Source organism: Benincasa hispida, chromosome 9 (genome assembly GCF_027475165.1).
Source record: "Benincasa hispida cultivar pf3 chromosome 9, pf3_genome.v1.1, whole genome shotgun sequence".
In the NCBI taxonomy this organism is placed as follows: Eukaryota; Viridiplantae; Streptophyta; class Magnoliopsida; order Cucurbitales; family Cucurbitaceae; genus Benincasa; species Benincasa hispida.
The window spans coordinates 22,240,695-22,302,696 of record NC_143486.1 but is presented as its reverse complement, the minus strand read 5'-3'; the positions used below and the strand labels follow the sequence as shown (position 1 = coordinate 22,302,696).

General features: G+C 35.8%; 2 protein-coding genes across 6 annotated transcripts in view; both read left to right on the top strand.

Moving 5' to 3' along the window:
• The first annotated feature begins 18,576 nt into the window (after positions 1–18,576).
• LOC150033686 (peroxisomal ATPase PEX6-like) lies at positions 18,577–26,820 on the top strand. The gene is made up of 16 exons (XM_090318104.1): positions 18,577–19,190; positions 19,509–20,138; positions 20,226–20,469; positions 20,681–20,822; positions 21,209–21,392; positions 21,571–21,753; positions 22,737–23,018; positions 23,233–23,304; positions 23,634–23,720; positions 23,821–23,943; positions 24,081–24,191; positions 24,278–24,316; positions 24,426–24,547; positions 24,618–24,762; positions 24,940–25,017; positions 26,503–26,820. The coding sequence occupies exons 1-16, from the start codon at positions 18,909–18,911 to the stop codon at positions 26,590–26,592; spliced, it is 2,814 nt and encodes a 937-aa protein (XP_090174230.1). The 5' UTR covers positions 18,577–18,908; the 3' UTR covers positions 26,593–26,820.
• A 28,854-nt stretch (positions 26,821–55,674) lies between these two features.
• LOC120069111 (CW-type Zinc Finger) overlaps positions 55,675–62,002 on the top strand; it is a 12,119-nt gene continuing 5,791 nt past the window's right edge. For 2 of the 5 annotated variants that reach the window (XM_090317935.1, XM_039020795.2), the window contains exons 1-8: positions 55,787–56,179; positions 56,262–56,403; positions 57,200–57,272; positions 57,376–57,506; positions 57,604–58,005; positions 58,115–59,415; positions 59,579–60,015; positions 60,108–61,984. In XM_090317935.1, the coding sequence (XP_090174061.1) occupies positions 56,305–56,403; positions 57,200–57,272; positions 57,376–57,506; positions 57,604–58,005; positions 58,115–59,415; positions 59,579–60,015; positions 60,108–61,984 (4,320 nt within the window). In that variant the 5' untranslated portion in view covers positions 55,787–56,179; positions 56,262–56,304. Of the gene's footprint in view, positions 56,404–57,199; positions 57,273–57,375; positions 57,507–57,603; positions 58,006–58,114; positions 59,416–59,578; positions 60,016–60,107; positions 61,985–62,002 lie in introns of all 5 variants that reach the window. The other 3 variants (XM_039020794.2, XM_039020793.2, XM_039020796.2) reach the window with 2 other exon arrangements.

Below are 62,002 nucleotides of genomic sequence, written 5' to 3'. Positions count from 1 at the left end.
TAAATTAATAAACATATTATGTTTTGTTTTTCGATAAAATTGTTATTGAAATTGTAATCTTGAATCCAATAAACTAAGGTCCTGAGGCTATTTAATGTAGTTTGAACTTTATGTAGTGACATAAAGGTGGATCAAGTTCAAATATATAGCCAAAATGGTCTATAGTATATGAATAAGGTTGGGCGCCTTATTCTGAGGACACTATGGATGCGGCCCACTTTGTAGTTAGTACAAACGATGTGATCCTGAATCGTTCATATAGAGATATGTGAGTGGGGGCATCCTATGCAATGAGTTTGCATAAGACTGAACCATGAAATAGTCACTTTTAACGTTCTAAATGCCATTTTATGTATAAAACTGACTATATCGTTAATTGATGATCTAAGTAACTTAATCTTAATCCTGAGCTAACTATGAACTCCTGTTTACTCGGAATTATCCTTAATCTGCATAGGTGAGGGCAGCTCATCATCGCTGGCCCAATAAGCATAGTTATATCAAATGGACACAAATATATCTATAGTGAGGGGAATGCAACTACGGGACTATAGTGGAATGACCCGTTAGTTAACGAATATTGATTAGCTCCATCTAAAGAGTTTAGCCAGCTAATCTCGGATCATTGGAGCCCATGATCTATAGGTTCATTAGGTTCCCTTACTAGCTCATATGGAATAAACTTAGAACAGTATGATAGAATGATTCGAATTGTTCGAATTAGGTGAAGAGAGAGAAACCGTCAAGTATATGTGATATAGTAATCGAATTTTTCAGTTTAGAGATACAGCTTTAATATTTAAATATGATTTAAATATCAAGAATATGAATACGTTCATATTCGGAAGCTCGAAAATAATGGAAATGGTCAAAGATGTAAAAAGTCAAAGAGTTGACTTTTGACTTTGAAAAGTCAAACTTTGACCGACCTTATATTCAAATGTGATTTGAATTTTGAGAAAATGAATGCGGATTCATGCTCGGGAGGTCAAAATTAGTCAACACGGAAAAAATCATAAAAAGTCAAAATGTTGACTTTTTGGTCAAAGTTTGACTTTGACAAAATGACTATTTTGCCCTTTGACTATAGTTAGTGGGAAAATCCAAACTTTTGTTGGATAATTCTACTAACAAAATAGTGGGTTAGGTGTTGGTATATAGTGGAGACATTAAACCCACTAAGATAGTGGATTATAGGCGTTAGGTTTTTATGGATTTGTTTCATGCAATTGTTGCATGACTTTTTTCTATAAATTGGGCTTTTAATTATGGATGAAAGACTTTTAGCCATTTTTCCAAAATTGTTTTCTAAATTTGGGCTGGAAAAATCACTACCTTGTGAAAAAAGAAAAACCCAAACCTAACCCAAGATTCATTCTTTTTTTCCATCTCTTTCTCTCTCTCGATTTTCTTCATCCATCAGATCCCACAACCCGGTTCTGAGTCCAGAGGATAGTAGGTCAACTCTAGTAGTGGTCCAGAAGAGTTCAGGTCGAGATTCAACAAGGAAAAGCATTTTTTGGGAGCTACAAAGGTTGTATCCTACCCTTTTAATATACTGTTTTTTCCTCTTTTTTACATGCTAATTTCCTTTAAATTAAAAGCAATTAGAGTATAATTAGATCCTTATTCCACTGCATATGTCTCTGTTCCATCATGTAGTATCAGACATGCTTTAATTACGCTCAATTGCTTTTGGTGGGTGTTTTTTTCCCTTTCTATTCAAAGGTTGAATGAAATATGGACTAAAGTGGATTTATTATGATTTTGGCATTGTTTTTCTTTAAATTTCTTGTGAAAATTTGTAATTTCTCACATGTTTATGAGCCTTAATGTGTGAAAAAGGGTCTGTAAATTTGTTGGAGTCATTAGAGTTGAAATTAGGCTGTAATTTCTTGATTTTGGGAGAGAGGACAGCAGCAAAATTGGAGAAAAATGATCACAAACCCGAATTTGGCCACCAGACCCGAGACAAGCTTCTAGACTCGATTCGCAGTCCGAGATTCGACCTGATTTGAAGTAACCCCACATGCGCTAGTTGTCGACGAAGTGTCTGGCCTATTTCGCGACCCGACCCGATTCCGCCCCCCGCTCCGTCTGACCCGGTTCGAAGCTGCCTCGCACATTCTGTTCGACCCGACCTGCCCCGCATTCCCTTGACTGTGCCAGTAAGCGTTGACCAGCCGATCCAGACGGTCTGGACCGATCCAGTTGAGTCAGTTTGACCGGCTCAACTTGGTTTTTGGTATTTTGGGCCGATTCGAGTGGTTTCTGAGCGGTTCCAGATGGTTCAAAGTGTTTGAAGCTGGTTTCGGGAAGCTGGTTGCTGATTTTTGTAATAAATTAGTTATTTGTTTGTTTTTAATGCCAAAATCAGTCCATTTTAGTGTTGTTTACCTATTATGCATGTGATGTATAATGTTGTATGATTATATGTGCATATAGTATGCCATATAGTTTTAAAACCCCACCATAGGAAAAGCATGTGACATGCATTTGTTATATCTCATAAGTGTTATAAAATATATACTATGCATGCTTAGTTTTAATATAAGTATTATATTCAAGCATGTTTGATTGAAGGAAGCATGTTATAGATGAATGCTCCAGGGTTATAATTGTTATAATTTATTTTATAATTGTTATAAAATAACCTAGACTTCTAAAATCTATAACAAAGATAAGATGCATGCTCATTTAGGGTTAACTATCGATAAATCCCAATTTTAATAGAAAATAGGTCGATATCTTGTAAAACCGAAGTTACAAGAAAACTCAACCGGTAAGATCTTGAAAAAAAGTCAGATAAGATGACTAAGGTTGAAGGTTTTTAAGTTGATGGTTCACGGAACACCTATTACCTGGAGAACGAGCCGGCATTTGAGTTAGGTTAAACCGAATTTATGAGCATGCGTGAGCGATGTGAGGTAATAAAATTTGTTTATCACCTAGAAATCACAGGTTAAAAATCCAGTATAAAAGTTATACTCGGATGAATCACCTAGACTTAGGATATGTTTAGTTAGCCGAAATGTATCGCTAAGTATTGTCTAGTACACTTCAGCTGGAGAGAAGTAATGTACTTTTAGCTCTAGCGTCCCTAAGAATTCACACCGTGAGATTCATGCTTGGCTTTGGGCCGCCCTGGGAACAGACTCCATTCAGAGAGTGCTTGCATGAGTCAATACCAAAGTGAATAGGGGAAGTTGTTCATAGTAAGTGGGAGAAGGAAGTGTGTCAACACATCCTACGGTCTCTTCCATTAGGTCACATTGTGAGATTCCTATAATACGCCTGCATGTGTGCCTTGAAGCGACCTTACCAATCGGAGGGCTGTATTATAGGATTCGGAACTTCGCGAACTCTAGAAATTGATAGGGTCTCTCAGGTCCGTTTAAATTCTTGTCTTTCTAACTTCGGAAGCATAATGATTCCGATCTTTGAGGTCTGACAATGGAGGGTATAACTTACGAGAATTACTAAGTGTTAGTAAGTTCTTGACCAAAGTAGCAATAACTGAGTTACTATAGGAATAAGAGTTATTCTGGTGATAGTATCTAGTCAAGATAGTCTTGGTTCAACGGAGGAATAGTCGATCACCCCTCGGTGAAGGTTATTCTAAACCATTGAAATATCATTGCAAAATATAATAATGAAAGGTACATTATTAGTTTTTTTGCTAAACTTGATTGGATTTAAAAGATTAATGTTTTTTTACTAAAAAGGATATGTTTTTCTTTTCAGCATGACTAGCTCTTTAGATCAACTATTAGCTTCTGAAAAACTTAACGGCGACAACTACTCAACATGGAAAACAAATCTGAATTCAACACTAGTAATAGATGACCTGAGATTTGTCTTAACTGAGGAATGTCCTCAGGCCCCTGCCTCGAAAGAAGCACAAGGTAAATATGATTTACTAGTTGCTGAAACATGTTTAGTGGAGTACGATACCTCAATCTGGATATTGGATTCAGGAGCCACTAATCATATTTGCTTTTCTTTTTAGGAAACTAGTTCCTGGAAAAAGCTTAAAGAAGGCGAGATCACCCTCAAGGTTGGAACAGGAGAGGTTGTCTCGACCGAAGCAGTGGAAGACTTGGAAGTTGTTTTTCAACGATAGATATATCATACTTAAAGATGTTTTGTATGATCCAAAAATGAGATGGAATTTAATATATATCACATGTATATTGGAACAAATGTATAAAATATCTTTTGAAGTTAATGAAGCGTTCATTTTCAGAAAAGGTATTCAAATTTGTTCTGCTATACTTGAAAACAACTTATATAAGTTAAAACCAACTAAAGCAAAATTTTTCTTAAATACTGAGATGTTTAGAACAGACGAAACTCAGAATAAAAGACAAAAAATTTCTTCTAATGTCTATCTATGGCACTTAAGACTTGGCCACATAAATCTCAAAAGGATTGAAAGATTAGTTAAGAATGGATTCCTAAATCAGTTAGAAGACAATTCTTTACTCCATGTGAGTCTTGTCTTGAGGGAAAAATGACTAAGAGATCTTTTACTAGAAAAGGTCTCAGAGCCACAATACCCTTAGAGCTCGTACATTCGGACCTCTGTGGACCGATGAATGTCAAAGCTCGAGGTGGGTATGAATATTTCATCAGTTTTACTGATGATTATTCAAGGTATGGTCATATTTACCTAATGCATCACAAGTCTGATTCTTTTGAAAAGTTCAAGGAATATAAGGCTAAGGTTGAGAACCAGTTAGGTAAAACAATTAAGACACTACGATCAAATCAAAGTGGGGAGTACATGGACTTAAGATTCCAGGACTATATGATAGAACATGGAATCAAATCACAACTCTCTGCACCTAATATGCCTCAACAGAACGGTGTATCTGAAAGAAGAAATAGAACCTTGTTGGACATGGTTCGCTCAATGATGAGCTTTGTTAAGTTACCTGATTCTTTTGGGGACATGCATTAGAGACTGCTGTCTATATTTTGAATAACGTTCCCTCTAAAAGTGTTTCAAAAACACCTTATGAGCTATAGAAAGGGCATAAAGGCAGTTTATGTCACTTTAGGATTTGGGGATGCCCGGCACACGTGTTGGTGCAAAATCCTAAAAAATTGGAATGTCGTTCAAAACTATGCCTATTTGTAGGTTATCCAAAAGAAACAAAAGGTGGTCTATTTTACGATCCTCAAGAGAATAAGGTATTTGTATCGAAAAATGTCACATTCTTAGAGGAAGACCACATAAGAAGTCATCAACCTCGCAGTAGACTAGTATTGAATGAAATTTCCAAAGACGCTACAGATAGAGCTAGTTCATCTACTAAAGTAGTAGATAAAACTAGTACATCTGGTCAGTCACATCCTTCTCAAGAGTTAAGAATGCCTCGACATAGTGGGAGGATTGTTCATCAGCCTGACCGTTACTTGGGTTTTACAGAAACACAAGTCGTCATACCTGATGACGGCATAGAGGATCCATCGACCTATAAACAGGCGATAAAAGATGTGGACTGTGATCAGTGGGTCAAAGCCATGGACCTCGAAATGGAGTCTATGTACTTTAATTCTGTTTGGAAACTTGTAGATCAACCAAATGATGTAAAACCAATTGGTTGCAAGTGGATCTACAAGAGAAAACAAGACCAAGTTGGTAAAGTACAGACTTTTAAGGCTCGACTTATGGCAAAGGGTTATACCCAGAGAGAGGGAGTGGACTATGAAGAAACTTTCTCTCTCGTTGCCATGCTTAAGTAGATTAGAATACTCTTATCCATTGCCACCTTTTATGACTATGAAATTTGGCAGATGGATGTCAAGACAGCCTTTCTAAACGACGATCTTGAGGAGAGTATCTATATGGCTCAACCAGAGGGGTTTATTGCACAAGGTCAAGAACAAAAGGTTTGTAAGCTTCAAAAATCCATTTATGGGTTGAAACAAGCTTCTAGATCTTGGAATATAAGATTTGATACTGCGATCAAATCTTATGGCTTTGAACAGAATGTTGACGAGCCTTGTGTTTACAAGAAGATCGTCAATTCTACTATTATGTTCTTAGTTTTATATGTTGATGATATTCTACTCATTGGGAATGAAGTATGTTACCTAACTGACATCAAGAAATGGCTAACAAGGCAGTTCCAAATGAAAGATTTAGGAAATGCGCAGTATGTTCTCGGGATTCAGATTATTAGAACCACAAGAACAGAACACTAGCCATGTCTCAAGAAACTTATAAAGACAAAATGTTGTCTAGGTATAAGATGCAGAATTCCAAAAGAGGTCTGTTACCTTACAGATATGGAATTCATTTGTCAAAGGATCAATGTCCTAAGACACCTCAAGAGGCTGAGGATATGAGACGCATTCCCTATGCTTCCGCAATAGGGAGCTTGATGTATGCAATGTTATGTACAAGACCTGATATATGCTACGCAGTAGGGATAGTCAGTAGGTATCAGTCCAATCCTGGATATGATCATTAAACTTACGTTAAAAATATCTTCAAGTATCTTAGGATAACGAGGAACTACATGCTCGTGTATGGTACTAAGGATTTGATCCTTACTGGATACACTGACTCTGATTTTCAAACTGATAAAGATGCTAGAAAGTCTACATCTAGATCAATGTTCACTCTTAATGGAGGAGCAGTAGTGTTTAGAAGTGTAAAGCAAAATGGTATTGCGGACTCCACAATGGAAGCTGAATACGTAGCTGCTTGTGAAGCAGCAAAGGAAGCAGTATGGTTGAGGAAATTCTTGACAGATTTGGAGTTCCAAATATGCATCTGCCTATCACCCTATATTGTGATAATAGTGGTGCAGTTGCAAACTCAAGAGAACCAAGAAGCCACAAGTGCGGCAAGCATATTGAGCGCAAATACCATCTGAATCGAGAGATTGTACATCGTGCAGACATTGTAGTGACCCATATATCTTCTGAGCAAAACATTGCTGATCCTTTTACAAAGGCCCTCACGGCTAAAGTGTTTGAAGGTCACTTACAGAGTCTAGGTCTACGAAGTTTGTAAACTAGGACAAGTGGGAGAATTTTTGGGTATATGCCTTAGTTTATTGTATTCATATGTTTATTGTACTCATATATTTCTCACTTAAATTCAACATTGTGATACTCCACTAGGAGTTTTAGTCCAAGTGGGAGTTTGTTGGATTTTATGTCCTAAAACTCGTAGTTTGTAAATTAATAAACATGTTCTATTTTGTTTTTCGATAAAGTTGTTATTGAAATTGTAATCTTGAATCCAATAAACTAAGGTCCTGAGGCTATTTAATGTAGTTTGAACTTTATGTAGTGACATAAATGTGGATCAAGTTCAAATATATAGCCAAAATGATCTATAGTATATGAATGAGGTTTGGTGCCTTATTCTGGGGACACTATGGATGTGGCCCACTTTGTAGTTAGTATAAACGATGTGATCCTGAATCGTTCATATAGAGATATGTGAGTGGGGGCATCCTATGCAATGAGTTTGCATAAGACTGAACCATGAAATAGTCACTTTTTACGTTCTAAATGTCGTTTTATGTATAAAACTGACTATTTCGTTAATTGATGACCTAGGTAACTTAATCTTAATCCTGAGCTAACTATGAATTTCTGTTCACTCGGAATTATCCTTAGATCTACATAGGCAAGGGCAGCTCATCATCGCTGGCCCAATAAGCCTCCTATTTCAGGGGTAAGGTCGGGTGGATAGCTGGGAACATATGGTGCAAGACGGAATTCACTCCTACCCGTTATAGGGATAGTAGATAGGTTGTTCCCTTTAATACTGAATCTAGGTCTTGAACAAGGAGCCCCACCCTCTCCTTGGCCCAAGAGGGATTCGGTTTATAGGTTGAACCTTAAACCAATTGTTCTTTAGAGGATCAGTGGAACTTAAGGAATGAGATGTAGTCTCGGGGGTAAAACGGTTTTTATGACCCAACCGAGATTACGAACAACCTGTGAAGGATTAGCTTACTAATCATGGTTATATCAAATGGACACAAATATATCTATAGTGAGGGGAGTGCAACTACGGGACTATAGTGGAATGACCCGTTAGTTAAAATGTTAATTAGCTTCGTCTAAAGAGTTTAGCCAGCTAATCTCGGATTGTTGGAGCCCATGATCTATAGGTCCATTAGGTTCCCTTACTAGCTCATATGGAATAAACTTAGAACAGTATGATAGATTCAAATTGTTCAAATTAGGTGAAGAGAGAAAAACCGACAAGTATATGTGATATAGTGGTCGGTTTTATAGTTTAGAGATATAGCTTTAATATTTAAATATGATTTAAATATCAAGAATATGAATACTTTCATATTCGAAAGCTCAGAAATAATGGAAATGATCAAAGATGTAAAAAGTCAAAGAGTTGACTTTTGATCCAACAAAAGTTTGGACTAGGTGTTGGCTTTTAGTGGAGACATTAAGCCCACTTAGTAAGTGGATTCTAGGTGTTGGGTTTTTATGAAGTTATTTCATGCAATTTTGCATGGTCCTTTTCTATAAATATGGGCTTGTCATTTTGGATTAAAAAACTTTTGACATTTTGCAAAATTGTTTTCTAAAATTTGGGCTGAAAAAAGGAAAACCCAGAAACCAAAAAGGAAAATCCATTTCTTTTTCCATCTCTTTCTTTCTCTCATTTTCTTCATCCATTGGGTTCCACAATCCGGTTCTGAGTCTAGAGGATAGTAGGTCAACTCTAATGGTGGTTTGGAAGAGTTCAGGTCGAGATTCAATGAGGAAAAGTGGGTTTTGGGAGCTACAAAGGTCGTATCCTATCCTATTAATTTACTGTTTTTCCCTTGATTTGCATGCTAGTTTCCTTTTAATTAAAAGCAATTAGAGTGTAATTAGATCCTAATTCTACTGCTATATCGCTTGTTCAATTACATGCTTTAATTACGCTCAATTGCTTTTGGTGGGTGTTTTTTTCCTTTCTATTCAAGTGTTGAATGAAATATGGACTAAAGTGGATTTATTATGATTTTGGCATTGTTTTTCTTTAAATTTCTTGTGGAAATTTGTAATTGCTCACTTTTTTATGAGCATTAATGTGTGAAAAAGGGTCTGTAAATTTGTTGGAGTCAATAGAGTTGAAATTAGGCTGTAATTGCTTGATTTCGGGAGAGAGGACAGCAGCCAAATTGGAGAAAAATTGCTCACATACCTAGAATTGGCCTCCAGACCCGAGAGAAGCTCCCAGACCCGACCCGCCAGCCCAAATCTGACCCAGTTCGGAGTATCTTACGCGTGCCAGCTGTCGATGAAGCATCCGGCTCGTTTCGCGACTCAACCCAGTTCGTAGCTGCCTCGTGCGTTCGTCCGCTGCTCGCGACCCTCCGTGGATCCGACCCACCACCTGCTCGCGACCCGCGATTTTCGTTCGCCCGACCCGCCCTGCACCACCGCACGTTGACAGCCGGTCTAGATGGTATGGATCAGTCCATTTGACTGGTTCAACTTGGTTTTTGGATTTTTTGGGCCGGTTTGAGTGGTTTCTGAGCGGTTCCAGATGGTTCAAAGTGTTTGAAGCCATTTCTGGAAAGCTGGTTGCTGTTTTATATACTAATTTAGTTATTTGTTTGTTTTTAATGCCAAAATGGGTCCACTTTAGTGTTGTTTACCTATTATGCATGTGATGTATAATCTTGTTGTTGGATTTTATGTCCTAAAACTCATAGCTTGTAAATTAATAAACATATTCTGTTTTGTTTTTCGATAAAGTTATTACTGAAATTGTAATCTTTAATACAATAAACTAAGGTCCCGAGGCTATGTAATGTAGTTTGAACTTTATGTAGTGACATAAATGTGGATCAAGTTCAAATATATAGCCAAAATAGTCTCTAGTATATGAATAAGGTTGGGCGCCTTATTCTGGGGACACTATGGATGCGGCCCACTTTGTAGTTAGTACAAACGATATGATCCTGAATCGTTCATATAGAGATATGTGAGTGGGGGTATCCTATGCAATGAGTTTGCATAAGACTGAACCATGAAATAGTCACTTTTTATGTTCTAAATGTCGTTTTATGTATAAAACTGACTATTTCGTTAATGATGACCTAGGTAACTTAATCTTAATCCTGAGCTAACTATGAACTCCTGTTCACTCGGAATTATCCTTAGATCTGCATAGATGAGGGCAGCTCATCATCGCTGGCCCAATAAGCCTCCCATTTCAGGGGTAAGATCGGGTGGATAGCTGGGAACATAGGATGCAAGACGGAGTTCACTCCTACTCGTTATAGGGATAGTAGATAGGTTGTTTCCTTTAGTACTGAATCCAGGTCTTGAACAAGGGGTCCCACCCTCTCCTTAGCCCGAGAGGGTTCGGTTTATAAGTTGGACTTTAAACCAATTGTTCATTAGAGGATCCGTGGAACTTAAGGAACTAGATGTAGTCTTGGGGGTAAAACGGTTTTTATGACCCAGTCGAGATTACGAACAACCTGTGAAGGATTAGCTTACTAATCATGGTTATATTAAATGGACACAAATATATCTATAGTGAGGGGAGTGCAACTACGGGACTATAGTGGAATGACCCGTTAGTTAACGAATGTTGATTAGCTCCGTCTAAAGAGTTTACCAGCTAATCTCGGATCGTTGGAGCCCATGATCTATAGGTCCATTAGGTTCCCCTACTAACTCATATGGAATAAACTTAGACCAGTATGATAGAATGATTCGAATTGTTCGAATTAGGTGAAGAAAGAGAAACCGACAAGTAATGTGATATAGTGGTCGGGTTTTTCAGTTTAGAGAAGCAGCTTTAATATTTAAATGGGATTTAAATATCAAGAATATGAATACGTTCATATTCAGAAGCTCGGAAATAATGGAAATGGTCAAAGATGTAAAAAGTCAAAGAGTTGACTTTTGACTTTGAAAAGTCAAACTTTAACCGACCTTATATTCAAATGTGATTTGAATTTTGAGAAAATGAATGCGGATTCATGCTTGGGAGGTCAAAATTAGTCAACACGGAAAAATAATAAAAAGTCAAAATGTTGACTTTTTGGTCAAAGTTTGACTTTGACCAAATGACTATTTTGCCCTTTGACTAAAGTTAGTAGGAAAATCCAAACTTTTGTTGGATAATTCCACTAACAATATAGTGGGTTAGTTGTTGGCTTATAGTGGAGACATTAAGCCCACTAAGATAGTGGATTATAGGTGTTGGGTTTTTATGGATTTGGTTCATGCAATTGTTGCATGGCTTTTTTCATAAATTGGGTTTTTCAATTTAGTTAAAAGAGTTTGCCAATTTTGCCAAATTATTTTCTAAATTTGGGCTGGAAAAATTATTTTCTTGAGTGAAGTCCAAAACCCAAACCTAACCCAAAATTCCATCTCTTTCTCTCTCTCGGTTTTCTTTATCCATCGGGTCCCATAACTCGGTTCTGAGTCCAGAGGATAGTAGGTCAACTCTAGTGGTGGTTCGAAAGAGTTCAGGTCGAGATTCAGCGAGGAAAAGTGGTTTTCGAGAGCTTCAAAGGTAAGTTAATTACTGTTTTTTCCTTCAATTGCATGCATTTTTTCCTTTAAATTAAAAGCAATTAGAGTGTCATTAGGTCCTAATTTCGCTGCGTATGTCTCGTGTTCCATCAGTTGTATGATTATGTGTGCATATAGTATGCCATATAGTTTTAAAACCCCACCATAAGAAAAGCATGTGACATGCATTTGTTATATCTTATAAGTGTTATAAAATATATACTATGCATGCTTAGTTTTAATATAAGTGTTATATTAAAGCATGTTTGATTGAAGGAAGCATGTTATAGATGAATGCTCTAGGGTTATAATTGTTATAATTTATTTTATAATTGTTATAAAATAACCTAGACTTCTAAAATCTATAATACAGATAAGATGCATGCTCACTTAGGTTTAACCTTCGAGCAATCCCAATTTTCAAAGAAAATAGGTCGATATCTTGTAAAACCGAAGTTACAAGAAAACTCACCCGGCAAGATCTTGGCAAAAAGTCAGATAAGATGACTAAGGTTGAAGGTTTTTAAGTTGACGGTTCACAGAACACCTACTACCTGAAGATCGAGTTGGCATCTGAGTTAGGTTAAACCGGTTTTATGAGCATGCGTGAGCGGTGTGAGGTAATAAAATTTGTTTATCATCTAGACATCGTAGGTTAAAAATCCAGTATAAAAGTTATACTCGGATGAATCACCTAGACTTAGGATATGTTTAGTTAGCCGAAATGTATCACTAAGTATTTTATACCCTAACCGTCTAGAACACTTCAACTGGAGAGAAGTAATGTACTTTTAGCTCTATTGTCCCTAAAAATCCACACCATGAGATTCATGCTTGGCTTTGGGTCGCCCTGGGAGCGGACTCCGTTCGGAGAGTGTTTGCATGAGTTAATACCAAGGTGAATAGGGGAAGTTGTTCATAGTAAATGGGAGAAGGAAGTGTGTCAACACATCCTATGGTCTCTTCCATTAGGTCGCACCGTGAGATTCCTATAATGTGCCTGCATGTCTGCCCTGGAGCGACCTTACCAATCGGAGGGCTGTATTATAGGATACAGAACTCCGCGAACTCTAGAAATTGATAGGGTCGCTCAGGTCTGTTTTCATTCTTGTCTTTCCAACTTCGGGAGCATAATGATTCCGATCTTTGAGGTCTGAAAATGGAGGGTCACACTTATAAGAATTACTAAGTGTTAGTAAATTCTTGACCAAAATAGCGATAACTGAGTTACTATAGGAATAAGAGTTATTCTGGTGATAGTATCTAGTCAATATAGTCTTGGTTCAATGAAGGAATAGTCGATCATCCCTCAGTGGAGGTTATTCTAAACCATTGAAATATCGTTGCAAAATATAATAATGAAGGGTACATTATCATTATTATTATTATTGTTGCTAAACTTGATTGGATTTAAAAAATTAATATTTTTTACTAAAAAGGATATGTTTTTCTTTTCAGCATGACTAGTTCTTTAGATCAACTATTAGCTTCTAAAAAACTTAATGGCGACAACTACTTAACATGGAAAACAAATCTGAATTTAACACTAGTAATATATGACTTGAGATTTGTCTTAACTGAGGAATGTCCTCAGGCCCCTACCTCATAAGAAGCACAAGGTAAATATGATTTACTAGTTGCTGAAACATGTTTAGTGGAGTATGATACCTCAACCTGGATATTGGATTCAGGAACCACTAAACATATTTGCTTCTTTTTTCAGGAAACTAGTTCCCGGAAAAAGCTTGAAGAAGGCGAGATCACCCTCAATTTTGGAACAAAAGAGGTTGTCTCAGCCGAAGTAGTGGAAGACTTGAAGGTGTTTTTCAATGATAGATATATCATACTTAAAGATGTTTTGTATGCTCCTAAAATGAGACGGAATTTAATATCTATCACATGTATATTGGAATAAATGTATAAAATATCTTTTGAAGTTAATGAAGCGTTCTTTTTCAGAAAAAGGTATTCAAATTTGTTCTGCTATACTTGAAAACAACTTATATAAGTTAAAACCAACAAAAGCAAAATTTGTCTTAAATACTGAGATGTTTAGAACAACCGAAACTCAGAATAAAAGACAAAAAGTTTCTTCTAATGCCTATCTATGGCACTTAATACTTGGCCACATAAATCTCAAAAGGATTTAGAGATTGGTTAAGAATGGACTCCTAAATCAGTTAGAAGACAATTCTTTACTGCCATGTGAGTCTTGTCTTGAGGGGAAAATGACTAAGAGATCTTTTACTGGAAAAGGTCTCAGAGCCACAATAAGCTCGAGGTGGGTATGAATATTTCATCAGTTTTATTGATGATTATTCAAGGTTTGGTCATATTTACCTAATGCATCACAAGTCTGATTCTTTTGAAAAGTTCAAGGAATATAAGGCTGAGGTTGAGAACCAGTTAGATAAAACAATTAAGACACTACGATCAGATCGAAGTTGGGAGTATATGGACTTAAGATTCCAAGACTATATGATAGAACACAGAATCAAGTCACAACTCTCTGTACCTATATGCCACAGCAGAACAGTGTATCTGAAAGAAGAAACAGAACCTTGTTGGACATGGTTCGCTCAATGATGAGCTTTGCTAAGTTACCTGATTCCTTTTGGGGACATGCATTAGAGACTGTTGTCTATATTTTGAATAATGTTCCCTCTAAAAGTGTTTCAGAAAAACTTTATGAGCCATGGAAAGGGTGTAAAGGCAGTTTACGTCACTTTAAGATTTGGGGATGTCCGACACACGTGTTGGTGCAAAATCCTAAAAAATTAGAACGTCGTACAAAACCATGCCTATTTGTAGGTTATCCAAAAGAAACAAAAGGTGGTCTATTTTACAATCCTCAAGAGAGTAAGGTATTTGTATCGAAAAATGCCACATTCTTAGAGGAATATCACATAAGAAGTCATCAACCTCGCAGTAGACTAGTATTGAATGAAATTTCAAAAAACGCTACAGATAGAGCTAGTTCATTTACTAAAATAGTAGATAAAACTAGTACATCTAGTCAGTCACATCCTTCTTAAGAGTTGAGAATGTCTCGACGTAGTGGGAGCATTGTTCATCAGCCTGACCGTTACTTGGGTTTAACAGAAACACAAGTTGTCATACCTGATGATAGCATAGAGGATCCATCGACTTATAAACAGGCGATGAAAGATGTGGACTGTGATCAATGGGTCAAAGCCATGGACCTCAAAATGGAGTCTATGTACTTCAATTCTGTCTGGAAACTTGTAGATCAACCAAATGATGAAAAACCAATTGGTTGTAAGTGGGTCTACAAGAGAAAACGAGACCAAGCCGGTAAAGTGCGGACTTTTAAGGCTCGACTTGTGGCAAAGGGTTATACCCAGAGAGAGGGAGTGGACTATGAAGAAACTTTCTCTCCTGTTGTCATGCTTAAGTCGATTAGAATACTCTTATCCTTTGCCACCTTTTATGACTATGAAATTTGGCAGATGGATGTCAAGACAACCTTTCTAAACAGCAATCTTGAAGAGAGTATCTATATGGCTCAACCAGAGGGGTTTATTATGCAGGGTCAAGAACAAAAGGTTTGTAAGCTTCAAAAATCCATTTATGGGTTGAAACAAGCTTCTAGATCTTGGAATATAAGATTTGATACAGCGATCAGATCTTATGGCTTTGTACAGAATGTTGACGAGCCTTGTGTTTACAAGAAGATCGTCAATCCTACTATAAAGTTCTTAGTGTTATATGTTGACGATATTATACTCATTGGGAATGAAGTAGGTTACCTAACTGACATCAAGAAATGGCTAGCAATGCAGTTCCAAATGAAAGATTTGGGATATGCGCAGTATGTTATCGGGATTCATATTATTCGGGAACCACAAGAACGGAACACTAGTCATGTCTCAAGCAACTTATATAGACAAAATGTTGTCTAGGTATAAGATGCATAATTCCAAAAGAGGTCTGTTACCTTACAGATATGGAATTCATTTGTCAAAGGATCAATGTCCTAAGACACCTCAAGAGGTTGAGGATATGAGACGCATTCCCTATGTTTCTGCAGTAGGGAGCCTGATGTATGCAATATTATGTACTAGACCTGACATATGCTACACAGTAGGGATAGTTAGTAGGTATCAGTCCAATCCTAGATATGATCATTGGACTGCCGTTAAGAATATCCTCAAGTATCTTAGGAGAACGAGGAACTACATACTCGTGTATGGTACTAAGGATTTGATCCTTACTGGATACACTGACTCTGATTTTCAAACTGATAAAGATTCTAGAAAATCTACATCTGGATCAGTGTTCACTCTTAACGGAGGAGCAGTAGTGTGGATAAGCGTAAAACAAACCTGTATAGCTGACTCCACAATGGAAGATGAATACGTAGCTGCTTGCGAAGCAGCAAAAGAAGCAGTATGGTTGAAGAAATTCTTGACAGATTTAGAAGTCGTTCCAAATATGCATCTGTCTATCATTCTATATTGTGATAATAGTAATGCAGTTGCAAATTCAAGAGAACCAAAAAGCCACAAGCGTGGCAAGCATATTGAGCGCAAATACCATCTGATCCGGGAGATTGTACACCGTGGAGACGTTGTAGTAACCCAGATATCTTCTGAGAAAAACATTGTTGATCCTTTTACAAAGGCTCTCACGGCTAAAGTGTTTGAAGGTCACCTATAGAGTTTAGGTCTACGAAGTTTGTAAACTAGGACAAGTGGGAGAACTTTTGGGTATATGCCCTAGTTTATTGTATTCATATGTTTATTGTACTCATATGTTTCTCACTTAAATTCAACATTGTGATACTCCACTAGGATTTTTAGTCCAAGTTGGAGTTTGTTGGATTTTATGTCCTAAAACTTGTAGTTTGTAAATTAATAAACATATTCTGTTTTGTTTTTCGATAAAGTTGTTATTGATATTGTAATCTTTAATCCAATAAACTAAGGTCCCGAGGCTATTTAATGTAGTTTGAACTTTATGTAGTGACATAAATGTAGTTCAAGTTCAAATATATAGCTAAAATGGTCTATAGTATATGAATAAGGTTGGGCGCCTTATTATGGGGACACTATGGATGCGCCACTTTGTAGTTAGTACAAACGATGTGATCCTAAATCATTCATATAGAGATATGTGAGTGGGGGCATCCTATGCAATGAGTTTGCATAAGACTGAACCATGAAATAATCACTTTTTACATTCCAAATGTCGTTTTATGTATAAAACTGACTATTTCGTTAATTGATGACCTAGGTAACTTAATCTTAATCCTGAGCTAACTATGAACTCTTGTTCACTCGGAATTATCCTTAGATCTGCATAGGTGAGGGCAGCTCATCATCGCTGGCCTAATAAGCCTCCCATTTCAGGGGTAAGATCGGGTGGATAGCTGGGAACATAGGGTGCAATACGGAATTCACTCCTACCCATTATAGGGATAGTAGAATGGTTGTTCCATTTAGTACTGAAACCACGTCTTGAACAAGGGGCCCCCACCCTCTCCTTGGCCCTAGAGGGATTCGATTTATAGGTTGGATCTTAAACCAATTGTTCATTAAAGGATCAGTGGAACTTAATGAATAAGATGTAGTCTCGGGGGTAAAACAGTTTTTATGACCCAGCCGAGATTACGAACAACCTGTGAAGGATTAGCTTACTAATCATGGTTATATCAAATGGACACAAATATATCTATAGTGAGGGGAGTGCAACTACGGGACTATAGTGGAATGACCCGTTAGTTAAAATGTTGATTAGCTCCGTCTAAAGAGTTTAGCCAGCTAATCTCGGATCGTTGGAGCCCATGATCTATAGGTCCATTTGGTTCCCCTACTAACTCATATGGAATAAACTTAGAACAATATGATAGAATAATTCGAATTGTTCGAATTAGGTGAAGAGAGAGAAACCAACAAGTATATATGATATAGTGGTCGGTTTTACAGTTTAGAGATATAGCTTTAATATTTAAATATGATTTAAATATCAAGAATATGAATGCGTTCATATTCGAAAGCTCGGAAATAATGGAAATGGTCAAAGATGTAAAAAGTCAAAGAGTTGACTTTTGATCCAACAAAAGTTTGGACTAGATATTGCTTTTAGTGGAGACATTAAACCCACTTAGTGAGTGATTCTAGGTGTTGGATTTTTATGAAGTTACTTCATGCAATTTTGCATGGCCCTTTTTTATAAATATGAGCTTGTCATTTTGGATTAAAAAACTTTTGACATTTTGCAAAATTGTTTTCTAAAAATTGGGCTGAAAAAAGGAAAACCAAAAAACCAAAAAGAAAAATCCATTTCTTTTTTCATCTCTTTCTCTCTTTCGTTTTTTTCATCCACTGGGTCCCACAATCCGGTTCTGAGTCTAGAGGATAGTAGGTCAACTCTAGTGATGGTCCGGAATAGTTCGGGTTGAGATTCAGCGAGGAAAAGCGGTTTTCGGGAGCTACAAAGGTTGTATCTTGTCCTATTAATTTACTATTTTTCCCTTGATTTGCATGCTAGTTTCCTTTTAATTAAAAGCAATTAGAGTGTAATTAGATCCTAATTCCGCTGTGTATGTCTCGTGTTCCATCACTATCATATAAAATAGATAACAAAGGAAAATTAAAAGCTTCCCTCCCAAGTCCCATATAGATTTGATCTAGGTTTATCTTTAAGGGGTCTTTCTAAATATAAAAAATATCTAAAAATATTTATAATTTATAGCAAAAAGTTTCAAAAATACAAATTTTTAGAATTTTTTTGCTATAGAGTGGGGGAATGATTTAAATGTCAAATTATTAAGATAACCCTATAACTATCATATAAAATAGGTAACAAAGGAAAATTAAAAGCTTCCCTCCCAAGTCCCATATAGATTTGATCTATGTTTATCTTTTCTTTCTAAATATAAAAAATATTTAAAATTATTTATTATTTATAACAAAAAGTTTCAAAAACATAAATTTTTAGAATTTTTTTACTATAGAAAGTAAATATTTTTTAGATTTTTCTATTTATAAGAATTTATAATATCTTATAAGATATTAGTTTTCCTTATCTAAACAGGTTGGGATGAAATCTTACACATACCAAAAACTCTATAAATAGTGATAGAACAAACTACATTCACTCGTGTTATTGTTCTATGACAGGAAAAAGATTTTCTACTGATGTGCGTGAAAGTGAGACGAACCTCAGTATTGGGCCAACTGGTCATCAAAGAGGGAAATTTTCAGTGAATTTCACATTGATTTTCGCGCTTCTGCCGATAAAGTTTTCGTCCACTTTGTTTCACGCATTTCATAGCGAAGGGTAATGATTCTGCCAATCGCACGCTGAAGTTGAAGCTGAATTCGTAGAGTTATTGGGTGGTTTTCTTGATTTCGGAATCAATGGTGGAAAGGAGGAGACCTCTGTTTCTGAATTCAACGAAAGCCTTCGTCAGCTCCTTGCATAACTCCTCGCCACACGCTGAAAAAGCCCCAGTCGCCGGAGAACACAAGCTCTGCGTCCATTCTGAGGCCCCTGAGTTGCAGTTGCAGACTGGTATTCTCCGATTCGACGACGATGGAATTGAAAATTCACCTCAGAAGTCGTTTTCCTTCGACGACTCTGCCGTGGTTGGGGTCTCGAATTCCGTTCTGAAAAGACTGTCCATAACTTCTGGCTCTTTGGTATGTCAACTAACTTGGCTCTTAATTTGAAGCGTCTTTCTATAATTTGTGGAATTGTATTATGGAATCTTGTCAACTGAGCATAATCTGTCATTTTTTTATGTTCACTTTCATGGATTTCAGTTGTTTTGGCTAGCTAAAGACTCGTGTATTGAAGTTGTAGTAGTTTAGACTTTTATTCATTCTCGAACTTCTGCAATCGGTTTCCTATCTATAGCCATAAAAGTTGTTCAGTGGGAATTTTCTTTCGTTTATGGAATTTCTTTGAATATTTCGAAATCCAGTAACGGTTACTTATTTCGTTGGTTTCCTTTCAAGGTTCTTGTGAAGAATCTCGAATCTAATAGGCAGAGAATTGCTCAGGCAGTTGTTCTAGAGCCTCCATGCACCAGTGAATGCACTTCTGACGGCAAACAATCTTCTTCTCATCATGTTATGCTTGTTTTTCCTTCTTTTAATTTCCCTCAAAAGGATCAACAACCAGTGGATTCTGGCACTGCCTATCTGTCTCCCCTTCTGGCGTTCAACCTTGACTTCCATTTGTCATGCTTAGGAAGCCTAGTAAACAAAGGACAAGAAACTTTAGCATCATATTTTCAAGCTAAAGTTGGCGATTCGACGTCTGGAGAAGGGACCATTCCTTCCGTTATTAAAGTAGGATTGAAACCTCTGGTTAAGTTGCCACAATATGCATCACACTTGAGGGTTTCTTTTGTCAAAGTGCCAACATGTGGTATCCTTGAATCTCTAAATGGGAAATCATCTATTGAAGCTGAAAATCGTCAGGAAGTAATTGATTCTGCACTACAGAATTATTTTGAAGTAGAAAGGTATCTAGCTAGAGGTGATATTTTCAGTGTTCGAGTAAAGCAGAATTGCAGATCCCCATTTTGCATTAGGTGCAACAAAAGCATGAGGGAAAGAAGTGATGATATCATCTATTTTAAGGTGGACATCTTTATATTATGTACACTTTAATGTGCAGGGAATGTTATCATCTGCAACCTTCTTACAATGTGGAAGCTGAATTTTCAGGTTGTGGGAATGGAGCCATCAGAAGAACCTGTTCTTTGTATAAGTCGTACTCAAACTGCTCTTGTGCTTGGAGGCAGTGTTCATTCTGCTGTCCCTCCCGATCTGTTGGTTGGTTTACCAAGAAGGCTTGCACCTGTACAGGCAAACACAGTGAAGCTTTTGGCATCCATACTTACACCACCTCTTTGTCCATCTCCTCTTTCATCAAGATATAGAATTAGCGTTCTATTATATGGCATGGCAGGTCTATTATTGATTATCAGAATGCATCAACTTTTTCATTACTCATCTTTTTGACCCATTCAAGGATCGAATAAATTTAAGCACTGTTGACTAATGAAATATGACAGATCATAGTTGAGCAGATTGAACCAAATGCAAAATATTATTTTTTATTATTTGATTTTTATGTTTATTCATGTCTCCTGCATGACTCATCTTCTTCACTGTTTCAGGGTGTGGAAAGAGGATGGTGATTAGATATGTTGCTCAAAGATTGGGCCTTCATGTAGTTGAGTTAAGCTGCCATGATATTATGGCTTTGAGTGAAAAAAGAGCACCTGCTGCTTTAGCCCAAGCTTTTAACATGGCTCAAAGGTGAAGCATTGAACATGTTACAGTGATTGCATATTGAGATTACTATTTTAGAAGTAAAATTTTAACTGTGGTTTAACACATTGACAATTTAAGCCAGGTGATGGATGTGACTTTGATTTAGTTGCTGCTTTTAATAATGGAATACGATTAAGGTAGAATTAGATAAGGTGCTCCTAAGATGAGGTCGCAAAATCAACAATGTTTAGTGATCCTCTCCAGTCCTTTCTTCTCCTTAGAATCTATGATCTTCCATATCGGAAGCTTAGCTTAGTATGCCAGCGTAGTCATAGTAGTTATCTGTGATATCCATATTTTGTAGGGTCCTATACTATAAAATACTTGGCATCTTCCTGTTCCTCACGAGTTATGTGATTGTATTTCACCAGATACTCACCAACAATACTTCTTCTTCGCCACTTTGACGTTTTCCGGAATTTGGGTTCTAATGAAGGCTCACCCAATGATCAACTCGGCATCCCTACTGAAGTTGCTTCAGTTATAAAGGAATTCACCGAGCCAGTTTCTGATGAGGAAGATGCACATTACTCAGGAGAAGGAAACAATAATTTTGTAAGCAACTCTTCTTTTGTATTCTTGTTTCAAGATCTTGTTCTGCAAACATGCAGAATCCAAAGGTCTAAATCTTTTTCATTCATATTTTAATATACGAGGAGAAACTACATGTTAATTTCAATCCTTATTCTCTTTCATTGATGCTCACAGCGATGCTGTTTTTATGCTATTTCAGGAGAAAAGCAAGGCCTTTAGGCATCCACTACTTTTAGTTGCAGCTGCTGAAAGTTGTGAAGGTCTACCAATTTCTATTAGGCGTTGCTTCAGTCATGAATTAAAAATGGGTCCGTTGACTGAAGAACAGAGGGTTGAAATTCTATCCCAGTGCCTGCATGGCGTTCCTGAACTTCTTCCCGGAGTATGAAATTAACCCTTCTCCATTATTATATTAAAACTTCTTAAATCAGTTGCACTCTAGTGTAGACAAATAATTGGTTCCTGCCTTCATGCTCTCATAAATTGGGATGCATTGTTAATGTGGAGTAATATTCATTGTATTGGGCTATCCATATAAGAATACAGGGAACATGGGTTAAATATGAGTCTAAATTTCTATGTACACAAATTATGCAAGATTTATAGAACATGGCTAGCTCCGCTTCCCCATTCTACAACACTTGATTTGCATTCTGTCCATTGATTTGTGTTAAACTCTAATTGACCCAAAAGTTTAAGTTGGTGGGTTATGGTAAATTTAATTATATCAACAATTTAACACTCTCCCTCACTTGTGGGCTTAAAATTCTGTAAAAGACCCAACAAGTGGAAATAAATATTAATTTGGGAAGGAATAATCTCCTGCTTTGATACTATGTTAAATCACCGATTGACCAAAAAGCTCAAGTGGTGGGTTATGGTAAGTTTAATTATATCAACAATTTAATCGTTTGTTTAGTAGAAATTATAGCAAATATTAAAATGTAGAGCTACTATCATTAAAATAGAAATTGTTTTAGCTTTTACGAATATGACTGATTATTGAACTTGGTCAATAAGATACTGAGTCATAATGAACGAAATATGATACCCATTATTTTATTCCAATAATGAAAAATGTAAACTACATGTTAAATAAACACTTCTACATTCAGTGGTACAAATATAAACAAATCCAACCAATGTGTTGGGAACTTGGCTTCTTGTCATTTGATGATTCAATAATTATTGAACCCCATTCAGTAATTGGTGAGAACACTATCAAGGTGATATGCTATCTATTCAATAAACTCTGAAACTGGGTGATTCGTGTGAAAAGCTGTACCTGATTCTAATATTATATTTGATTCATGATCCTTTCATGTCAACCACTTATTTTAATTTGTCAGGTAATGCTTCTTGCAGACTAACGTGGAGGATTTCATAAAGGATGTTGCTACACAGACATCTGGCTTTATGCCAAGGGATCTGCATGCTTTGATAGCTGATGCGGGTGCAAACTTGTTGACCAAGGTCAATTCCCAGACTAATAAAGATGAGAACGAGACATTAGAGAGTCGACTTAGATCACAAGTACTTACTGATAAATCCAGTGAAGAAAAGCCTCTTATAATGGAAAAAGAAGATTTCAACTCCTCATTGGATCGGTCCAAAAAAAGAAATGCGTCAGCATTGGGAGCTCCAAAGGTAAACTAAAGGAGTTTGTTGCTTTACATATTGGAGTATGACTTGTTTCCCTACGACTGGTTCCTGAATTGTAATAAAAAGTTCATGCTTTTGCCTTCTCTTGCGTAATTAATCACTGAATGTATTAAAAAATTAAAAAGGGGAAAAAGGGAGGAAAAAAAAAAGAAAAAGAAAGAAAAAAAGAAGTTGTTACTGAGACATTATTATTTTACAGGTTCCAAATGTGAAATGGGAAGATGTTGGGGGACTTGAAGACGTGAAGAAATCAATTATGGATACAGTTCAGGTGGGACATTTTGGTTTCTGTGACCTAAAGACTAATTTATATTGATATTTATAGTATTTCTCTTAATAATTAATGCATGCTTAATTATTTAGCATGCAACTTTTGCATCCTGCTGTAAATATACATGTATATAGTATGTCCTTGCGTGAACTCGCTTCAGGCCAGGATAATTACATGTTGCTGGGACTATTGACTGAAGATTACTTGTGAATTATCACATCTGGCCATTGTGCTGTGGATATATCTTGTTTCATAAGTGCTATTCAAACTATGCATCGTGTCAACTATGTTGTTTACTTGTTCTGATCAATTCTGTTGCATTTGAACAGTTACCTCTGTTACACAAGGATCTGTTTTCGTCAGGTTTGCGCAAACGCTCTGGTGTTCTTTTGTATGGTCCTCCTGGGACTGGAAAGGTACTTGTCTGTCAGTTGTAACAGTGATTTCATTTTTTTTTTCTTTATTCCTGTAAAGACACCAATTTACTTGCATAGTTTTGTTTCTCTTTTTCTTTAGACTCTTCTGGCCAAAGCTGTTGCTACCGAATGTTCTTTAAACTTCCTGAGTGTCAAGGGACCCGAACTAATCAACATGTATATTGGAGAGTCAGAGAAAAACGTTAGAGACATTTTCCAGAAGGTTAGCTATTCTTCATGTTCTACTAAATATTCTCCAGAGAGGAAAAAAGGGAAATAGTACTCTTCTGTTATATTGCTGCTCAACATTTGGAGCATATTATCTCACCCAATTTTGTAATTTGTACATATATCTTGCAGGCTAGGTCTGCACGCCCATGTGTTATCTTTTTTGATGAACTTGATTCTCTTGCTCCTGCTCGAGGGGTATCCGGAGATTCTGGGGGTGTTATGGACAGAGTAGTTTCTCAGGTGCTAAATTGATTATGGATTTGGGAGACTAACCTGCATTTGGTAGTTGAGGGTTTCCTAGCATGATGACTTTTTTTTGGTTGTAGATGCTTGCAGAGATTGATGGCCTTAACGATTCTAGCCAGGTACCTTGATTGATTTGTACCTTCATAATTTTGTATTATTTCAATTCTTTAATGAAAGCTCTATATTAGAAGAATCTTTACTCAGATTTGTACCATTATGCTTTGATAGGATCTCTTTATCATTGGAGCAAGTAATAGACCAGATCTGATTGACCCTGCACTTCTGCGTCCTGGTCGGTTTGATAAGTTGCTATATGTTGGAGTGAACTCTGAGGCATCTTATAGGGAACGGTTAGTTTAAATTCATGCGTATGAATAAACTTGATCTCTGTTCAATATTTAATTTGGTTGTCTTTTCCAGAGTTCTTAAAGCACTCACTCGGAAATTTAAATTGCATGAGAACATTTCTCTTCTGTCTATCGCCAAAAAATGCCCTCCAAACTTCACCGGTGCAGACATGTATGCCTTATGTGCTGATGCTTGGTTCCATGCTGCCAAGCGTAAGGTCAGTCTTGGTGCTTGTTTAGAGACTGCAATTGTTGAGGTTGTTTGAGTTCAACCTCACATTTGGGAGTGTAATCCTTTATCCTTTTGGTCAATAGTATATTGCTCGTCTGATTCATCATTGAGTAGTTATTTGGAAAATATGCTTATTATTTTACTTTTTGCTGCGTTCTTCAAGGTTATAAGTTCAGATTCAAGTTCTTCTATCGATGACCAAGATGATGCTGTTATAGTTGAATATGATGATTTTGTTGAGGTACTTCACTATGTTTCTTCATTTATATATCAATAGGCTGCTTTTCGTCCTCATCTTCTCCAGTACGAAAAAAAATAATTATCCTGATGAATTAAAGTTAAGTTACACCAATATCTAAAACAACATTCTTTTTACAAACATATATATATAACCTCAAAATGTTGCTTTGAAAATATGATTGTTCCTCCCAATCCAAATGGCATGAAAAGGCACCTATATGATTCTTCTTTGTCAAATCCTCGGTTTAGGCTTAGGACCCCGCACCCCTTAGACGGATGACCTTTAAGCTATGTTCTCTTTTGATTTATACCTTTCGTTTTGTTTCTCACTCGAGGAGGGGAAAAAGAGGGGAAAACACCCACACACACACACACACCCCTTGCAAAAAGATCTTCAATCTCTTATCGCAACTCTTTAAAAAAAATGTTCAGACAAAGGAGGAGATAAAAATTCCTTTGAAGGATTCAACAAACATCAACTTTAGATAGAACCTTGTATCTAATAAGACCAATTTTGGTACGAAAGTTTTTCTTGATGTTTGCTTAAACTTCCCTCGTGTATTGAAAGAATGAACTGCCCCTTAGAAGAAGTGAGGGTTAGGGTCTTGGTAAAGATTTATGGCTAATTTCCATTCTGTGCTTAAAACTGGCTATTTCTTGATCTGATTAATTAGCTGTGTTTTTCTTCATTTTGTTGAGGCTGAAAATTTTTAGATGTTTGGTTCATGGCTTTGAGAAGCCTACATTCCGTTAAAGAACAAGTTATTGAAACATAAGTTGTGGATAACCATGTATGGTTTTTATGTTTATGATTTGTAGAATTTAGTATGTAAAGTGAAAGATAGGTTTTATCTTTCATTGGGTTGGATTATAACTTATTTTTTTCTTATTAATTTAAAATATGTAAATTTATCTACAATACATAGCTAATAAATAAAATCTCATAAAATTCAAATGTTAAATATCAAATATCTATGATATTTATTACAAATTTTAAACAAAGATAAACATCATAACAATTTTAAAAAGAAAAATAGTAAAACTTTAAACTATATATATATATATATATAGTTTAATATATATGAAATTTGGGTTGGGTTGGGTTACCCCGATTTTTTTTTAGCCAACCTGAGATCCAATCCAATTAAAATAGAAAAATTCTAACCCAACCCATCCTAACCCAAGAACAAAATTGATCCAACCCAACTCTTATAGATTAAGGGTTGGGTAGTTTGGGCTATTCGAGTTGTCAGGTTTTTTAAACACCCTAATTTCATAAATTCAAGTTAATGTAACTTTGGTTTTGGTGGGCTAGAGGATTATCAAACCCAAGTTCAATTTTTTAATCTTGAATTATGCAAACCTATTCCATGGCCGAAGGTTCATTTTTCTTATTAATCTTTGCCATTTGAAATTATAGTTCTATATATAATAAGAGCTTTTTATTACCCAAAATGTTATTTTAATGTCTTCTGTTTATTCTCAGGTCTTAAAAGAACTCTCTCCCTCGTTGTCAATGGCTGAGCTAAAAAAATATGAGCAGCTGCGAGATCATTTTGAAGGAGCTTCAAAATAATGTATGAATTTAGTTTTGCTTCTAAATAAATTAAAATTATGAGCCAATTATTGAAAATGAATCTCTTTCTTGTATGTTCAATATCCTTTTCATTGGCCAATGATGAGTTGGATTTTTGCTGTAAATAAGGGTTGGTGTTTTTCTTTTTAATAATTATTTTAAGTACAAATATTATATTTTTTTGTAAAAGTTAGTTGGAAAATGAGGTGATTTAATTTCTTATTCAAATTTTGTTGTAGTTAAGTTATTATTTTGAAGGTATATTTCATTAAATGGTGTATGAAGTTTTTTTAAGGAGAAAATTCCTAAAAGAGTGTACATTAAAAGTTACAAACCAATCAAAAACGTTTCTTTGAGATAAATTTAGAATTTTAATTAAAATAATCGTGGTCTTTAAAATGACAAGTATAATCTAAAAAATTGACAAGTATAGGTCGGATAAGTTATAAATCTTTTTTAAAAAATGATCAATTGATAAATAATCAAAATAAGCTAGGCCAAATTGTCTGGGTTAGGTAAGATAAGTTATATGCAACTTCCATTTAGTTGATATATAATTATTTTGGTCTTTCCAATTTTAGTAGTCGTTTTTTTTTTTTTTTTTTTTTTTCATTAGCATTTTTACTATAAATTTTGATAATATATTCACAAATTGCATTTCCTTTCAATGAAATTATTATTATTATTATTTAATCAATTTCTGTAAAATTTAGTTTCAAGAGACTACGTTTAGGACTTATACAAAATATTAAGTTTAAAATTGGACAATTGAAAATATAAAGATTAAAATTGATAAAACATGGAAATATCGAAATTTAAATGGTATTTTAATCTTAGAAAGAAGTTGAATCCAAGTTAAGAAATACTGAAGTAGTGAAGCATAGAGGAATGAATAAAACGGTAGATAAAGAAATATATATGTACATCCTTTCAATAACATTTCTAACTTTTTTGAAGTTACATTAATATTTTTTACCCTTCAAACAAATTTTAAAATATTCTTTATGCTGGTAGTTGTGACGAAAAATCCACGTGGCTATTAAAATCTTAAAGATGGTTTGGGAAAAACAAAATTGTGGATAATCTAGAGATAAAACAAGTGGAAAATAGGTTTCATCATTTGAAGAGGGGGATTAGGGAAAAATCGAGCAAATTAGAGAAGATAACACATCATTACTAGTAGAATTAATAGATGGTAGAACAATAGATGAAGTTTTTTTATTGGTTTTTGTGTTTTTTTTTTTAATGAGTAACACAGTTTTTATCTGGACTAGTAAAACTTAGAAGTCAACTTAGGAAATCACTTATCCATAAAATAGAGAAAATCTTTCATCGCTCAATGACCTAAGCCATCAACCACCATGTTTTGAGATTGGTGAATGTGGTGAACAGATTAAACCACCGCCAAAAAAGCTAATAACATAACCTCATCTGAGATCATCTTGGTCAAAGTTAAATTGATATCTTTGTGTTGAAGCAAGCAAATTGCACATATGTTATCAAAGTCAATTATGACGGGTATTTCAAATTTAGTTGATAAGAAAGGAAGAAGAATATTATGACATACTTTCACGATAAAGCAATAATCTTTGAAGGCATTGGAGGTTCAATATGAAAAAAATATGTTTGTATGTGTTATCACACTAAAATCAAGAAAGAGCAATGGGTATTTCAGAACAATAGATGACAATGGGTACTCTGAATCATAGATGGAGTTTTTATTTTTTATTTTTTTTTTAAAAAAAAAACATAACATCAAAAAAACAAGATCAGGAAGGAATAACACTTGTCTTGATTAGCAAAACCTAGAAGTTAAGTCAAGAATTCACTTATCCATGAAATAGAGAAAAATCTTCCATTGTCCAACAACCTAAGCCATCAACCACCATGTTTTGAAGCTGGTGAATGTGATGAAAAGATTGAAGCACCATCAAAGAAGCCAATGACATAACCTCAGTTGAGATCGTCTTGGTCAAGGTTAAATTGATATCTTTCTGTTGAAGCAAGCAAATTGCACACATGTTATCTTCAATTATGACGGGTATTTCAGATCTAGTTAATGATAAAAGAAGAAGAATATTATAATGAAATTATGACCTACTTTCACAATGAAGCAACAAACTTTGAGGGCATTGAAGTGAAGGTTCAATATGAAAAAAAAAAAAAAAAAAAAGTTTGTATGTGTTGTCACACTAAAATCGAGAAAGAGCAATGAGATTGTCTTCTTCAACTATCTTCAATCAACCATTGTCTTCTTCGATTTCAACCTAACTTAAAGTACCCTTCTTCACCTAATTTTTAATTTTAACCTGAATACTAATTGTAATTGCTAACTCCAGATATCATGTATCTCTATTTTTTTATTTATAAAAAAAAAAAAAAAAAAAAAAAAGGACTCCATAGAAAAAATCTCTTAATCATTCTTCTAAAAACAACCACGTTTACTTATTTGTTTAAACTGTCGTTAAATTTTGAACGTATCACATGAACTAATAGGTCAAATGTAATTTCTTAAAATTCAAATATATTATAAAATGAAGGCCAAAATTTAAAGATATATAAAAAAAAAAAAACTCTCAAATATAAAGTATGGATAAATTTAGAGTATCACAATAACTTTATTGGTCATATCAGATAAAATCACATCACACACATTTGTTGGGGGATATATGCTTCAATTTGACTTGTTTTTAGTTGTTTGGATATCCACAATTTGTCTTCTAGAAACAACTTGGTCCAAGAAGGAAAAGAAGAAGAAAGAGAGACAAGAAGCAAATTTCATAAACAGCAAATCAAATGTTTTAAGTTGATAGCACCCAAAATTTGAGGGTGTAAATTGAAAATTTTCCTAATTTTTTAATCAAACATTTATCAAAATTCAACATTCTACTTGATGGGGCTTTAAACATTTGTCAACTATAAATACATACAAATACATACTCCTTTTTGGTGAATTAAACATGTGTGTTAAATAATTTATAAAAAAGAAAAAAGACAAAAATCTTGTTTGTTTTGTGATCCAAAAATTTATTTTTGAAAGTAACAAATTTGGTAGAAAACAAAAACAAATTCCTTATTTTTACTATATCTAAAAATACATTCTGTTCCAATTTAAAAGTTTTAAATTTGAATTCAAACTTTTGAGAGAGAGTGAAAAGCATTTGGTTGTAAATTTACAAAATGGAGGGAAAGATTAATATATGTTTATTAATTTGTTTATGATCAATATAATTTAAAATAATTAATAATGAGTGAGATGTATTTGGAGAAATGGCCAGAAATAATACTTTTAAATTTTTACCTTACAAAACTAGCATCTATTTTTAAAACTCGTAAAAATAGTTTTTCTTGTCCATCTCAGACAAGATCAACAGAGATTTTAGTTAAATAATCAACTTATTCCAACTTATCGATTGTGTGGGGCTTTTTACGTCTCATCACACTGAGATTATGTGCATCTCGGTGTTAATTCCGGACAAAATAATACCAAGATTCTATATATTTGAGCTTTCTCGGTAGAATTTCGTGCAAGATTAAGACCGAGATTCTATATATATCCCAATTCTTATCCAATTTTTTGAAAAAGTTGATCTTTTCCAAAATTTAAAAATGTTGAATCAATTTGAAAAAATTATTTTGATTGGAAGGCCCATTTGGATGTTTGGAAATTGAAAACATAGATTATGCTAAAGATTTGAAAAATCATGTAATAATTTGATATAATATTTAGTAAACATAATTGAATTTGGAGATAACTTGAAAATAATATAAGATTTGATATAAGATTTAGGAATATTGCATAAAAAATTAACAAATCTCAGTGTGTAATGTATGTATCAAGAAAATCTAAAACAATTTAGAAAAAGTTGATTTTTTAATTAATTCTTGGTGGTCGATCTCGTCCAAGATTGATTGAAAAAAACTATTTTTATGAGTTTTCAAAATGCGTATTAGTTTTATAAGTTGAAAACTTAAACATATTATTTATGACAATTTTACATATATCTGACAAAACCTTCTTCTTTTTTTATTCTTCTTCTTTTTTTAATGCTGTATCCTGTGTTTTCTAAATTTTGAAAACAAAATTAAAAAGAAAAAAAGAAACGACATCTTCATATTTTTTAAAATAGACCTTTTTTTAGTGGTTTTTCAATTTAGTTTTTTATAATAAGTATACCAAACATATTTCTATTGTTTTCTTTGTATCTTTTATTTTAAAAAACAAAAAACGGATCACTAACTAAACTAGACTTAAAAAGTTTTTTTAAAAAACAATGGCCAAAATCAAGTATTTGAAAATTTATATGTAGAAAAAAATAATAAAATAAGTAGAAAAAGAATACCATAAAGAAACATAACAAAACATAACATAATTGTTTTAAATGGTAAAATTATCAAAAATATTTTTAATTATAGCAACATGTCACTTAGTCTATCATTGATAGACCATGATAAATATCTATTAATGGACAATAGACCATAGTATATATCTATATATTACCGGTAGATGAATAGTGATATTTTATTATATTTATAAATAAATTGATTTATTTGAAAATAATCCATAAATACATCCATTATTTATTCCTATTTGTCACGTGCTCAAATAACATCCTCACCCACAGTATATGCTTGTTACGATCCGGAAAGTTCCTGATTAGACTCGCACTCGTAATTTAGCCTTCATGTTCAAGATAATAACAACTTTGCCATTGAACTTTTTCTTTTTCCAAAAATGTCAAATTAATTTATTTTTTCAGTTTTCTTCTAGAATATGCTATGTATTTTGGTCCAACCTACCAACTGTTGAAGTCTTCAACTTTTCTCTACAAAAAGATTCCAGTCACTTTATAGTTTAATTAAATTAATGAGATATTTGCAAAACTATACCAATAATTGAAATAATTGATGTCAAATTGAGTATAGCTCAATAATAATTAACATGATCTTATTCTGTAAAGATCAAAATTTTGATCTCCCATTTTCGAAAAAAAAATTAGTTATTCCACCACTATATCTATAGTTGTTCATTAGGTAATATTTTTAGTCTTTATAATAATAATAAAAAAATTATAAAAAAAAACCCTGAAAAGAGAACTTAATAACACCAAAAAAATAAGTACAATCAACAATCTCCTCACTCAAAGTAGAGGAGAGCCAAAATGGGTACTTATAATTCTTAAAAAACAGCTTCATCCTCTAAAATGAAAGAATAAAGTTTGTCAAAAGATTCATTAAAGCAGCTCTAATAAGGATTTCCAGTTTAGTTCTAATATTAATTTCTGTTTATTCTTTATTCAGTTTAGTCATAATTTGTCTAAAAGATGTCATATCAATGTTTGACAATTGTGTTAATGGTAAACACTAATGGTAATTATCGAATTTTGCACAATTTCATTGGTGATTTCATTAATCACTTTGTTTAATTGTATTTGAATTTCAATCCTTTTGTTTGAATCATGACATGATAGATAAAAGATTTGCAATATTCTAAATTTGAAATTTACATCGAAATTTTGATTTTTGAAATTCTTACATATTTAGTTATATGCTAGTTTCTTGGTTTTTATTGTTTGTTATGTATTCTTTTTATTAAAAACGATAAAAATTAGTTTTAACAATCTACACAAATTTGTAAAAACTAATCTTAAGACAACGTACACCAAATTTGTAAATGCATTTAAAAAAATAATTGTAATAATTATCGTACTCTAGTATCAGTAAAATAAATTGAAATGCTTATGTTGATGCAAAATTTGGGACAAAGGGAACACATCTAATCCTCACGTGACACTGAGAGTTGAATTTGTTTGAAGGAGAGAAAAATGTGGTCTATAAAAGAGAAAATCTGCACACCGGTCTGGTGCTTGCCACACACACTCCCATGCTTTAAATCAGAGAGTGAAAGAATGTGGAAGTTTGAGAGTTTGAGAGTATGACTCAAATTACCTCGTATGAAGTTATAATGATGTATATATAGAGAAAGTTGACCTAAGGTATCCTCTAGGGTTTTCAAGTCGCCATAGGATAATCAGATAACCGACCAGACCAAGGGCGGTGCACCTGGTTTCGTGTTTGGCTCGGGTCAGCCTCAGCTTGACGTCTTCCTTGCATTATATCTTAGGTCTAAAATGTTACTTTGGGTCGGGGCATGTGTAAAACATGCCCTGTTGGTCATTTGGAAAGGGTCGACCTCAACTCTTCTTCCTAGGAAACCGTCCCGAAAATAATTTATTTGTCGACGTTTGTACCATGGAGAAGCCAACCGCCCGAAAGAAGATCCGACTGAACAACAAATAAAAGAAGTTGTTGATTTGGAAAAAAGTACTTTTACATAAAAATTTCATATTAAATGGTTTGACTGATGATCTGTATGATTATTACAGCATAATGAAGACAACAAAGAAAGTTTGGGACGCCCTGCAGAAAAAGTATGATACTGAAGAGGTCGGGTCGAAAAAGTATGTCGTCAGCCGTTACCTTAAGTTCCAGATGACGGATGACAAATCTGTGGAGATTCAGTCCCATGAGCTGCAGAAGATAGCTCATGAAATAATAAGTGAAGGTATGTCCCTAAACGAGCAGTTCCAAGTTGCCGTCATTATTGATAAGTTGCCTCCTTTATGGAAGGATTCCAAAAACACCTTGAGGCATAAGAACAAGGAGTTTTCCTTGGAAAGTCTTATAACCCGGCTGAGGATTGAGAAGGAATCCTAGAAGTAGGACCAAAGGGAGAAGGTGAACATTGTTCCTAGAAAATCCGCCTCTGTCGTGATAAAGTCTGACAAAAAATTCAAGGGAGCTAAGAGGAAATGTCAGAATCGTGGTTCCAACAACCAGAATAATCAGAAGAAGCAGAAACCCCCTCGGGAGAAACGATAAGGTTCCTTTGCTTTAATTGTAATAAACTTGGACACATGGCTAGGAACTGTAAGAATAGGCATCGTCCTGCTGGTCAAACATACCTGACAGAAGAACCGTTAGTTGCCACGATCACAGAAGTAAATATGATTAGTGGTTCTGAGGGGTGATCGATAGACATTAGTGCTACTGCTATGTATGTCACGACCTTAGTCTCTTTAAAACTCATACTGAAACTAAGGATATAAACATTCGGGGATCACCACTCAATGAAAGTTGCTGGAACCGGCAAGGTGGAGATGAAATTTACATTCGAAAAGACTTTCACCTTGAAAGATGTCCTGCACACTCCTGAGATAAAAAAGAACTTGGTCTCGGACTATCTTCTTAACAAAGTTGGGCTTATCCAAACAATAGGGGCAAATTTATATATCCTCACTAAGAATAATGTATTCGTAGGAAAAGGTTAGGCAATTGAGGGAATATTTAAATTAAACCTAGACATAAATAAAATGAAATATTTTGTTATATGTTGTGTTCTTTGAATGTTTTGCATGCTAGATTTTGTCATGTTAATAAGAAATTAATTAGTAACATGATTAGGCTGGAAATGATATCTAAGTTATCCATGAATGAATTTGATAAATGCGAGTACTGTAGTTAGGCTAAAATAACTCCGCATAAATCTGTATTTAGGGAATCTGGGCCTTTAGATTTAATTCATTCTAACTTATGTGAATTAGATGGCATCTTGACTAGGAACAGTAAAAGATATTTATTACTTTTATGGATGATTGCTCTGATTTTACTTTTGTATATTTGCTGAAAAATAAAAATGATATTTTTTATGCTTTCAAATTGTTTGTAACTGAAGTATAAAATCAGTTTAACAGAAAGGTTAAAAGACTTCGTAGTGATAGGGGAACTTAGTATGACTCGGCAGTTTTGATGAATTCTTTAACTCACGTGGAATAATACACAAAAAGACTGCATCTTACTCTCCTGAAATGAACGAAAAAACCGAAAGGAAAAATAGAACTTTAGTTGAGCTAGTAGTTGTTATTTTACTTAGTTCAAGAGCCGCATCTTATTGATGGGGAGAAATCATCCTTACCCTGTGTTATGTCCTAAATAGAATACCAAAATCTAAAACCATAACTTCACCTTACGAAGTCCTCGAGAATAAGAAACCAAACTTGGATATAAAGACCGTTTTCCTAAATGGTGAACTTGAAGAAGATTTACATGGAACAACTTGATGGATTTATAGACCATGGTCAAGAAAATAAGATTTGTAAACTAGATAAGTCTTTATATGGCCTAAAACAAGCTCTTAAGCAATGACATGAAAAGTTTGATAACCTAATCCTCTCTAAAGGTTTCAAGGTTAATGAAAGTCGCAAATGCATCTACTATAAGTTTGAAAACAATTTTTGCACTATCATGTGTCTGTGTGCAGATGATTTGTTAATCTTTGGGTCAAACCTTCACGTCATAAATGATGTGAAATCTACATTGAGTGCAAACTTTGACATGAAGGACTTAGGAGAAGCGAGCCTAATCTTGTGCATAAAAGTGACTAGGTTCGAAAATGAAATTTCTTTGGATCAACTCACTAGGTAGAAAAGATTCTAAAGAAATATAATTACTTTGAATGTAAACCAGCATGTACTCTTTATGACCCTAGTGTTAAGTGTTGGATTTTATGTCCTAAAACTCGTAGATAGTGAATGTAATTAAATGACCATCATTAATAAATAGTTATTGATGTTTTTATCAATAAGTGTTATTGATGTTTTATTTAATTTTATCTTATCAACCCTAAAATCCGAAAAACTATCATCCTAGGTTGTCTTATGAGTCTTGAACTGTATGTGGAGACATATAGGGATCAATGTTCAAGATACAACCTAAAGGATCTATAGTATAGGGATAAAGTTGGGTATCTTATCCTAGTAATACTATGGATACAACCCACTCTGTATTTGTTACAAACGCAGTGATCCAATGTGTTTATGTAGGAGACACGCGAGTCGGGGGATCCTGTGCAATGAGTTTGCATAAGACTGGACCGCGAAATAATAACCATTAGATGTAACTTCGTTGACTAGTTAGGTTTCTATTTCAATAGGATGACTTAGGCAACTTAGTCTTACTCTTGAGTATATTATGAACTTCTGTTCACGAAGGATTGTCCTTTGATTTGTGTGGGTGAGAGTGGCCAATTCGCCGACTCAATATATCTACCTTTTTTGGGATAAGACCAAGTAGGTAGCTGAGAACATAATAATACAAGATGGATTTCACTCATTCCCGACTTCAAAGTAAGTAGATAGGTGTTCCCTTAAATGGTGCCTTCGGAACTTGAATAAAGAGCTATACCCTCTCACTGGCCCGATAAGGGTTTCTGTTTAATGGTTGGACCATAAATAGGTTGTTCATTAGAGGAGCATTGGTACTTAAGGATGTAGAGGTAACCCAGGGGTAAAATGGTAATTTGACCCAGCTGGTGTTACAAACACTCGTGAAGGACTAATTTGCTGTTATATGTCTATATTCGTGGATACAGAAACATATATGTAGTGAGAAGAGTGCAGTTGTGGGTCTTTAGTGGAGTGTACCCACAGTTAACGAATATTGATTAATTTAGTTAATGACTTTAGCCAATTAATTTCACATTGTTGGAGCTTCTGATCTGCAGGTCCATTAGGTCCCGTTCCTAGCTTGTAAAGGGTATTTAGGTAATTTTTCATTAAATTGAATTTGAAATGTTCAAATTCAGAATTGAGAATTTTTTAATGTATGTTGATACATTTTAATATAAAGTTTAATTTTAGAGTTTATTATTGATTTTGGATATGATTCAAAATTAATAAATGAGAGAACGAAATATTTGAAAGGAGTTCAAATGTTAATTTAATATGAATAAGATTCATATTAAAAACCATAGGTTAAAAATAATGTGCATTAGATGCGAATTAAAACTATAGGTTAAATGAGAGAAATGTTTTTTAATATGATTCAAATGAGAAATTAAATTAAATATGTGATATTTAATTGGATGATTAATTAATTGAAGAATTTATTTATTTATTTATTTATTTAAAATTTAATTTAATTATAATTTAATTAAATTGATTAAATTAAAACTACAAGTTAAAATTAATGTACATTAGATCCACATTAAACTATAGATCATGTGAGAGGAAATCATTTAAATATAATTTGAATGATCATTTAATTAAATATGATTTAATTAATAAATTTAATTTTATTTAAATTAAACAAATCAACTTCCATTTTAGGGAAGTTACGAGAAAACTTGGGATCAATCCCACGTTTTTCTCTCCCTCTCACACCATCCCCCTCTCTCTAACAAAAGGGTTTTGTTTTGCAGCAGGAGAAATAGGCTTTTAAGCTCTCTGTGCGTCTTTCTTCTTCATAAGAAAAGAAAGAAAAACCGTTATGTGATATTCCCAAAAAGAGAGAATCTCACAATTCTCCATAGCTTCAATTCCCTACAAGAATAGAGAGATTTCCAAGTGGTGGTGCCCAATCCTAATTCAACAAAAAAAATTTACAGAATTGTCAAAAGGTTTGAAAGGTAGAGTTTCTTCCCTTGTATAATTAGTCTTTTTGGGAATTGCATGCTTAATCGATATTATCTTTTATTCAAATGTAAAATTGTTTTGATTTTAAATGCCAATTTGAAAAAATGAAATGGTTCCTGTGTTTTGGCTTTTGTTGTGCCTTAGGGTTTCCATCCCTTCATTAAGTCGTTCAAGAACACTGGTGACAGTGTTAATTTGAGTATGTGAGCATCATAGGCAGTCTTAAATACGTTGTTAACTGCATTAGGCCTAATATAGCTTATGTTGTAGGATTACTTTGTAGGTTTACAAGTAAACATAGTATGGACCATTAGAATGCTATAGAAAAGGTTATGAGGTACTTGAAGAAAACAAAAAACACCTAGGATTACATTATCAGAAGTTTTCTGCTGTCCTGTAAGGATTCAGCGATGCTGATTGGAATTCCCTCTTAGATGATTCAAAGGCTACAAGTGGCTATATTTTTAATATAGCAGGCGGAGCTGTCTCTTGGAAGTCCAAAAAACAAACTATTTTAACCCAATCTACGATGAAGTTAGAAATGATAGCACTAGCAACTGCTAGTGAAGAAGCAAGTTGACTTAGAAGTCTACTATTAGAGATTCTCCTATGGGAAAAGCCAGTACCAGTCATATTGATCTATTGTGATAGTACTACATCAATCACAAAAGTTCAGAATCGTTATTACAACGGAAAGAGACGATGATAACTTGTAGAAATATAAGATATTTATGCTGCCTTATCTAGATATTGCGGCCAAAAGAGAAGGAATATGCGTTGATTGTATGAAAATTAGCTCAGAAATACAATAATTATGAATTATCGCAATTGCACCCACTAACATCATCAAGATAGTAGAAGAGGATATTTCTATTCTGTTTTATAGGAAACCAAGTCACCGCTTGCGATCAAGGCTCAACGGAAAACTGAACAACGCATCTCTGTCACATTACGCCCATCAAACCACAATAAAGAGACGATCAATGCAATGATGGCGCAATGCAACGGTCGATCTAGAGTTGAATTTCAACCACATGCGGTAATAAAAAAAACACCGCATGCAAGCACACGATCGAAAGATGCAGCTGAGCGACACAAATGCGGAGGATTGTGACACGTGTACAACTAACCGTTGTGCATATTTGACGATCTGATAGCATAACAGAAGGAATAATTATCCCACCATCTTCGAAATTTCCATAACAATAAGTGGGATCCACAAGTCAAGAGTCAAAGCTTTTCACCTACAAATACTCCTATAGAATTCACAGAAGATATACTTGAAACGAGGGCTAATTGATGCTAGATTACTAAGAGAGAGGCTGAGCTGAGTACTGATCAGAAGAAATTCGGGAAGAAAAGAGACAAGGCCGAGAGGTGAGTCTCAGTACGATTTGGCCAGATCCCTACCGTGAAGCTCTGTGCTTAGATCCCTGCTACCGGTTGAGCAAGCCTGAGAGGGAAGCTCATCCTTCCGCACGATCCATCCACGCCGGCAAGCAAATCTTTAACCAGATCGGCGCCAAGACGTTGGCGCTTATTTTTATTTGTTTCTAACTCTATTTATCAACTGTATTTCATCTTCTTAATCTCTTCATTCAAAAATCATGTATCAGACGCTAAATAGTGTTATTGAATGTCTTGATCCTTTCCATTTCCACTTCTATGTCTATCTCCGTTCTTCCATTAATCGTTTTCTCCATGAAGTTTTCTTAATACCTTGGTAATTAATATGGATTAAACGAGTAACTTAATTTGTGCTAAAGAGATAAATGCGTTTAGCTAAGACATGCTAGATGGCATCTTCACCTATGAGAGAAGAAGTGAATATGTCATTCTGATCTATCGAGAGAAGGTTAGAAGAATACGTTGACTAAAACGAGTAGTACTTCCAGAGATGAAAGCAACCTTGCATTCATTACGTTCGTCCCTGTTTCATCACAGAGATGTGAGAACGTGGCAGATCACCGAGAGGTGTACGCCAAAGGAAAAGCAGAACAGTACTTATATCTTTAACGCAATCAAGGAACTGCGCTGTTTATATTAATTATCTTTTCTATTTCTACTCCGCACATAAGACTTGGCACCACATAACACGATCTTTGTATAATCTTCACAATCAGCCTCGACCTCGATATCTTGTATCATGTGACCTGTATCTTGTATGATCTTAGCTTAGGTTTACTTTATCACAATTAATTTTATTATCGCATCTTTACCACTTTACTTTACTTTATCGCATGTTTAAATACTTGTACACACAACTTTTATAAAATTGAAAAACCCCTGGTCGCATGTATCACAAATGTAACACAATAGCCTTAAACAGTCCCTGTGTTCGACCTCGAATCACACCGAGAAACTTGCGGTGGAATTATACTTGGTTCCAATGCAAGGAAACTTGTGACAACGCACAACATACTGCATGAACATCAATTAATAACGTATATCTAGAAGTAGTATCGCATAAAGAAAATAAAGACTCACTTGTAGCGTTTTAATAAGTTTATGGCGCCATTGCCGGGGATTGGTTAACGGTTTATTGTTTGAGTATGTTTATGGTATCTTGCAGGACAGATCTCATTGTACTGGTTGTTCAACGCGGAGAGTAGCTTAACAGTTTATGAGTACTGGTGTTGAACCAGAGTTCGAAGCTGACCCTGAGATCGAGCGTACCTTTCGCGCACGGGCACGTCAGAATCAGATAAGGTGAAAGAAAGTTGCGAGTATGGCAGATAATAACGACAATGCGATTCCTGTAGTAAATCAAGGGGCTGTTCGACCAGCGCAGGATCCTGTGTTCCTAGCTGCTGATCGCAACATTCCCATAAGGAATTATGCGGCACCTAACCTGTATGACTTTTCGCCTGGGATTTCGAGGCCTACTGTTGAGGAGATCGCAAGGTTCGAAATAAAGCTGGCCATGCTACAAATGATCCAAAATATAGGGCAATTTGGGGGTCTGCAAGGTGAAGACCCGCATGCCCACTTGACCAGTTTTGTCGAAATGTGCAGCAACTTCTCATTACCTGGCGTAACCCCGAAAAGTATTAGACTGTATTTATTCGTTACACCTTGAGGGACGAAGCCAAGAGGTGGGCTCACTCACTGGAGCCGAACGAGATTACATCATGGGACTAACTGGTGGAGCGATTCATGAAAAAGTTCTTCCCACCGGCCTCAACACAAGGCGACGGAAGAATGTGTTGAACTTCGAGCAAATGGAGAATGAAACCCTGAGCACCGCCTGGGTGTGATTTAGAAGATTGGTGAAAAACTGCCCGCATATCGAGATCCCCCATTGCTTTTGATGGAGACCTTTTATAACGGCCTGAACAAATCGATGCAGGTTGTTGCTGACGCCTCCGCAACTGGAGGTTTTATGGACAAAACGTATACAGAGGCCAAGGTCATCCTTGATCATATATCGCGGAACATGGATGATTGGATTGATGATGGCTATGGAGGTCGAGGCGCCAAAATAATAAAGAACGAAACTGCCATTGTCCCTGTGGAGACAATGACCACACTGGCCGCTTAGATGGCTGCGGTGACCTCCATCCTTCAATCGATGCCAATCAATCAAGGAGCCATCTCCTAACATCAACGCAACCTGCTGCGCTGGCTCAAGTGGCCACAATAAGTTGTGTTAATTATGGAGGGGCTCATGTAGTAGAAATGTGCCCATCGAATCTCCAGCAAGTATGTGTCATCCAAAACAACCCCTTTAGCAACACCTACAATCTTGGCTGGAGGAGCCATCCTAACTTCAGTTGGGGAGGTAATCCTAACCAAGGGGGCCAATCAACCATCAAAGTGGCAATCGAGGGAACCTTCCTTTTCACCATAACCAGGGGCAACCAAGGCAATCGCATAACCAGCAACCCTAATCTTCAAACACCTCTGAAACCTCATTGAAGACCTTGCTGAAACAATACATGGATAAGAATGATGCAGTAATGCAGGCGCAGGCGTCTTCAATTCGAAATTTAGAGATCCAAGTGGGCCAACTGACTTCTGAGCTGAGAAATAGAACACCAGGAACGTTTTCCAGCAACTCAGAAGCCCCATGATCTAATGGAAAGGAGCAATGTCCCTAGGACATTAGGTAGGCAAGTCGGACCGCCTGCAGAGATGTGGATTGCACTCATTCAAAGAAATGCATCTTCCGGTCCATATCTCACATCTATGTTTAAATGCTTTCTTTAAATTTCTGTCTTATTGAATTCCTGAATTTTGTCTTTACTTCTTCATTTAATTCGTTTCATGAATTTATGAATTTATTCTTCATTTATTTCCCTTGCATTTATTCTGTACCGTCTTTAATTCTTTTAACATTTCTGTAATTGATGCGTTAGTCCTTAATTGGTGAATGAATGAGAAATAAAGAAAAATTTACTGCCGCAAGTCATAGCAACTTGCGTTGATGAAAAAAAATAAATAAAATGAAATAATCAACAACTAGTATGCAAGGCGATAATGGACGCATCTTGAACCAATAAGATACACTTTGCATTCACCCAACTCAACTGTGTTGAGCAGAGGGGTGTGTTGCGTGCATGTGTATCCTTTGCCCGTCCTTAGCTAAATGCACTATGTTGAGGTAGTGATGCGCTGGTAGCAATGTCGTGCGCTTGATCCTCTAAAAATATGTTTAGTTAAGGGGTGTGTTGGGGGGATGCATGCGTTGTTGCCCGTCCTCTACGAAAATATAGTTACGTTGGTGAGCACATTGCGTTAATCTTTACCTTACGTCCATTCGAATAAGATATTATAGAAAATTCTTTTTGCAATTTGAGAAGTCCAATCGTTTCGTATTCCAAAGAAATGATGACTTTGCAAACGAAAGGACATTTTTCTGAAATCTCATAAATGAGGGAAGTTCGAACGCCGAGCCTTTTGAGTGTCTCGAGGCCTGTCGTCGCAAAAATCGCGTTGGGCCCATTACGGCCCAACCTATAAATAGGAACCATTCCTCGTCTGTGAACTCTTTACCTCATTTGCAAACTGAAAACCCTAATGCCCAGCATACAGAGCTTTCTTCTTCCTCGAAACCCTAGCGACCTTTCCAGTTCTCCCAAGCTTATCATCCATGGTCGACCAAGCTTCCCAACACTCTGCCTCACCATCAACCCCTTCCTCTGACCAAATCGCCATGCATGAGGCAGCATTCCTCGCTGCCAGTCGCAGGCTTACTGCCCAACCCCACACCATCCCTAGAATCACCGGTAGAACTCGGAGAAACCCCTTAGCCGTCAGACCTTCTCAGTTCAAGAGGGAGCAAAGCACTGAGAGCACACCAATTCCAACTTCTGCCGTCTCAACTGAGAGTGAGAAGAAGAGACGCGATGACACGGAGGTGTTTGGTAACATTCTGAGAAATCTGGAGTAGGGAGGAGGATTACCCGAGGCAGAGGTTGTAAACCAACCATTGTCGATGGAGGAGGTGACGATGGTAGTGACTGAAGAGGTGGTGATGACAGAGGAAGTAGTGAATGAAAAGGAGGCATGAAGAGGAATTCTGGCCTTAGAGACTTTTGAGGTGACTGCCAATGTAGAAACCTATGATGGAACCTCCAAGGTTACGATGGTTGAAGTTGCGATGGATGAGGTTGCAGTGGAGACGTAACTAGAAGTAGTTGAAGAGAAAAAGAAGAAGAAAAAAAGCAAAGGGAAAAAAGTTGGAGAGGCTGAGTCTTCTCATCATTGCAAGGAGAAAAAGAATAAAGAGAAGAAGGATGATGACGAAGATGAGGAGGCCAAAAAGGAAAGGAAGAAGAAAGAGAAGGAAGAAAGAAGAATGCGCCAGCGTGAAGAAAGACGCCTAAGAAAAGAAGAAGAAAAGAAGCAGAGGGTTGCAAGCCCTGAAAATGATGGAGAATCAACCTCTGTAAGGGAGGACAGGGGGAAACAACGCAATTGATGGAGCCAGCGCAACCTGAAACAACGCAAGTGGTTGCAACTGATGAAGGTGAAGAAGGAGAAGGAACCCTCCTGATGTGGCGTCGCAGGGAAAATGCGCCGCAAGGGTCTACCATTGACCCTTCACTTTTGATACTTGCATTAAAAGAACATGAAAGAAGAAGAAAAGAAGAGAAGGAGAAAATGGAGTGCGCAAAACTCATCATGGCAGAAGGAAATCGCAGAAGAAGACTGCAAGATGAGGAAATGCGCAGTAATAATGAGATCACAAGGCTTGAAGCGATAAGGCAACGCAAAGAGGAACAACATTTGTTGCTGGCCTCCGAGCAGTTTGTAGAAGAGTTCGAGAGAGAAGAAAGAGAAGAGGATGAGGATGAGAAAAGGAATAAGGAAAAAGAGGAGAGGAGATTGAAAGAAGAGAAGGAGAAGAAGCGCGAAGCTAATAGGCGACACTTACAGAAGAAGAAGGGTAAAGAACTCGCAGAACGCGAGAAGAAGGAACAACGCAAAGAGTAGGAGAGGAAGCAAAGGCAAGCAGCCTGCCTTGTGTTGGCCAAAGAAAAGGGCAAGGCAATCGCGGAAAGTAGCGAGCCCGCGTCGGCAAGGAAGCATCCATCGAAGAGAAAAGAGAATGATGACATGCTGATAGAGATGGCCTTCTATCTTGCGCCAATGCCACTATCTGACCTCATCACAAGTGTGATTGTGAAACATATTTGTGACATATTTTGCCAGTGCCCAGACATGATTATGCCACAGGTAGTGAGAGACTTCTACCATGGGCATCTACTTGGAACTAGGGATACAGTGACCTTCAAAAGAGAAACGGTGTCCTTCAACGCAAGGGACATCAATGAGATATACCAAATGAAGGATAACCCGGATGCACCGGGCAACAAAATCATTGATGATCCCACAGAGCAACAAATGGAAGATGCGCTGAGAGTTTTAACGCAACTGGGCACGAAGTGGTCGGTTTCACTAAAAGGCATCTGTACCTTGGCGTCCAAATCATTGCGCCCGGAGGGAAGGCTTTAGGTCTATTTGGACAAGAAGCGGCTGATCCTAATAACACATGACAAGATTGTATCAAGGAATCGAGTCATGGTCGCATACTGCATTGCACGTGGCATACCGATTGACGTAGGGCAGCTGATCGTAAGACAGTTCAGAGCACTGGTGGGGAACATCCGAGGGCAATACTTCTTTCCATGGACTGTTTCAAGTCTGTGCTTGTTAATGGGCGTAGGCATTGATGAAGAGCCTATGCCTGAAGTCCACAGCCTCATCAATATAAAGATCTTGAGGTTGCTCCTCAAAGACCCCCCACATTGCCCTGAGTTACCCTTAAATAGGCCTGCAATCGATCTCAATGCGCCGCAGGAACCAAAGCCTAAGAGACAATGCAGAGAAGACAAGGGAAAAAAAAGGTCCAATAGTCACCAATGCATGATCCAGAACCTTTGGACCCGTTACCCTTGGTAATTCGCCCTCCAAGCCCACCTGAACAACCTTCTTCTCCACTCCATGAACACTTTACCAACCTTCTTCTCCCCCCAAATTCTCCAACCGCATGCCCAGTAGCCTCACCCTCATCTTCAGCATCATCACCGCAACCCCCCATCCCACCGCCGCATGTTGATGACTCATACAATTTGAGTGAAGGCACCTCTGCCCAACCCCAAAACGTTGCTGGTGAGACATCGCAGGCACAACCTTCCATCCCCGCGTTTAGTTGCTGAGTTAGCCGAAATGCGGTCCCTTCTCTCTCAACAACAACAAAAACTTTTTACTCAACAGCAAGCCTTCTACAATCAAAGATTTTAGGTGGTAATAGAGCAAATCGATGATATACAATGTAGTGCTGCCACATCAAGGGGGGCGTTGATCAACATTCAGTGCAATATTTATAAGGTCTATTGGCACCAACGACAGATTGCGGAGCGTAACTAGGAGTACTTCAATTTTCTCACCGCATATCTTCATGGTCCCATGGTGCCTCCGCATCTCTGGCAGCACTTGAATTTTGAAGAAGCTCCCTTAATACCACCTCAAAACCCTCCTTCAGATCCTCCTGTTCCTCAGTAATAATCCTCACATATTTTTTTATGCGACCATTCTGCAATATTTTTATTCAATTCATTATTTTTCTAAGTTGATGAAATTCTTTGATTCTTTGTACAAGCGAAAATTTTTGTATTGCGTTAATTTATACTTATTTGTATACTTTGTTAATATTCAATACAACTGAGTACATATTCACTTCTTTTTGTCTGTACCCTTTTTCTTTATCATCCTTTATCAATATTTGCGATGTTCTGATCTTTTATTTTTGCGATCTTCATTGCGCTGCCATGATGTATAATATGTTTATACTTAGAAACATTTCCCATACTTTGTAAATTCTGACTAACACTTAGTTAATTCTTAGTTTAGCAGTACTTTACCTTTTATCTTTCAAAGTTCTGCTCAAACCTTCTTTTTGAAATTTTCTTCTAAGTGTTTGTCTAGTCTATCCAAACAACGCAATGAGGACCTTGCGCATCTTTAAATTTGGGGGTGGGGAAGGTCTGAGCAGATAAGATCAAGAATATGCGGTCATTAAGAAAATGCTTTCATTTTCTGTATAAAAAAAAAAAAAAAAAAGCCAAACTCCAATGTCAGTGCAAGGGAAACCTAAAATATGTTCCCAACCTGATAAGAGTTTAGTTGTGAAAGGAGTCTGCTCGTAGTTGGATGTTCATATGACACCCGTAGGAGCAAGCCAAAATGAAAGTAGGTTTCCAAGAACAACGTAGTATGAAAACGAAAAGAATAAAAGAAAAAAAAAGAATGCAAGAGACAACTCCTCTGAATATCATGAGTTAAAGTTGAAATTGGCACACAACCGTAGTTGGATGTTTGCATGACACCTGTGGGAACAAGCCAAAACGAAGAGTGTAACCATGACCAATAGTCTCTAATAAATGACGCAAGATTTGACCACCGCATGTAGACATATCAAGTTGTTTTGACAAAGAAGAGGTAAACATTCTATTTTTAAACTAGAAAAGCATCTTTGAGCTGAAATTTTGTTATATAGAAGAATAAAGTATGGCTTGTTAAGAATTAGCAAGGATAGAAGGAAATTGCGATGTCAAGTAATGTGCCTAAGTGTAACATTCAGAGCAGCCAATCGATGCAAAAATATAGGAGAGGAATTTAGCATTATTGTCTTAGTAGAAGATATGCTTGGTGACAAACATATATCTAAATTTGGGGGTGTGATAACTTGTAGAAATACAAGTTATTTATGCTGCTTTATCTAGATATTGCGGCCAAAAGAAAAGGAATATGCGTTGATTGTATGAAAATTAGCTCAGAAATACAATAATTATGAATTATCGCAATTACACCCATTAACATCATCAAGATGGTAGAAGAGGATATTTCTATTCTGTTTTGCAGGAAACCAAGTCACCGCTTGTGATCAAGGCTCAACGGGAAACTGAACAACGCATCTCTGTCACATTGCGCCCGTCAAACCACAATGAAGAGGCGATCAATGCAATGACGGCGCAATGCGACGATCGATCCAGAGCTGAATTTTAATCACATGCGGTAATAAAAACAACACCGCATGCAAGCACACGATCGAAAGATGCAGCTGAGCGACGCAAATGCGGAGAATTGTGACACGTGTACAACTAACCGTTGTGCATATTTAACGGTCTGATTGCATAACAGAAAGAATAAATATCCCACCATCTTCGGAATTTCCATAACAATAAGAGGGGTCCACAAGTCAAGAGTCAGAGTTTTTTACCTATAAATACCCCCATAGAATTCACAGAAGATATACTTGATACGAGGGCTAATTGATGCTAGATTACTGAGAGAGAGGCTGAGCTGAGTACTAATCGAAAGAAACCCGGGAAGAAAAGAGACAGGTCGAGAGGTCAGTCTCAGTGCGATTTGGCCAGATCCCCGCCGTGAAGCTCTGTGCTTAGATCCCTGCTACCGGTTGAGCAAGCCTGAGAGGGAAGCTCATCCTTCCGCATGATCCATCCACGCCGGCAAGAAAATCTTCATCTAGATCGGCGCCAAGATGTTGGCGCTTATTTATATTTGTTTCTAACTCTATTCATCAACTGTATTTAATCTTCTTAATCTCTTCATTCACAAATCATGTATCAGACGCTAAATAGTGTTATTGAATGTCTTGATCCTTTCCATTTCCACTTCTATGTCTATCTCCGTTCTTCCATTAATCGTTTTCTCCATGAAGTTTTCTTAATACCTTGGTAATTAATATGGATTAAACGAGTAACTTAATATGTGCTAAAGAGATAAATGCGTTTAGTTAAGACATGCTAGATGACATCTTCACCTATGAGAGCAGAAGTGAATATGTCATTCTGATCTATTGAGAGAAGGTTAGAAGAATGCGTTGACTAAAGCGAGTAGTACTTCCAGAGATGGAAACAACCTTGCATTCATTACGTTCGTCCCTGTTTCATCACAGAGATGTAAGAACGTAGCCGATCACCGAGAGGTGTACGCCAAGGGAAAAGCAGAACAGTACTTATATCTTTAACGCAATTAAGGAATTTGCGCTGTTTATATTAGTTATCTTTTCTATTTCTGCTCCGCACATAAGACTTGGCACCACATAACACGATCTTTGTATAATCTTCACAATCAGCCTCGACCTCAATATCTTATATCATGTGACCTGTATCTTGTATGATCTTAGCTTAAGTTTACTTTATCGCAATTAATTTTATTATCGCATCTTTACCGCTTTACTTTACTTTATCGCATGCTTAAATACTTGTACACACAACTTTTATAAAATTGAAAAACCCCTGGTCGCATGTATCACAAATGTAACGCAATAGCCTCAAACAGTCCCTTTGTTCGACCTCGGATCACACCGAGAAATTTGCGGTAGAATTATACTTGGTTCCAATGCAAGGAAACTTGTGACAACGCACAACATACTACATGAACATCCATTAATAACGCATATCTAGAAGTAGTATCACATAAAGAAAATAAAGTTTCATTTGTAGCATTTTACAGACAACAAATACGTCGTAAACACAGTACCATAAGAGAGTTCCTCACTACTGGTGTAGTTAGAGTAGATCATATACGAACTGATAAAAACTTGGAAGATTCTTTGACGAGAGGACTGACTAGAGAGAAGGTTTTCAAAATCTCGGAAAGGATGAGACTCATGCTTATAAAGAGATGAATCACTGTGAGGAAAACCTAACATGTAGACTGAAGATCCCAAGAAATAAGTTCAACGGGTAATAACTGATCACTAGTGATAAAGTGAATCGTGCTAAAATGAATATAGAGTTCCCTTCTTGTGACCTAGAGTCTAAGCATGATATCCTGAAGCATAAGAAAGATTGAACTTAGTTCTTAGTGAGATCCATACTTGATGTCAAGTGGGGTACCTAGCTACATGAGTACTCTTGATAGACTCACCTATATGAATGTGGAAATGAAGGTCACTTCCTATGGAGTTCTTGGCATACTCTTTAGAGCGTTCATTAAACTGGGATACACATGCTAGGCCTTAAAGCACGGGCTTTTGAACTACACCCTAATGATACTGTGTGTAAGATGTTATTAGAGATAGAGTTCGAAACCAATAGTTACTCTAGTATATTCTGAATCATCTACACTACGTAAAGGTTCAAGTTGTAAGGCACTTTTGCTTATGCACAATGTTGTATAGACTGATATTACTCGATGAAAAATGCTTTTTTTATGTTTTTAAATTTTCAAGTGGAGGATTGTTGGTGAAAATTCAAACTTTTTTAAGAAAAAAAAAACTCTTTGGTTGAGAATCCCACATTGCTTATTTTTTAAAGATAAGTCTCCTTCTTATACTCCCAACTCGGGCTATGGGTTTGGACCCCAAGGGGTAACTATATTTTAGAGGGAGTGAGGAGTTAGACACAGACGGGCGTGGCAAGACGCGTGTGTGTGATTATTTTCTTATTAAAAATTATTATTATATTATTTATTTAATATTTTTCTTTTATTATTTTTAAACAAATAAAAAAGGTCTCAGTCTTTCACTCGCATCGATAATCCAGTCTTCCATTCGCGTCTTACCCACACGTGCTATGGCTCTACGCACCTCTCTCTCTATCAGTTTTGCTTAGCAGTTGGCCTTCGAGGATTATAAAAGGTGCGAACTATTTCATCAGTCTTCACTTTCATTTTCATTTTTCACAACTTTTCTCTCTCGACCTCTTCTTCCTTTCCATTTTCCATTCCCGTTTTTTTAGCATCTCAATCCTGAAGGGTGTCGTTTTTCGATTGGATCCAATGCAGTCCGATCGAGACAGTTTTGTAAATTCGAGGTTGTTTTATACTGGGGAAGATGTCGCACTTATGTAAAATTACTTGTATACTTGGGCAGAGCTGCGAAACGTCTTAAAGAGAGTGAGATCCACGACTCATCTGGTAACAAGTTCCTATTTTGCAGGTTTCGTTTTTTTCCTGATGACTACCGTTCGTGACTGTTCACTGCTCACAAATCTTGACCGACGGAGGGTAGCTGGTTCCAACAAGTTCTATTTTATTTTAATTTTTATATTTTCATTTATGTATTTTTAATATATCTTAAGTTTAGTAATGTAGTTTCTTTTTTTACGTGGTAAAAATAATGATTATATTAGTTTTCATGCAAGAAAAAAAATACTATTTAAATATATTTTCAAGTTTGTTAATAGAGATTTTTTTTTAAAAAAAAAAAAAAAAAGCTAAAATATCATTTTTATACCATATTTTTTAGACACACTCACTTTTAAGTGTCTACTTCCAGTAAGTTTTAAATTTTTAGTCTCTACTACTAGTTTATTGTTTTGTTTCCATATTTTTTTAAAAAAACTTATTAGCATTTTCACGATAAAATATGCACACATATGCATGTATTATATTTCCTCGATTATTATTATTAATTGACTTCGAATGACTAGATTTAATGAAAGCATGGAAAATTAAATTTAACATTTTAAAAATGCATAGACTAATATTGAACAAACTCCAAAGTACATGAATCAAAGTAGTATTTTAACAAAAAACGAGCAAGAAGACGGATAGGAGCAACTACTTTTTAAAATTATCAAAGCATGCAAATTAAAATAAAATAAAACTAAAAATATAGGGACTAAAATGATATTTTAAACCATATTACGTATAGATATTTTTTTAATTGAATATTTATTGTTATTTTTGGGTTAACACGAGCCACGTGGAAGTCGTGTGGAATCAAATGAGTTGAAGCAAATGGAAACAGAGGCAAATAAGGGAGGGGTATATCGGACATTTTACAAGTCAAAGTTTACCAAAGTTTTAGATATAACTGATTATCATCATCCAATTGACAACTACCAATGTAATTAATTGATTAATATACATTTTCTATTTTTATTATCGATCATTAGTTAGTTAATTTGTTAGAGAAGCTAAATAGCTTCAAATGTTCCATGAATGCTGACGTTTGTATTTGTCAAAATATATATATAGTCGGTATTTTAATTTTTATTGTGATATTAAATTTTATTGATTCGTCGTTAAAAGACGTTATATGGTACAATGGTTGTTGAAGGAAATTACTTCATTGTACCATCAATCTCTACTCAACATTGTATAATATCAAATATGAATTATGTTGGCTGGCAAACACGTGTATGGTTTGATTTAGTCAGACATTAAGTCATTATATTGAGTCGAATACGAGATATCGACTCCTTTTTATTACCTCATCTCAACCCTATTTTGGATTGTTTCAAAATATGTGAAATGATGAAAGGGATATACGTGAGATGTATTTTATTAATTAATTCATTAACAAATGTTTATTATGATCTCAATTTAAATGGTTAAACTAGATGGGTTTAGTAATGTATTCATAAAGATAAAAACAACAACTTTTACCACAATTTTTTTTTGAAATTCAATTATCAACTTTTTTCCCCCTTTCCATCTTAGCATGTTGAAATGGTTAAAATTGGTTTTCGGTAGCTTTTATACTAGTTTTGTAAATCTCTCTTATTCATTATTTGAAGAAGTTGGCAGAGATTCTTTTTGGTTGCCTATATGATTATCCTCTGCTATTGGTGAAGAGTTTTCGAATTTGTGATTTTAAGTAGTTCGAGAAGAAGAAAAATATGTTTAACTAAAAAATTATTTAATTAATTATTATTTGAGAGCGGTACATAAAACTAATAAAACTAGTCGTACACTTTGTACTTTATATCTTATGATACTATTAACTAATAAGAAAACAATCACTATTTTAATTTACTCATGTATTTAGTTTAGTATGTCAAAATATAATTTATCAAAGTCAACCATGAATTTGAAGGGAAAAACGAGTCATATTATAGTTCACATAAGTTCAAGTCTTTTTGAAATTTTGTTTTCTAAAAAAATGTATTTTTAAATGTTTGGTTAAATATAATTTTTAAAATGGCCGTGAATTACTATTTTTGTGGGTATTATTTATTTTGGCGACATTAAGATTTTAAATTAGAAATTGATATGGTTGATTTCAAATGTTTTTTTTTTGCTTTCGTGATTTTGTTCAACCGTTTTTTAGTTTAACAATACATAGGTAGAGGATACAAACTTTTAGCCTTTTAGTCAAGAATGGAGGTTTTCTTCAACTAATCTTTTTTTTTCTTAATAAACAAACCAACAAAAATTAGAGTGTACCATGACTAAGAAGAAAAGAAAAATCTCTTGAATACATTGAAACAATCCCAGAGGGAAACAATCATGCCACAATGCACTTGACCCCAAGCATCCTATCTGAGCTAGTTCATGAGTCGTTGTATTGTAAGAATGGGGCACGTATTGGAACGGAAAGAAGCTGTAATCTTCTTAATATCTGGCACATATTTAGTCAAGTCCACCTGGACTTTCATAATGTCTCTAAGCACCTGAATAACCACTAAGGAGTCATACAACACTAACATTTGAGATAACTCCATTCTGACAACCAATCGAAGACCCTCATAAATAGCCAAAGTTTCAGCACCTATCGAGCTCAATGATAGATTCCAAAATCCATGCGTAGATACCAATATAGACCCTGAGGAAGACTCAATTATCCCTAAAAAACCCACCACATAGGATTCCAACCTGCATGCTGCATCATGAAATATATTCAATCTAAATAACCACCATTTGAAGGGATGAATTCATGTTAATAGCTCGATTTTGTGCATTCTCATCAAATTTTACTTAATCTATTGTAAATTGAAGTTTTTGTTTTTAAATAAATTCATCGCACCATTCATCCATTACTCATTTAAGTTTGTGATTCAATTTTAGGAAATTAAAATTTACAGCTAAATAATCTCTATTGGACCAACCCATGACATTGGGCAATGCAAACAAAAAAGAGATTAAGAAACTCTCGAGAACCAAAAACTTGTACGTAAAATATACGTGCAATGTATTTTAATACAATGTTCTAAAGTTTTAGAATATGTTCTCAAATTTTAGAAGTACTAGAAGTACTTCCATCGGTAATGATTTTACCTTTTCCGTTAGAAGTTTTTCTTACAAATTAATTAACATGAGCACATTTATAATTGACACGTGTATTTTTGGTCAAAAGTTTAAATCTGTATTTTTTTTTTAGTTAAATTGTTGTTGTTTTTTTTTACCAGTTTTAAAATAAACTCATAACATATTATAAACTATTTGTTTTCACTTTTCAGTTTAAAAAAAATTGATTTGGATTTCGATAACATATTTACTTGATATAGTTTTAAATTTATAACATTATTCTTTTTATTATAACAATATTTTATTTAAAACATTTATGAAATGAATCAGGTATAAAATCCTTGTATTATGCGAGAGTTTATAATTCTGAAATTATGTAAACGACAAATATGTTTCCTAATAATGTTTTTAAAAAATGTTTATAATAACTTTTACTACCCCACATTCTAATGTAGTAAAAAGAAACTACATAATTAACTAATTAATAAAGGTAAGTTAGAAAAATATTATCCCAATATTGATATAGTAATTAAAATTGATTTTTAAAATATTTAGACTCTGACAATCGACAGTAAAAATTCAATTTAAAATTGATAATTAAACTAATAGAAGTATATAAAAATATATATTTCTCCAAGAAAAAAAAGTCTCAAAATACTTTTAATAAACTTTTTTTTTTTTTTTGGGAAGAAAACCATTAAAAAAATGAAAAAAAAATTACAAAGTTAACCAAGCCAAATCAGTCTCAACCAAACAACAAAGCCAGTTAGAAAAATCATCCCACCAATGATGAGAAGCATCCTCCTTTATAGCCCATGAGCTATACTATCAGTCGTCAAGTTTTAAGTACGTCTAATATGATGAAATGAATTAGTCGCTGCTCTTTCAAGGATAAAATATCTCCCGCCATAGATTTCACCATGGATAACACCTCTTCCTCGCATATCAACAATCTTGCTGCCATCATGTTATATGATTCCACCACCAAAGGCAGTTGCACTGTCGAGCTCATTGCTCACAAACCAACAACAATCGCCCTAACATTAGTAATACATAAAATGATCCTTGTATAGGTTTCCCTCTTGCACCAAAAAAAAAAAAAAAAAACAACAACAACAAAACAACAACAACAACATCAATTGGTAAAAAATAAGTCCATACAACCTTCACCACACGACACTTCCAAAATAGGTGTATTGTTGTATCAAGTTCACCATGACACAAAGGATACCCGCGATCAAGTTTGATACCCTTGGCACTTAAATCCATCATTGTGGGTATAATGTCATTTGGAAATTTTCAACAACAAATCTTCACTCTGAGAGGCAATTAACATTGTAATAAACTTTCCATAGAGCCACTGTCGACTCTATACTAAAGGACGATCCCAAATCCGCTGAGTTGAATGTGAGCCACAACTTATATACACTTTTAACCGTGAAAATTCTCTTATGCTCATAAGCCTAATGCACCCCATCATCCCTTCGCAAAAGAATTAAGAGGGATACCTAAAATTAACTCAGCATCAACAGTTAAAAAAACCACCCCTAACTTGATCCTCCATCCACCTTTGCCCTCCATAGACAACAAAGAGGCTACAGATTCATCCCTCATAGATTCGTGCACCCATAAAGGCTTACTTCTTACCCACACCTTGAACCCAAGGATCGTTCTAAATGTAATAGATTGGTCACTACCCACCTGCCAGCTAAAACCCTGCTTGAAAAGCTCCCACCCCACAAAAATACTCCACCGTGCACAAAAAGGATTTGAGACTAGAAAAGCTCCCCAAAAAGATCCAGTCTGAAAGTATCACCCCCTCAACACCCGCCTAAGAAGACTCCTAGGGTTCCTCATAAGCCTCCAACATTGCTTAGCTAACAAAGCCTTATTAAAAACTTCAAGATCTTTAAAACTCATCCCACCGCACTCCTTATCCACACACATCTTTTTCCAACTCCGCACCCCGTATATCCTTTTCCTATACCCGACCGGCCTCCACCAAAATTTGGCACACATACCGTTAAGATTCTGACACATGGCTAAGAGAATACGGAAATAGCTCATAGTTAATTAGTTAATTTAGGCATTTCATCCCATAAGATTTAAGTTGAATCAACCTAAAAAGATAAAAATAGAGATCTGGATAATTTGATTTAGCCCTTGTACTTTGAAATTTGTAACAATATAGTCCCTATTTTAAAAATTAGTGTTAAGATTTAATGAAATTTCTTGCACAAATAAACCAATAAATTAACTAAATACTCAATATTTTAACAAAATATAAAGTCTACATCATAAAATAATAAAAATTGACATCTAATTTTGATAATTTTGTTTACATTGAAGATCAAATTGTTACAAAATTAAAAGTATAAAGACTAAATTGTTACAAAATAAAAAATATAAGGACTAAATTGTTACAAACCAAAATTCATGGATTAAATTGTTACTTTCAGGTAGTCTAGCTTCAAAGACAGATGAGCAGGGTCAAGACGTCTGAAAAATTTCAATAATTTCAATTTAGTTGAATGAGGAAAAGGAGAGGTAATATCCATCCTTAAGATATTAATCGATATTGTCCATTAATCTCAATGACCAAGAATTGAAAATTGAATTGAGAAGGTAAAGGACTCTACAATAAATAAAATATATGAAATACCACCAAAATGTTTCTTTTCTAGAATTGTGCATTCAATTAATTTTAATCAAACAAGTCTATCTTGTTCAGACCAATAAATAGAATTGAAATTATAGTTAAAATTGCATAAGTTTAGGGATGTAAAGTGATTTGTAACTAATTTTTAACCATTACAGATAAAGAAAAAAACAAATGAAAATAAAAATTAAAAAGAAAAAGAAATATAAGGAGAAGAAGAGGAAGAATACACGTGTAGATCAAAGGTTGTTCATGATATGAATCTTATTAAGCTCGTGATGTAACATTTTAATTCAAAATAAATTCAGATGTTCATTTTTTATTTGTCTTGCAAGACAATGGAATCTAAATCGATAATTCACAGACCCAAATTTACAAAAGAAAGAAAGAGAAAAAAAAAAAAACCAAAAGAAAAATCCAATAAAAATGGTTGCTTTCTTTCTCTGTCCTCTGGTATACGAGTTGAGCTAAGATAAAAACTTACAATTTTTTTGACAGAGCGAGAGAAAGAAGAAGAGAGAGAATGAGAAATTAAAATAAAAAAAAAGAAAGAAATTATACAAAAACGCGGCTGCTGTTCACACCAAAAAAACCGGGGGAGAGAGAGGGTGGGTTTTTTTTTTTTTTTTTTTTTTTTTTTTTTTGCTTGGCAATTCCAGCTAAAGAATCGAAATCTGCAATTAATGAATTTTGAGTTAACTCAACAGAGATCGAACCTTGCTTCTGCTGGAGATCGGTGATTTTGATTTGTTTCTAAGAAGAGCAATTTGTTCTTGTTTGTTTTTCCTTCTGTCTCCCCAGAATTTCAACTGGGTTTCTTTGAAACTTCCGATTTCGGCGTTGTTTCGATTCTAATTCCGTGATCGGGTAGGATTGCAAGTGTTTTTGGAGGAAATCGTTATTGGGTTTTTGTGGGTTTTTGGTTCTGTGAGATGGGTTGGGTGAAGATTTGGGTTTGGATGTTGGTGAGGACAACGAAGGTTTGGTTTTAAGGTAGCTGCAAAAGGTTGGGCTTGTTCTCTGTTCTTGCTGTTGTTGTTCTTCCCTTGTTTTTTGAATGGGTTTTCAATGATTTCTGTGGGGGGTAGGGATGCGAGGAAGGAAGTAGGGCTAAACGGTGCCAGGAGAGAGATGGAAGATACTGAGCTTGAAGAGGGAGAAGCTTGGTCCTACCAGAACAATGAAGATTTTGATTCAAATATCGACCCTGATATTGCTCTCTCCTACATCGTAAGCCTTTTGTGCATCTTGTTTTATATTGCAACTTCTAGATTCTCGATTTGACCTTGTTTGCTGAATTAGATCCAGACTATGGTGTTTTAGAATTTTGGGTTTTATTCTGTCTTTCGTAGCAGCTCAAACTCTAATAAATGTTCTCCCCCCGCTTTTTCTTTTCCCTTTTTGAATGCTTCTGTAGTCAATGTGTTTCAGCTCATAGTCATAGCCATATTTAGACCATAGTGAATGTGAATAAGAGGAAATGTGAGGAAGAATGAGTGTCTGTAGGTGAAGAAACTTAAGAATTGTTTTGCTGCCCTGCTGAAAAAAGGGTCTGTTTATCATTGGTGGCAAATGATTCATGAAACCGTTCCCCACACCCTCCATTCAGGGAAGAGGAAGAATATTGACTGTTATTTCTTCTTGAATAGTTAAATTCTTTGTGCTATGGATCTCTTACTTGTATTGGAAGTTAAGTGTTATGGAGGAATCAAACTCTACCTCATGAATTGTGGTTGGTTATATCTTGCTGAAAAATTCAGCGGACATTCTGTAATCTGTATGTACGATATTCATCAGAAATGTAATCATTGAACTTCAGAGTCTTCAGTTGTTAATGCATTTATTTGCTGTGGGTGTCAGAGTGATTTCAGTACAATCATTCATCGCCAGACAATGATATTAGTTATGTTTAACTCATCTCCCAGATAGAGAATCTGTCTTCGACTGTGCTGATTTGACTGAGGTCTTATCATGTCTTCTAAGGTCTTATTATATGTGTTTGAGGGGTGTTTAACTTGTTGATCAGGATGTGAAACTTCAACATGTTCTGGGACACTTCCAGAAAGATTTTGAAGGTGGAGTCTCTGCAGAAAATTTGGGTAAGTTGTAACACAGTAGAATCATGGCTCTTTTTGGTTCCTGTGGCACAACTTTAGATGTCTTCTATGAAGTAAAAATTGGATGCTAATATGCTTACTATAGGGGCAAAATTTGGTGGATATGGTTCGTTTTTACCTTCCTATCAACGGTCTCCGGTTTGGTCCCATTCAAGGACTCCACCAAAAGGCCACAATGGCAGTACATCCAGATCTCCCAATAATTTTCACCAGGAGGTAAGCTTATTTTCTTTCTTCCTTTTGATAATTGCCCATTTTTATTTTTGTCGTTGATGATGGCCTTACCGAGCATCAAACGTATGTTTCTGTTTAGGTTGGGCATAATAACTCTGTAGTTTCTTCAACTACGCCTCAGTCAATAAGGCCTGGGCCCCCTTCGACTAGTTCTACATCACTGCCCATAATCAAAGGTCCGAATCTGAATGAATCATCCAAACAAGAAGTATGCACTTCTTTCCAGCATGTTGATGAACTTGCTTCTGGATATGGATGTGTGAACAACAAATCCACTACTTCTTCAGACCAAATATCACTGAAAGTGCGAATTAAAATGGGTTCTGATAACCTTTCAACGAGAAAAAATGATGACATCTATTGTGGTCTTGGCCTAGATGTTTCACAATCTTCATCATTAGATGACAGCCCCTCAGAAAGTGAAGGGATCTCTCGTGAGCTTCAGGATGGCCCATTTGAATCTCCAACTAGTATTCTTCAGGTATATCTGTCTAAACGATGCTCATAGTTTCTCCTCCTTTTCCCCTTTTTCTTTTCTTTACTGCTTTAATGTGCCTCGTTGATCAAAATGCAATTAATTCGTGGAGCAGATGATGACATCATTTCCAGTTCACGGAGGTTTCTTGCTATCCCCTCTTCCTGATGATCTTATTCACCTGACTCAGACGGGGAAGCCTGGAAGAGAGAAAAAATCTACTCGTGTCCAACATTACAATCAGGATCGCCCATTAGCAGGGGGGTCTTCTTTGAAAGGTGGTCAAATGTTAGTTGAGAAGATGTCAAAAGATATAAATGACTTCTTGTTCGAATCAAAGAACACAAATAAGAAGGATTTTTTGAATGGCTCAATCACATCAAAGAAGACTTCAGAAATTGATACAGTAGCTTGTGAGGAGATTGTTTCCAATGCACTAAAGCTTCCACTTTTAGGAAATTCGTATGCCATTGCAGGTGGGCCAACAAAGAGTGTTAATGGGGCATCTGAAATATTAATGGAGGCAGATAAAGTTGTGGCTAGGGACAGACATTTTTTTGATCAATTGGAAGAGGGTCCAGCAGTAGAGCCTCCACTTGTTATAGAGAATGAGAAGCAAAATAATGGCTCATCTGGAAAGGTTAAGGAGCCAAAAAAAGCCAGTAAGTTTGATGATAGTTCAGTTCCTGCAAAAAAATCTGGAGAAAGCAAGAGGGAGAAAAATATTGACTTGATTGAGTCTGCCTCAAAGGGGAAAAATGCTTCAAATAGTGATCAAATTGATCCTCTCAAGTTGAATACTAATCATAAAATCGCACTACATACACATAACAACATGAAATCAGGGAAGGATCATTTATTACCCGAGGGAAAAAAGAAGTCAAAGTTTAGTCAAACTGAGTGCATCCCCAATGGAGAAGTATCAAAACGTAATATGAAGTCTGGCTCTTCAGGTTCCAAAACAAAGAGTATTAGTAAAGCCGACAACATTTCAGCTAGAACCGAAATTGAAGATCACAAGCCACAGGACTTCAGAAAAACTAAAGACAGATACCGAGATTTCTTTGGGGAATTGGAAGAAGATGATAATCTATTAGATTCATCAGAGACGCCTCTTGAGGATCAACTACATCATTCCGATGTATTTGGAAAATCAACACCTGTTATTCCTGTGTCAAAGGAGAGATTATCTGTTGAGAAAATTGGCAAGTCATTGGCTTCAAAAGCATTTCCAGAAGCAGTTATGTATCCTGCCAGTGGGACAGTATCTGATGCGGCTCCTGCTGCAGTGGATAATGTAAATGGACAAGACAACTGGGTTTGTTGCGATAGGTGTCAACAATGGCGGCTTCTTCCATTGGGCACAAATCCGGCCAGCCTACCCGAGAAGTGGATTTGTAGCATGCTCGATTGGCTGTAAGTTTGCTTCTAGCTGCAATTCCTGTCTATCATGTAGAAAGAACTACTATCATTTAGATCTTTATGACCTTTAACCTATTATTATTAGTGTTTAAATGCCAGAAAGATAATTGATAATCTTCTCCCTCTCGCTGAAATTTTTTTCTTTATGAATCTATAGGCCTGGAATGAACCAATGTATGTTTAGTGAGGAGGAAACAACAAAAGCTCTAATAACAAGGTTCCAAGCACCTGCTGCTCCTGAGGGTAATATTTACAGTAATCTGAGTGGAGTTGTGCCAGGAGTGGCTAATGCTCTGCAGTCTGAGCAGAATCACCGTCATTATGATTTTAATGTTCGGCCTGGTGGTGGAAAGAAGAAGCATGGAGCAAATGAAAGACCAAGTGCAACACTTAAAGGGGATGCCCCTCAGCTATCAAACTCAAAGAAGCATGAAGGAGCAATGAAAAGCAGGAGTTTAGACGATGTGAACCAGTTGCCTATCGGAGATGAAGCTAATTTTCATCAGTTAAACAAATATGGCGATGTCCCTGTTGATAAGCACAAGCATAAGTATAAAGAGAAGCAGGAATCTGTCGACATCCTATCTGATGAAGGCACGACCTTTTTTTTTGTAGTGCCGACTTCTTTTACTTGCTCTATTTACTTGACATTGGAAATCTCACTTTTGGATAAATCATTTGCACAGGTGCTACCAAGATTTTAAAGACTAAAAACAGAAAAGAGAAAGAACAAGATTACTCTAGACCTTTAAAGAAAGTCAGAACTGATGGTCTGGATTTGATTGATGAAGACCAGATATCAGGGCACAGTGGACCTGTTGTGAAAGTTGACCCGACCTCGAGCATTGGCTTTCCTTCTGCATCAGGTGGAACTAATAAGTCTAAAAGTATGGACCATTCTTCTAAGGACTCAAAATATAACATGAATGTCATCCCCCGTGTACCCAATGATAAAAGAGAGAATAAACAGCTGGGCGTTGTGGATGATGATTCCCTGGGAGGAGGAAGTGGTAGTACCAAAAGCAATTCAAAGAAGAGAAAAGTGAAAGCATCCCCGGATGTTCAAATTAATCCTGGGTCCTTCAATGGTTCTGACCATCTCCCACAAAAGAGAGGTCGTGTTATGAGTGACGATGACCATAGGAAGGAGAAAAAACCAAAGCTATCTAAGCCTCTGGGTAAAGAATCCAGTGGTAGAAAAGAGAAAAAAGGTTCCCATTCTAAGAATTTGCCACTTGGACAAGATGTAGGGAGCACTCTTTCTCATCGGAGTTTGGATGGCGTTGATTCTTTGAAAAGGGATCTAGGAGCGCTACAATCTTCTCTTGTAGCCACTTCAAGTTCTTCTAAGATATCTGGTTCACATAAAACCAAATCTAGTTTCCAGGAGATGAAAGGGTCGCCTGTAGAATCTGTTTCTTCATCACCTATGAGAATACCTAACCGAGATAAGATTTTACGATCATCTAGGGAAGGCAAGGATTTTCTGGATGCTGGTCGTACAAGATACTCAGATGGGGAGGAAGATGATGGTGGTAGCGATCGCTCTGGGACTGGTAGCAAAAAGAAGTCTGTTATGGCTCATCGTAGGCCTTCAAAGTCCCCCATGATTGATATTTTGAACAAAGATGCTAGTAATTTGTCAGGAAAAAGAACTAAAACAAAGGAGAAGTCTTCTTCTAATGTTCGAAATTGCGACTTTCCAAATGGTAGTCTTGGCAATTCAGGACTTGATCATCAGCATCCTTGTAAACCATGGGCTGAACAAGTTCAGAATGAAGACAGACCAAATGAAATGCGATATAGGTGCAATGAGACATATCCGGTCAAAAGCGGAAAGGATTTATCTTCACAGTTGAAGGACAGGAATGGGAGCCATTGTTCAGATGTTAGCATGGATAAGGACAAGGTTCCTTATTCCCATGATGATTTGCAAGGAAGGTCTCCTCCACACTCTGATTTGAAGGTTAAGAATGGTAAACACAGGTTGCAGGACAACTCTAGGATCAAATCTGGGGATGCAAGGAAGGAAAGTTCAGGGAAACTGTCCATGGAGCGGGGTAAAAGAGAAAGTGAATTAAATTTTGTCAAGCATGAAGGTCCAGATTCTACAGTAGACAGCACTTCCAAAGAAAATGTGATTTTGTCTGCAAGGAAGAATCAGCAACTCGATTGCAATGGTACTACATCAAAGAGGTCCCTTTTTCAGAAAAATGATCAACTTGAAAAGGTATCGGGAAAAAGTACACCGGTACAATTACCAACCTCGGGAGAATTGCAAAATCAAATGGTGCATTGCCCCCCTTCAGCAGGAGGTAAAAAAGGAAATGCAACTGGTATTTTGCAAGTAGATGCTTCAGAAAGCAACGATGTATCTAAGGGGAAAAAGCATGCTAAGAATCGTCAAAAGGAAGCTCAGACCAATGGCTCAAGACATTCTACCCCCAATGCGAGGATGCCCATTGATGCGCCAAGTCCAGCTAGAAGGGATTCCTCCAACCAGGCTGCTACCAAAGCTATGAAAGAAGCTAAAGATTTAAAACATCTTGCCGATCGTTTTAAGGTTTTTAAATGCATACAT

What these genes read in the sequence shown, in the direction of transcription:
- LOC150033686 (XM_090318104.1), top strand. Translation starts at nt 18,909, where the DNA reads ATGGTGGAAAGGAGGAGACCTCTGTTTCTGAATTCAACGAAAGCCTTC. An exon ending in TTCCTGAACTTCTTCCCGGA is followed by an intron (nt 21,754 to 22,736) that starts GTATGAAATTAA and finishes TGCTTCTTGCAG; the next exon opens with ACTAACGTGGAGGATTTCAT. An exon ending in TGGACAGAGTAGTTTCTCAG is followed by an intron (nt 24,192 to 24,277) that starts GTGCTAAATTGA and finishes TTTTGGTTGTAG; the next exon opens with ATGCTTGCAGAGATTGATGG.